This window comes from Suncus etruscus, chromosome 1 (assembly GCF_024139225.1).
Source record: "Suncus etruscus isolate mSunEtr1 chromosome 1, mSunEtr1.pri.cur, whole genome shotgun sequence".
Classification (NCBI taxonomy): Eukaryota; Metazoa; Chordata; class Mammalia; order Eulipotyphla; family Soricidae; genus Suncus; species Suncus etruscus.
The window spans coordinates 187982311-188049901 of record NC_064848.1 but is presented as its reverse complement, the minus strand read 5'-3'; the positions used below and the strand labels follow the sequence as shown (position 1 = coordinate 188049901).

Genomic DNA, 67591 nt, shown 5'->3' with positions numbered 1-67591 from the left:
AAGAGTGTATATCCAGACATTGTCGAGTGTGATCCAAAAATAACAACAACAAATCAGGTAGTAGCTGGAAAGAGAGGATAAAGAGTTTTGTTCTTCACGTCTTTTCCATTTTATCCATTAATCATGATATTGGTAATAGGAGACATTCAAATTTTCACAGTAGAAAATGCTTGGCCTGAAAATTATACCAAGATGCTAATGTTCTGAAACAAGAGAAAATAACAAGTATAATCCTATATTTAGGCAGCCTAAAAATAAAGCTGTTTTTTAAACACACACACACACACACACACACACACACACACACACTCTTTTCTCCCAAGACAATAGCTCAAAATCCACAGTCCACAGGATGCAAAACTCCTAGCTTCTTTATCTGGCATTTCTTTTCATCACTTACTTAATAGTAAGTGGCTTTTAAAAATTACCTTAAGAAAGCATAAACAGAAAGCAAAGTAGAGGCATGAAGGTTACCTATGAAACTAAACATGTGATGATAAGGACACCCTTTTCATTAAGGGTTTTCATCCACCCAACTCTTTCACCCACATGAGGCCCTGAGCACCTGAGGCAAGAGCCTGGCAGACCTCAGAACTCATGTTATCTCTAAAAGAAGAGTCTGAGATTCATAGATGTTAAGCCGTTTCCCTGGCTCCCACACTTGGATGCAAATGCATCAGCACTTGTCTCCAAACATTATCTTTAACTCCCAAGTCTATTCAGCTCCCATTAAGGGCAGTAACCTCCTCAGTTTATCCCCTGAAGTTCGAATTTTCAATAAAATGCCTTGCAGATAAAAGGGAAAGACATTCCCATGTACCTTCCAGGCAAACATCTTTCTGTGGGATAAGTAAATTTAAATTCATCTGGAGTTGTAAACCAGTTAATTGATTGAACTTAAATCTAAAGGGCTCAATCTTTTCTTTGCTTCAGTCTACTTCTGGGAAGTCTTACAGTTGATTACAGGATTGTTATTTTTTAATAGAAGAAAGATAATCCTGATGAGACAAGTTCTCCTTTTATTTGAAGCATAGCAAAGTGTAAAAAGAAAGTAGGGAATTCCTAGAGAAAGTGACAAATTGTGTCAAATTCTATAAGCACAGGCTATGATGGTGTGAGGGAGAGTTCTTTAGGCTAGACCCTACGAAGAATAATTTTATCTTTTCTAACACTGTTCCCCCTTCCCAGGAGAACAATCTATTGTTATATATTATATATAATTGATATATTTATACATGATATCATATAATTTGGTAATATATTATTCCAAAAAAGTAGTCATAAAAATATATATTATATGTTATAATTTGGAATATATCATTCCCAAACAGAAAACTAGTCAGACATATAATAAAGAAGGCAATTAATATTGAACAAGTAGAATCTTGCAGCTGGATATGGGTATTTGCATGATGTGTGAATAACTCAACTATATTCAACCCCTTTTACTAAAATATCTACATTTTATTTATTTTTATTAATAATTTTTATGAAATTACCATGAGATACACAGTTACAAATTTGTTCATGATTGAGTTTCGTCATACAATATTGCCACACCCATCCCTTCACCAGTGCACATTTCACACAACCAATGTCCCCAGTTCCCTCTGCCCCCCAAAAATGGCCTCTATAGTAGACTTTCTCTCTCTCTCTCTTTCTCTCTCCCCACAATGGAATACATGCAGCTGTTAGAAAAAAGCGAAGTCATGAAATTTTCTTGTACATGGGTGAATATGGAGAGTATTATGCTGAGTGAAATGAATCAGAGAAAGAGGGAGAGACATATCATGGTCGTACTTATTTGTGAGATATTTTTAAAAAGACAGTATGGTAATAATATCCAAAAACAATAGAGACAAGGGCCAGGAGAACCAATCCATGATAGAAAGCTTGCCACAAAGAAAGAGGAAGTACAGAGGGACAGAGAAGGGACCACTATGGCAATGATAGTTGGAAATGATCACTCTGAACAAGAACTGAGTGATGAAAAGAAGTAAAGCAATATGCATTTAGTACAGATATTGCAAACAATATCTACATTTTTTAACTGAACTCTGTCTTACTAACCTACAGAAACACTCTCTGGAGTGCTCCCTCACCGAGACAGAGGGCAACTATTGCACTCAGCTGGCCCAGATCCAGGCCCAGATCAGCGCCCTGGAGGAGCAGCTGCAGCAGGTCAGAACCGAGATGGAAGGCCAGAAGCTAGAGTATGACCAGTTGCTGGATATCAAGGTTCACTTGGAGAAAGAAATTGAGACCTATTGCCATCTGATAGATGGAGAAGATAGGTAAATACTGCTTCTATTAAAAAAAAACTATTTGTTTTAAGTTTGTTCAAGATTACTTGTAATTAGATTCAAAGTATCTATGATCTACATCATGTGTGATGTCCATTGTGCATGTAGAAATAATTGAACACTGATTTTTAGTCACTGTCTTTCCGTTTCTGCTTTAAAACTCAGACTGAAATCATTAATACCAGCTTTCTATTTTTATAGCTCTTGTGTCAAATCAAAAGGTTATGGAGGACCAGGAACTCAGATAAAAGGTAAATTTAAGCTGTGTTACGCAGTCACTGTTGATTATTTATGTTTCAAATAGCCAGTTAATTGTTTCTCCTCTCTGAATTTGATAAATGTTAACAGTGCATATGTGTTCGTTTAGAGTCAACTAAAGCCACCATGGTTAAAACAATTGTTGAAGAAATCGATCCTCGTGGCAAAGTTCTCTCAGCCAGAGTTCACACTCTGGAAGAGAAATCCACCAAAGTCAACAATGTGAAGATTGAGCAGAGAGTGCCTTCCTGAGTTCCAAAAGAATGACCAAGTTGAAGCTCAGTTCATAAATATGGGCCCTCTTTCTTTTCTTTTTTCTTTTTTTCTGCCTTTCTTCAATAAATGAAGAGAAACTATTTTAGAATAGCTGCATCTCTCTGGTTTTCTCTGTTGTGGTGTTTCAATAAAGATTCTTCCTGTTGCAAATTAACCTCTCTGCATTTTAATTATAGTCTCCCACCCCCATGAAAGGTAAATTCTGTTTTGTTTTGTTTTGTTTTTGTTTTTTTGGGGGGGGCCACACTCGTTGACTCTCAGGGGTTACTCCTGGCTATGCACTCAGAAATCACTTCTGGCTTAGTGGAACCATTTGAGACCCCGGGGGATCAAACCTCAGTCCATCCTAGGCTAGAGCTTGGAAGGCAGATAGATGCCTTACCTTTAGCGACTCTGCTCTGGCCTTATAAACTCTGTTTTTAATTTATTCTATTTAATTCTATGTTAATTCAAGTCTTCAATGTTAATCTTAGTCTTTACAAGTTAGGACTGAGTTTAATAGGCAAACTAGTTGGAATCTTTTTCATAGCTCTGTAAAATATTAAATCATCCTTTCTTGAATGACTACATACAAAAAGTACTGGTAATAAAAGTAAAACCATTACTAAAATCCAATTTCAAGGTGTGCATTCCTATTAGAGAGTAAATATGAAAGCATCCTAAATATAAAGAAAAATCTATAGTATACTTGAAGGGAAAAGAGAAAGATGCAAGGATTAGACAGAGTATGTGAAAATTTTTATAATGTTGGGCCACAAATTGAGCCTTAGCAAATTTAAGATAGCTGAGATCGTATCTGGTAACTTTCTGGTTACAAAAGTATGCAAGTAGAAATTAATAATAGGAGAAAACCTTTTTAATATGAAGAAATTAAACAACACACTCCTGAACAACTTAAGATGCAAATTAGTCAGAGAGAAACTCTAAAAAATCTGTGACAAATGAAAATATAAGATATCAAAGCTTACAGAATGATGCAATAGAAGGAACTAAACAGACTTATAACTAAGAACAGTTATAAGTGCCTACTTTAAGATTGAAAGTAGGGCCCGGAGAGATAGCACAGCAGCGTTTGCCTTGCAAGCAGCCGATCCAGGACCAAAGGTGGTTGGTTCGAATCCCGGTGTCCCATATGGTCCCCCGTGCCTGCCAGGAGCTATTTCTGAGCAGACAGCCAGGAGTAACCCCTAAGCACTGCCGGGTGTGACCCAAAAACAAAAACCAAAAAAAAAATTTGAAAGTAAATAATATAACCTATTAACAAAAGTCAGTCTTTCAAAAAGATAAAATTTGCATGGTTAGTTAGACTAGCCAAGAAAAAGGTGAGGTAGGACTCAACCCAATTAAATTATAAATAAAGAAGAAAATATTACAACTATTGTCATAAATGCAGTCTGAGAATACTTCACATAGTTATTTAAATAAATTGAATAATCTAGAAACATACAACCTATCAAGATTAGATCACACTGAGATAGAAACATCTAAACAAAACAATAATGAGTAAAGAGGCTGAATCAATGATTGAATCTCTCAACACAGAGAAGCCCAAATCACATAGTCTCAAAGGTGATTTCTACCATTTAAGTATGAATTAGCTTCAATCCTTTTCAAACTTCAAAGAAATAAATTCATTTTATAAGATCAACATTATTCTGATACCAAGATGAGACAAAGTTACTATAAGAAAAGATGATGAAAATACATTCAAAAGTCTTTGTGAAATTTACAAACCAAATTCAATAATAAAGGGAATGTAATAATGATTCAGTGTAGACAAATGAATAAATTTTAAACCACACTAACATAAAGAATAAAAATCATATTCGTCAAGGAAGAAAAATGTCTGGCCAATGTGTATAAGAAAAAGTGTTCTTCATCATATGTTAACAGAGAAATGCAAAGCAAAACAACAGTGAGATATCAGTACAAATGGCAAAAGAAATATTTTTAAAAGACTAGAAACAGTGTTGGAAGGAGGGGGATATACCTTCATATATTGCTGATGAGAGTGCTGTCTGGTTCAGCCTCTACAGAAAACTCTGTGGAAACTACTCAAAAAAATTAGAAATAAAACTCCATGTGATCCATAAATTTTAGTCCTTGGCATCTATCCCCAAAACAAAAAAGTAATTTTATTTGAAAAGATATACATACATCTATGTTCATTGTATCACTGTTTATAATAGTCAAGATATGAAAATAATTCAAATGCTCAAAATATGAGTGGATAAAAATGTAGTTGCATATATACATAATTTAATATTACAGAGCTATTAGCAAAGATGAAATCCTGCCTTTTGCTTGAATGGAACTAGACAGGGATCCTCAAACTTTTTAAAAATGGGAAGAGTTTACTATCCCACATTGGAGGGTTGAACTATAGTTAAAAAAAAAAAAAACTATGAACAAATTTCTATGCACACTACATTTATCTTATTTGGAAGTAAAAAAAAAAAGGAACAAACACAATATTTAAAATGAAGAACAAACCAACAAACTTACCAGTTTCTCTATGGGAACTATGGGCCCGCTTTTGGTGGGCCTTTGTTTCAGGCCTGAAAAAGAAAAAAAAGGGGAGTAGGAGAATGCAGTGTACATCTCACACAGTCACAGTGTGCTGATCACACTGACCAGAATGAGTTGGTTGCTAAGCAGGACAGCAGCAGAGGCACAAAAAAAAAAAAAAAAAAAGAAAAGAAAAGAAAAGAAAAAAAAAATCCAGCTGGCTGGATAAAAGTCCTCAGGGGGCCATAGTTTGAGGACCCCTGCACTAGAAAATACAACTTGGATGGAACTAAAAGTTACTACTTGGATGGAGTTAGAGGGATCATGTTAAACAAAATTAGTTGGGGGTGGGACAAATTTAGATGATTGCACTAAATATGGTATATAAAGAAACAAAGGAAAGAAATGGACAGTATCTAATAACAGAAATCCTTTGGACTTTGAATATAGAATATATATTTAATAATATATAGATTATAATATATAGTATATACTAGATATAATAATATATAAAATATAGAGGTTACCAAATGTGAGGTGGCAAGGAAGAAACAGACTCCAAGTAATATCAGGAGAGCAGTGGAGGGTCTTGGACACTCACAGTGGTCCTCAAACTATGGCCCGCGGGCCACATATTGTATCTGTATCTGTTTTGTTTCTTCATTGCAAAATAAGATATATGCAGTGTGCATAAGAATTCGTTCATAAGTTTTGTTTTTACTATAGTCAGACCCTCCAATGGTCTGAGGGACAGTGAACTGGCCCCCTGTTTAAAAAGTTTGAGGACCCCTGCAAGTACAGTAATTTTGAATACTATTATAAGCATGAACATAAACACTATTATAATCATGTTACCTCAACTACAATTGAAAATTAATATTGCCGTAATTAGAATTTGATAAAATTACACCCTCTTATGTCAAAAAAAAGCTCAACAAAATACTTACAGCTTCTCACAAAGTAGGGATCCCCCTGCTGAAGCCAAAGAAAAAGGTTTGAAGGCCAAGATATTATGCTAAAATGCATCTAAGGCTACACATACATAAACACACACACACACACACACACACACACACACACACACACAATCCACAGCTCACCTATCTTCAAGACTGAGAAGGCAGCCCAGGTACTCTCAGAATATCACCTCCAATAGAAGCCAGCTTGACAACCATCAAATTCCCTCCAACCATGAGTCAGCCATGAAGAAGATAGACAACAGCATATTTCTGTTTATTGTGGATGTCAAAGCCAACAAGCACCAACCAGATCAAACAAGCTGTGAAGAAGCTCGTGACATCAAGGTGGCCTAAGTCAACCACCTGATCAAACCTGATTGAAAGACGAAGACATGTTCAGCTGGTTCCTGGCTACAATGCCTAGGATGTTTCTAATAAAATTAGGATCAACTAAATTGAGTTCATCTGGTTAGTTATCAATACACATTTTTCACTGTCAAAAATTAATTATATAAGGACTTCCCCAAGATAACAAAGATAACATTAATATCATGGCTCAATTGTAAAAGACTTCATATCACAAACAAAAAACAAAAACTCTGATAATGAGTAATAAATGATCAGTACTAATCAATGAATAAATGATATAATAGGAGAAATATTAAGATTAAAGAGACAGTATATTTATATAATAAATATAATATAATATAAACAATTCTTATTATATAAATATAATATAATAAATTATATAAAAATAATACAAAAACTAAGTGAAATCAATTTCTAGTACATAAGAAAGAGTAAAATACTCTAAATATAAACTAAATCAAGGGTGTGAAAGATTTGTACACTGGAAACTGTAAAACATTGAAGAAAAATTAAATTACACAGAAAAAAATAGGGGCATCCTACGTCCATGGATTAGAATTAACATTATTAAAATGTCCATACTAATAAAAGAATCTCCAAATTCAACACAACCCCTATTTTACATAAATAGGAGAAAATCTCAAATTCATATGGAAGCCAAAAATGTCTTAAAAATCAAAGCAATTTTGACAAAGAACAAATCACACTTCCTGATTTCAAAATATAATACAGAGCTATAATAGTTTAAGCAATATGGGAGATATGTAAATGACCAAAAAGATACCATATATAATTCATCAATAGGAAAATACTAATAAAGACTGTAATAGTCACACCATTAAGATGTTTACAATGGAGGCCAGAGCAGTGGTGCAGCGGTAGGCAAGCATTTGCCTTGCATGTGACTGACCCAGGACAGACCACAGTTTGATCCCTGGCATCCCATATGGTCCCCCAAACCAGGAGCAATTTTTGAGCTCATAGCCAGGAGTAACCTCTGAGTATCACTAAGTGTGGCCTTAAAAAAAATAATAAGATGTAAAGGAATTAGACACCTTATGCCCTATATAAAGGAATATAAAATGGTACAACTATTATAGAAAACAGGCAGTTCCTCAAAATATTAAAAAATAGAATTACCATTATATATGGCAGTTCCACTACTCAAAGATTCTAAAGCAGAGTCTTGAAGAGATATTTTATCCTCAAAAATAAATAAATGTGGCATGCCTATATCATAGGAATATCATTCAATCTTTAAAAACAAGTCAATTCAAATATATGCTACTATACAAATGAACCTTGAGGATGTACGCTAAGTAAAATAAGTCTTCTTCAAAAAGTATCTTATTTTGTTTATATGCAATAAGAATAGCCAAAAAATCATAAAAATCTGATGTAAAATTATTGGTTTCCAGTTCCAGCAGTGCTGTGAAGACTTGACAGCTGCACACACACACACACACACACACACACACACACACACACACAACACACAACTGCCCCCACACCCAGGTTCACTGGTGGAATGTCTCGGGGATCTTTAGGGTCAAGGTGAGCTCCTCTCATCTTGTAATTCCAGAAGTCCCATCAATTACATCCATGATCTACACCAGCTATATCATGCGACATTTTTTTTTTGGCTTTGGGACTACATCCAGCAGCACTGAGGGGTTACTCCTCACTCTGCACTCAGAAATCACTCCTGGCAGTGCTCTGGGGACCATATGGGATGACAGAAATCAAACCCAGGTCAGCAAGGCAAACGCTCTACCCACTGTGCTATCGCTCCAGCCCCAAATATACTAAATTAGATGTGAAATTATCATTGAAGCCACCTAAGCTCAACAAACAAAACCAACTACAGAATGCTTAGCTAGCAATAAACTTGGTAAAGCTTCAGATAATGACACATTGACCCCATTGCAAGATCTGACAATTTTCACAGATTTTCTTTTACTAAAATATTTTTATTTTTAATAAATTTTATACATCCATTACCATTTATTTGTATCAAGAATATGAAGTAGGGGCCCGGAGAGAAAGCACAGCGGTGTTTGCCTTGCAAGCAGCCGATCCAGGACCAAAGGTGGTTGGTTCGAATCCCGGTGTCCCATATGGTCCCCCGTGCCTGCCAGGAGCTATTTCTGAGCAGACAGCCAGGAGTCACCCCCTGAGCACCGCCGGGTGTGGCCCAAAAACCAAAAAAAAAAAAAAAAAAGAATATGAAGTAAATTATTCATATTTGCCATGGGGCAAGGCTTGAGGGAGAGGGGTGGGAAATGGGACAATGGTAATGGGATTAATATTGGAACACTGAATGCCAGAAATAACTGTGTTAAATAACCTGACTTAAACACATAAAGCATTGTGCTTATTTTTTAATTAAAAATAAACAAATAAACAAACAAATAGGGGCCAGCGAGGTGGCGCAAGAGGAAGGTGTCTGCCTTACAAGCGCTAGCCAAGGAAGGACCGCGGTTCTATCCCCCGGCGTCACATATGGTCCCCCCAAGTCAGGGGCAATTTCTGAGCGCTTAGCCAGGAGTAACCCCTGAGCATCAAACGGGTGTGGCCCAAAAAACCAAAAAAAAATAATAATAATAATAAACAAATAAATAATTGTGATTTTCAGGAGTTAGGTGTGATAAAAATTGGATGCTATTCTTGGGTAGATAGATTGTTTTTAATTTTTCAAGATAAAAACTGATGTAGAGGGCTGGAGCAGTGGCGCAAGCCTTAAGGCATCTGCCTTGTGCACACTAGCCTAGGACAAACCTCGGTTCAATCCCCCAGCATCCCATATGGTCCCCAAAGCCTGGCCTGATTTCTGAGCACAGAGCCAGGAGTAACGCCTGAGTATCACTAGGTGTGCCCCCCCCCCAAAAACAAACAAAAACACCTGATGAAAAGATAAATGAAGGTTGTACAATATCGTGAAAATATTCAATACCAATGAATTATTAACCTGACATTAAGATGACATGTCATGTTCTGTGAATTTTACCACAATAAAAATATGAAATAAAGCAGTCCATTACTGGCATAAAAATATGTGTAAACCAAGAAAACAGAATTAAAATCACAGAAATCATTCCACAAATGTAAAACCAATAATCTTTGACAATAAAACCAAGAATATATAATAAAGAAAAAATTAGTTTCTTCAACAATGGTGTTAGCAAAGCTGAATAGCCACATGTATAAAGAATGAGATAGGACTCCTATCATATACTGTACACAAAATCAACTTAAAATTGATTAAAAACTCAAACATACAATCTAAAACTATAAAACACTTCAAAGAAAGCAAAAGAAAAGCTTCTTGACATTGATCTTATCAATAATTTTTAATTGACGCCAAAAGCAATAAGCAACAAAATCACAAATCTTTTTTAAAACCACAAATCTTTTTCAAGTCTTTATATAACCAACTGTTTTCTTAACCTGCACAAAAGAATCAATACTAACAATACTAACTAGCATTTATGATGCTCTCAACTCTACTTTAAGCATCATTTAATTCTAATAATAACCTAATAAGGTAAATAATATTATCATCCTCTTTTTAGAGATAAGGAGAATGGGGCAGGAATGGTTAAAGAATTTGCTACGGACACACAATCAATAACTGGAGTTTCCAGAGTGCCAATCAAGGCAACTTGGCTTGATCTATGAGCTTTAACCACAACAAAACACCACACAAGTGAGAAATGGTGATGATCCCACTTTCCTTCTAGAAAGAAGGGATTAAAGAAAAACACTAAGTACCACATTCTAATTCCATTCAGGCTGAGATTAGCAAAGGCATCAGTGTTTTCTCCACAAACAAATCACAGGGAAGCAATTTTGTGGGAGGAAGCACATCAAAACCTGATTTTCTGAAAACTCTGGAGACAAAGCAAACCTCGTACATATTTAAGAAAAACAATTTCCTCAAGTTGGCTAACAAAAATATACAATATGAACTTTAAATAACAACTAACAATACTGAAGTACACATAAAATTAAATGCCAAATATATAATGGATGTTATATAATCTTAAGAATAAGATAAAATAATGATGCATTTTATCCTGAAACAGACAGCATACTATAAAAATTCACTCCATTCAATTATTTTAGAGTACCTACATGTGCACCTTATATAAGAAATAGTCTAATATTTAATAGATTCTTAAGAATCATAATAGCATCTTACCATTAATCATATATCATTGGGGGGGAATATAGATGACATGTTCCAGAGACCATGTTAAGTCTATGCTGTACTTCCCAAAAGAGATAAAGCAGATCAAAGAAATGTAGTGACTATTAGCTTTGAGAAAATCTATGATTAAGAAAATTCAAGAGGGAAAAAAAATAATTCTAGCATTTTGCCCTTCCAAGTAAAAAAATGACAGTACTTCAAGACACTAAGTCTCAGAGCCCTGCTTTAAATGTCAATGTTTTGTGATCTGCGTTTCAACTTAGCAACAGAACTAACTCATCTCCTAAAGATGCTTCTAATAATAGCTGCTAGACTTACTTCACAAAAGATTGTAAGTTAATTGGTATTTACAAAAAATTTAGAGATAAGTCGATAATCTTAATAATGCATTGCAGTCTCAAACCCCTTATCCAAGAAGCTCAAGACCTATAAACTATTACACTGACAACGCACTATTTTTCTTGTTTTATTCGTAAGAAATATACAAACGACAAGATATGGACCAGATCACAAGAAATTCACTAACAAGTCCTGAATATAAACCCCATCTCTTAAGTTACCACAAATTATTCTAAAATGAGCCAATGGCCTGAGTGTTATTCATAAAGTCATGCTTTCTGGCTTGCAAATAATCTATACAGTATTATTGCAATATTTTTAAAAGAATGCAATATCCACAATGGGAGGGGAAGAATTGTTTCCAAACTAACCCAACCTATAATCAGCTAACCAATCAATTTGTACTATTATAAGTGATATAAACCTGACCCCATGTGGCACTTCCACTTTATTATAATAATTTAAATAATTATCATTTACAAAATGTTTGTACCCTTCAGACTGCTTTATAGCCATTAATTATTGAAACTGCTCACGGTTCATTTGAGATGTCTAAATGTTATTATTGCCATTTGCCCAACAGGGAAATGAGGGACAAGTAGACCATACAACTTCCTGTGGTTATCATGGTCAGAGAATGAAGATTGCTTAGCTAGTATAAAGAATTTGCTAGAGTACCATAATTAATGGTTTTCTAAAAAGTGATAAAAAAAACACCCCCTCCTTCAAACATTTTACTCCTCTCTCACCAATAGAAAGCTTACTTTCATAAAATAGTCCTAAGACCTGAAATACAGACATTTAAGACCAAAATGACATAATATTTTTGAACAATGAACACTGTGGAGACTCAGATGTTAGCTGAATGGATGGACAGTCTGTTCCTAGAATAAACCAATAATTCTGTCTGTGCCTTTACATTCTTTAGCTAAATTGTCCTGCCAGGCTTCTACTGGTTTTTCTGTATTGTTTTAGTCTGTTTTGTTTTGTTTTTATTTTGACCAAAGTGGATTACAAATCTTTCACAGTAATATTTTAGGTACATAGCATCATTAAACCAGGGGCATTCCCACCACCAATGTTGTCCTCCCTTCACCCCTGTTCCCAGCATGCATCCCATATCCCCCTTCTTTACCCCCACCCCCCGGATGCTAGTATAAGTGGTCCCCTCTGTGTCTAGCACGTTGTAGATTGGTATCGATTCTGTTGTCATTGCTTTGGATTTGGTGTTTAAGTCTGATCATTTTTTTTTACTTCTACTTAATGTTCATAGACTGTTTGGTCTTGGTACCCTTTATTATTTCCCCCTCAATTTGTGAGGTGGAACAAGATGGTTCAAGTTATGTGGTTCTGTTTGAAGAAAAAAAATAAAATAAAATAAAATAAAATAAAATGGGGCAAAAATCAAACAAGCAAAATTTGGGAGGAGTCCTTCTAGAGGCTATAAATATCAATTTAAGAGAAGAAAGGGAAAAAGGAAGAAAAACATAACAACGATACCAAATAAGTTTTAAAAATCAAACAAAAACCTCAAAAAGCACCACACAATAACCACGGTCCTAAAATGTTTTGTTTTGTTTTTTAATGAATTTTTAAAAATCATACTACCAAAAGACGGTACTATATTGGTAGAATGGTTGTAATTTAAAATAAACTCCCTAAAATATGAATAATGTGCTCGATAAGCTTTTGCAGAAGAAAGACAGCCGACACTTCTCATTTAAATAACTGAGTCTTGGTTATAAGTGGGGACTGCCTTGGGAAGGGAGTCTCTAATTTAATCCAGGGGTTCCAGAAGTCAAACAGACGTACATTTACTCATATTTAACTCTGACCTTTGGAACTATGATTTGGTGTTACTCCAACTAGCACCTTTTCCCTATATAAAGATATCCTCGAGGCAGCTTTCCACCTACAGACTGGTGGACAATATGAAAAATCATCCAATTGTGGAAAATAACAATTAGGATGCCAGTAATATTTTATTACAGCCCAGCCTCGTTAACACGGCAATGACTTACTGAATCCTATAAAAAGACGGTAGAAGTAGCTTCCGCGGGTGGTGAGTCTCGGCTTTGCTCTGCTCTGCAAAAGGGTTGCCTGTACCATGTCTTTCCGGTTTTCTGGAGGATCCAGGAGGGTCTGCTTGAGAGCAAACCCCCGCCGGCTGTCGAATGGAGGAGCTGCCTTTGGTGCTGGAAATGCCTGTACTGCAACGGGAGCTGGGAGCAGCTTTGCTTGTGCCCTTGGTAGTGTTTCTTCTGGGGGAGCTTTCGGGAATAGCGGTGGAGGGCTGGGGAGTGGTCTCTATAAAGGTTTTCTTGGAAATGAATATGGTGTCTTCACTGGGAATGAGAAGGTGACCATGCAGAACCTCAATGACCGCCTGGCCTCCTACCTGGACCATGTGCAAGCTCTCGAAGAAGCCAATAGAGAACTTGAGCAGAAAATCAAGGGTTGGTATGAGAAATATGGACCTGATTCTGTCCGAGGACTTGATCGTGACTATAGTCGTTATTTCTCCATCATTGAAGATCTTAAAAAGCAGGTAAGAAATATAAGCCTGCATGCTGTGGGTGTGCATAACCTTTAAAAAAAATAAAGACAAAATAAAAATAAAATAACAAGCATAGGTGCTGTAAATTTTGCTCACTCCATGCCACTGCTAAGAGAAGCGCCTGGTGGCAACTGTTTGTATAGAGTTAGGGGCTGTAGAGATAGAACAAAGGGGTACTATAGTGCTTGTGCCCATTGGCACCTTGGCATATCATGGTCCCCTGAGCACCACTGAGGAGGCTCTGGTAGCTTTCTGGGTACCACCCAGATGACCATTACTGCAAATAGTTGTGCCCAAACTGTCTGGCTCACATTGCCCAGTGAGTATTCCAGAAGTGGCCCCTGGACTGTCCCCTTCCAAACGAAAAATATCTAGACTCAATAAAGGCAAATGTATAAAGCCCTGAGTTCAATCTCCAGCCTATATAAAAATTCAAAGAAAATTTAAATAATAAAGGGGAAGTTTCAAATGCTACAGTCACTTCCACGATTATTAGATTATATTATTAGCTCTTGCTTTTTATGCAAGAATGATAAAAAATTATCTATGATTGCCAAATCTTACACCTTGTTCTTAAGATCTGGATACATTCTCTGAATTAAATCCAGATTCCTCAACTGTAATTTTTAAAGGTGGGGGAGAATGAGAAGGACCCTTAAACCTTAACTTCCAGTACTTTTATACAATCTATTCTTTTAAGATTGTTTCTGTGACCAACTGCAATGCCAGCATTGTTCTACAAAATGACAATGCCAGACTGACGACTGAGGACTACAAGCTGAAGTAGGTGAAAATAAAAGAATTATTTATCATAAAGGTAAAGATGCTACCATTGGAACTAACAAAAAAAGAACATACTTTTTGCTTTAAAATCTATGTTTTTAGGGTTGAAGCAATAGTATATCAAATATGACACTTGCCTTTCAAGTGGCTGATCATGCTTTGATCCTTGGTTCTCCAAATGGTTCTCTAAGCCCTGCAGAAGTGACACCTGAGCGCAGTCAGGTGTGTGGCTCATCCACCAACATCCACGTTTTCATAGTAAGAATATTCATCAACAAAATGAAGTATGCCCTTGTAAAAATACATATTATAAAAGTGGGCTAAAGAAATAGAAGAAAGGCACTTGCACAGCTGACTTGGGTTGAATTTTGGGCACTATATGTGGTCTCCTGAGCCCTGCCAGAAGTCATCCCTGAATACAAAGCCAGGACTAAGCCCCAAGCACCACCGGATATGGCTCCCCCAAAAAAATCACAAAATGTAAACAAAATTTTGATTCAACTGGTAAGCAACTTGGATGGCAACATTTAAAAGAATAAGTCCAAAAAAATAACTGCTCCAAAATAATATTCATAGGACGGGAAAAGTATTCCAATACTCCATTATTTTGCGGTAGGAAGAAGTGCCCAGAGTATTAAGGGAGCAGCCTGGTTATTTCTCCTTCTGGAAGAGAGACACTTTGCACTGTCTGTGATGGTACTTCTCAAGCACTTTAATGACCATTTAGGTATGAAAACGAGCTCGCCCTGCACCAGAGCGTGGAGGCTGACATCAACAGCCTTCAGAGACTGTTGGAGGAACTCACCCACTGTACAGCCGACCTAGAGATACAGTGTGAAACGCTTGGTGAGGAGTTGATGTCACTCAAGACTAATCATGAGGAGGTGAGAATTCGTGTAGCGTGATACACAATACTTGATAGCTTTCCTCAAGTCCTCTTTTCATTGCATAGAGAAGTAGGAACAACTGTCAGAAAGCGCCCTTGAGTGTGGATCCTAATGCCCTTCCTAGGAAATAAAGGTTCTGCAAAGTGCAGCAGGAGGAACGGTGAACGTGGAGATGAATGCAGCCCCCGGAGTGAACCTAACCATTCTGTTGAACAACATGCGTGCGGAGTATGAGCTGTTGGCTGAGCAGAATCGCAGGGATGCTGAAGCATGGTTTGACGAGAAGGTACAGCCAGGGCCATGCAAATGTTCAGTGCTGACTCAGTCGACCACCAGCTTTTCACACTAACCTTTCTGACCCGTATGCTTCAGAGTGCTTCCCTGCAACAGCAGATCTCCGTCGACGAGGGAGCAGCCACCGCAGCCAGACATGAGCTCATGGAACTGAAACGCAATCTACAAACCTTGGAAATCGAATTCCAGTCTGTGATGGCCATGGTTTGTAGGAATCATCACTGATTTTCGTGTATGTGTGTGTGTGGCGTGTATGTAAAGAAATGCATATGTATAACCAGATAACATTTGTAGATATCAAATGTATAACCAGGTTTGTAGATAACATATGTATAACCAGATAACACAAAAATGAAAATATCAAATATACTAGATGCATATGAGTTAAATAATCCAAAATTTTGACCATAAACATCACTACAATTTTTCTTTTTTTTTAATTACTTTATTTAAGCACTCTGGTTACAAGGTTGTTCGCAATATAGTTGAATATTTTTTTTCAGTTACAAAGTTGTTCATGATTGAGTTTCAGTCATATAATGTACAATACCCTTCATCAGGTACAATGTACAATACCTTTTCCACCATAAATGTCCCTGCCTCTATGTCAGACATTGTTCTCTCTCTCTCTCTCTCTCTCTCTCTCTCTCTCTCTCTCTCTCTCTCTCTCTCTCTCTCTCTCTCTCTCTCTCTCTTCTTTCTCTCTCTCTTTCTCTCTCTTCTTTCTCTCTCTCTCTCCATCTCCATCTCCATCTCCTTTTTTCCGTTTAGGTACTGTGGCTTTAAATATTTCATAAACATCACTTCTGACTTAACCAATAATTCCAAAAAATTTGGTGGAGGGTTTGAGCCACACCCAGTGATGCTTAGGGGTTACTCCTGGCTATGCGCTCAGAAATCGCTCCTGGCTCGGGGACCATATGGAACGCTGGGGGATCAAACCATGGTCCATCCCAGGTCAGCGCATGCAAGGCAAACACCCTCCCGCTTGCACCACCTCTCAAGCCCCTAATTTCAAAATATTTTTATTTTCTTTTTCAATGGAGAAGAAAATGGTTTCAAAACTAGTTTTTACAAAGATTATCAATTTTTCAAGATTGTCCTTAACAAAGTTATTTTTTTACCTTGAAAATGTTTAAAACTTGAATATGTCATTTGTCTTTTATATGTGCTTTATTTATTTTTTTTTTAGAAACATTCCTTTGAAAGCTCATTGGCAGAGACAGAAGGGAATTACTATCTTCAGCTCCAAAAAATCCAGGATCAGATCCAAGCCATGCAGGAGCAATTGCAACAGATCCGAACTGAAACCGAAGGCCAGAAGCTGGAGTATGAACAACTTCTCAATATCAAAATACTTTTAGAAAAAGAAATAGAAACCTATTGCAAATTAATGGATGGTGAAGAAAGGTAAATATTAACATATGAAAAATTAGCTCTATCAGTCAGGTTTAGCAATTTACATTAGATATCAGATAACCTAAGAGTCCTTGCTCTAAAGACTATCCCCACATATAGATTCAGTGAAATGAAAATAGGCCACAAAATCAAATCTCTAACTATGCAGCCTTTGCCACTCACTATACTAATAGAGCATTTAAAAGTAGAATATTGCACAATTCCTAAATTCCAACCCAGGAGGAATTTCTTTCTGTGTTTCTGATGAAGCCCATTTATTATAACAGCATGCCCTATTTTATTATTGCATCACCAGCGAGCCCACTTCCACCCTGTACTAAGTAGGTTATTACATTTTCATCTGAAAGATGGGTGATGAAGATTCAGGAAGATCTAATTGGAGAAGTCACCAGTTTGTTTGCCAAGAGCAACAGTTCTGGAATTGCAGTTCCAGCTGCAGATCCCATCATGGATAGATTTTATTTAATGGGAACAATATTTAACCTCTCCAAACTCTTTACTGGGGCTCCCTTACTAGTTAAATCATAATATCCCCAAAGCCATATCCTTAACAACTCTTTACCATAGTACCTCCTGTGTCTGTAAAGTGTTCACGACTTGTGGCTTGTGCAAGTGGTAAGTGGCTTGCACACAAAAGGTTCTCAGTCATCGGTGATTACTGAAGCCTCGCCCATTAGTGGAATTGTATGCATTCTCCAAGGCCAGAGTCAACCCTCTACTACCTGATCTCATTAGAACTCATAGAATGAACTCGAAGGATATCACTTATTTTCAGTTCTCCCACAATACCTTCCATGCCAGGCTATGGATCACTTTTTGCATTCATATACTATAATCTGACACTGCAAAAATACTTGTGTCAACTCTGTTTCTAACACCATGTAACTCAGAGTCATTTATATATATTTCAAACATATTCATTGGTCAAGTGATTGGAAAGCCCAAATGAGAACCTGGTATCTCCAAATTGCTAGATGAAAGAATTAATATCTGATCACAAGGGAATTTCTGAGCAGAAACATCTAGTGTCTCCACTGTATTAAATTGAAGTTATAAAAAGCATTCTTGTGCCTCTTAAACAGAAGAGAAATTTTAATCTTATTGCAGCGATAACTCCAAAACTTTATTACCAATTTATAACATTTTAAACTCCCAATTGAAGAAAAAATGGAATGATTTACTTTTCTCTTTCAGCAACAGCAAAAAAACAGGTTACAAAGCCAAAGGATGTGGGCCTGTGAACTCTGAAAGCCAAATCGAAGGTATACATTCTTTTACTTGGTGTAACTCTTACATTATAGTGATAGATTAAATGCATTACTTATTTGTAAGCCAAATAAATTTATTTCCAGGTTCAGTTCTAGTGAATGAAGGGACGTTCTTTATAATATTTCTTAATATTTGCATCTTATATTGATTGTTAGTTACAATAATTATATATACCTGTGTAACATATACATATATGTAATGTATAGTATGTAATGTGTTATATGTGTAATGTATTATAATATATTACAGTTTCAATGATTTATCTTTTTTCTTTGTTTTTTATTTTGAGTCACACCCAGCAGCACTCAGGGGTTACTCCTGGCTCTGCTCTCAGAAATCACTCCTGGAAGTCTTAGACCATATGAGATGCCAGAAATTAAACCTTGGTCTATCCTGGGTTAGCTGCATACAAGGCAAATGCCCTACTTTTGTTCCAGTCCCTCAATGATTTATCTTAAACTAGAACTATAGGACAAGTTGATATTTAAAAGAAGACATTATTACTTGCTTCAAGCCTATGCTTGCCTAATACTTATGTTTTAATTCATGTTTTATTCATGCTTTCAAACACAAATTGAATGATAATAGGAAAGATAGTAAATGATAAGATGGACTTCGAAGATTGTATTTATTTTGATTTACTGCCCTACTTTTTAGAAACACACCCTTAGTGACCAACTATCTTTTGAATATTTAAAAATGAGTTCTAAACTTTCATTTTATTTTATTTTAGACTCAAAAGAAGAAATTGTTGTCAAAACAGTGGTTGAGGAACTAGATCAACTTGGCAACGTCCTTTCACTGAGGGTCCACTCTATTGAAGAAAAATCCTCTAAAATAAGCAACATTACAATGGAACAACGAGTACCTTCTAAAGCACCACAGTGAGCAGTTGAGGGAAGTTTATTTGACAGATAGCCTAAGGAAATCACTCATTTCTGTTCTGAAGAATAAAAAGACTAGAATTTCTTTTTCTCTTCTTCCTTTTTTTGCATTCTTTATATGGAATAGAAAATCTCAAGCTTTGTCTCTAGTTTCTTATTTGTATTGGCTTTTGGCCTTGTCAGTAAAGTCTTTTCCTTTGTAACCTAATTTTGAAAAATATAGTGCATGTGAATCTCCAAAATTGAAAAAAAAATCACATCAACAATTTCCACAGTTGATGCAGTTGATGTCAGTATGACCATCCTAGGAATCAGCTCTTAATATTAAGCATTTCACTCCACAGTCATGTACTTCAATTCATGACTACATGGATAATTAGCTAATACTAGTTTCTTGAATCAAATTCAGGTCTGATGCTTCCCTTTTCTAGCACGTGCACATTCCTACCAAAGAAACAAACTGGGAACAGCACTACTCTAGCCTGAGATAGATCTCCATCTTGTTCATCTCCTCCTGCACACACAACTTTACCTGATATATTTACCAAATTATTTTTGAAAGACCGGGCGAGCTTGTATAGGAAGCAAAGCTTTATACTAAAGTGGACTTTAATTGAATTATTTAATTGACCTCTTTAATTTAATTTAATTAGAAGTGCTTGCTATGTCAAGACCACGTTAGCACTTACATTTAGTGTGCTTTGTCTCACTTTACATGAATTAACCAATTTAATCTTCATGAAGGTTTATAAGGTTGGCATTTTATTATTTTGATTTTTACATATGAAAACTCATCTAGTTAATTAGAACAGCTTCATTCAGAGTAAGATGCTGATGTGTGGTAGAGCCAAGATTCAATCCTGAGGTTCTCTACCATAATGAATTGAGTCCCAGACACCAGGATAAAATTAGTATAAGATTCCATTGCAACCTAAGAGGAGCCACAAACATGCTGATCCTTCTGTTCATGATCAACAATGGCACAACTAATAGGAGTATGGCTTTTGTTTCCTGTAAAGACTTTTGCCACATTCTTCACTTTTTCTAACACCAACCTCCTCTTGTCTTCATGTTAAGTCTAGGTCCCTAATTCATCTCTGCCTTAGGTGACAGTTCTAATTTTGCTTCATTGTGTTTCATTTTAAATATTATGATTAACCAGAGGCTCTATTCAAGAAATTAGAGTATAAAAGGTAACATCTCAACTTGCTCAGATACTTGGGTTAGTCTGCTATTTGAATCACCAGGTAAACCTTCTTTTGCTGGTGCTTACAGTATTCACTCCTTGTCCCCAGTAGAATTCTTATTCTTTCCAAGAATATCTAACTTTCATTTTGACATAGCAAGCACCTTCCCAACTTAAATACCTAGACTTTCTTATTTGCATTATCTTCATAAGAGAGATTTATGTTGGGCTGAAAAAATAGGGCATTTGCCTTGCATACAACAGACCTGGATTCAATCCTGGGCACTCCATAAGGTCCCCTGAGCCAAAGAGTGATCCCTGAGCACAGAGTCAGGAGTAAGCCCTGAAAATAGTTGAGTATGACCCAAAATGTGAAAAAAATTATGTTCAATACTTGCATGAACTATGATTCCAACATACTTATTTTTAGTTAATAACTAAAAATAATAATCTTTGAAAGAATGAGAAATAGACATTTTAAGTGCTTATTTTCATTTCCAGGATGTAAGAGTTTTCCAAAACTTAAAGAAAAGACTATTATCAGAGGCTGGAGAGATAGCATGGAGGTAGGGCATTTTCTTTGCATGCAGGACAGTGGTTTGAATACCGGCATCCCATATGGTCCCCTGAGCCTGTCAGGAGCAATTTCTGACCATAGAGCCAGGAGTAACCCCTGAATGCTGTTGGGTGTGGCCCAAAAACAAAACAAAATAAAAGATTATTATCATATATGAACAAATCCCTGAAACTATTTTAGGTAGCCTTTATTGGGCATCAATGGTTAACAATCAAACATTGTACTCATTCAGACACACCTTGACTAGACAAAACATATCCTATACATTTTATCTATAAGCCCTTGGAAATAAGATTTTTATAGAGAATACTGAAAAAGTGTTGCCTTTAAACTCAGAATCAGTAAAAATACAAATTTATAGGGTTTTTAGGAAATATGGGCAAAATTGTCAAGCAGGATTTGTAATTTTAGCCTACAGGATAATAGAAAAGCAGTACAGGAAAGACAAAAATAGTGTTGTGCTATATTTCCTACATGAGGACACCTGGACAGCCATCTTTATCTCTGACAAATGTCTTTTCCATTCTCCCTAAGCCTTAGTATTGATTTAGGAGTCACATTTTTCAATCTAACCAATTCAACACTCCATTAAATCATAGTACAGAGAACACCCACCTTCCCTCCAAAAACAGCAATGTACAGAATCTTCTTCCTTCAGATCTCCACCAAATTTTAATCTGAAGAAGCCAAGAGCTATAAAAACACAAATAATGAGTAAAAAAAAGGGGGGGTATAAGGGGTTTTTTTTGTTTGTTTGTTTTGGTTTTTTGGTTTTTGGTTTTTGGGCCACACCCGGTGGTGCTCAGGGGTTACTCCTGGTTGTCTGCTCAGAAATAGCTCCTGGCAGTCACGGGGGACCATATGGGACACTGGGATTCGAACCAACCACCTTTGGTCCTGGATCGGCTGCTTGCAAGGCAAATGCCGCTGTGCTATCTCTCTGGGCCCAGTGTGTAAGTGATTTTTAAAGATCATTTTTGCAAGGAAAAAAATAGATAGGGAAATTCAACTGCTTCAGAATGGTGGAAGAAAAATAGGTAAAATAGTTTTAAATATGTAAAATATGTTTTAAAGGAATTGACCCTGAGAATCCAGGAAGAGATTTGGGACTTAGAAGAACCAGGTTTATAGGAGGAACAAGCTAACAGATAAACCAAAGGCAGAATTAATAATAGAGATGAATGCACCATAATGCAATGAAATTTAAGTTTGGAGGCCCTTTCGTAGCATGGGCGGGGTCTTGAAGTGTGTTAATATAGTCAATGTTGTAAAACATGTAAAATTAACATAATTGTGCCATGATTGATTAAGACTGCCATCTCCACCCAAACTGCTGTCCATCACACTCTTCCTTAAATATGGTAACACTGAAATAGTCACACTATTTTGGAGGCACTAATAAAATGAAATGACCATATCATTTAGTAACCACTGTTTTCAAATGTATCACATTAAAAGGGAAATAAAGATATCCTAAACATTGGTCCAGAAAGATAGTACTGTGGGGTGTTTGTCTTGCACACAGACAATCCAGGTTCAACCCCACCCCAGCACCTCATATGGAGTGTTCCCTAAGTACATAACTAGAAGTACACCACCTAAGCACTACCAGGTGTGACCCAAAAATATACAAAGGCATCCTAAGTGTACACACCAGGCCAGCTCCATACATCTGTAAATCAAATCATGAAAAATCATGAGTAACAAGCCAGGAAGCAGAGAGCTGACAAAGTAGAAAATAGAGGGCAGGACAAGCCCCCACACTGAAGTCATGCTTGCTGCATCCATCACCCAGAATCACTGCTTTGCCTATGGCCTCGCCTCACTATTTCTCCATGATTTTCTTCAGTATGTCAGTATTTGGGCTGATATCAGCAGGGCTTTTTTGGAGTTAGTGTAAGCACCCTCCTTCCAGATCCTTCTTTCAGGACACCGAGCAGCTGAGAACACACCCCACAAAAGCCACCGTATCAATAATAGTGCTTTGAATTCCTGGACAACTTCATTTGTTTGATGCTGTCATTCCTGCAAGAACACACCAATTTAACATAATGGACAATTTAACAATAAATTTAACATACAATTTAATAAGAAGAACTTACTAAACCTTCTGCCATTGTATTAATGACTTCATTGGAGATACAATAATTTTCACAAATTAACTTGCCACTCTTCTTTTACCTATTATCTTTTTAATTTTCTTTCTTATCTTCCTTTTTATTTTTTATTTCTATTATTTTTTAAATAACTTTGCTCTCATCTGGAAACAAATATAATATGGCCAACTATGTCAACTATGTGATACATCTTCTTTAAATAATGTTTTAAAAAATATATTCTTAGTCAGACATTTAAACAGGCACCAAATGATTTATCTATGCACATACACAAGTCAAGAGAATGTTGAGTTGAACATAGTGGGATATTCTTAGAAAGCTCTCATAGTGGGCCCGGAGAGATAGCACAGCGGCGTTTGCCTTGCAAGCAGCCGATCCAGAACCAAAGGTGGTTGGTTCGAATCCCGGTGTTCCATATGGTCCCCATGCCTGCCAGGAGCTATTTCTGAGCAGACAGCCAGGAGTAACCCCTGAGCACCGTCAGGTGTGGCCCAAAAACCAAAAAAAAAAAATAAATAAATAAATAAAAAAGAAAGCTCTCATAGTTTGGTTGGAGACTTCTCAAAATATTCCCAGAACTCACTACCTGATTCAGCTTTCAGCATCCAAACAGAAAGGTAGAGGACAACAAACTATATTATGATATGAACATGCTTATCACACATCACTCCAGAAGTATAAAGATCATGAAAAAGATGAAAGGTTTTAAGTGTGTGAAATCAGAAACTAGCTTATAGAAAATCTTTTGAGTCATCAAATACGTAAAATTGCAAGAATTCAGTTCTTCAGCAACGCCTAATAGAGAAACCTTCCATCAGAAATATAATGGACAATGCTACATTCTTTCTACATGTAGTACTGCTTTCTGCTCATCATATACAAAAAAAAATTTAATCACATATTTACACAATTCCCATTAAATTTTTGTATAAGTGATGAGTTAATAAGTCATGAAATTGCATGCTTCTAAGAATGAACATGAGGCATCTGGTTCTTTATTTTAATGCCCTTTAGAGAACACCCCACACCGAGAAAGAAAGGTCCACAATGATATTGTCAAAACTATTTATCTTGTGGAGCCTCTCACCTCACTGCTGTGATGTTAACATAATGAGTCCATTAGCAAGGTGATCATTGTGGCAGACATACTTGAGCTGTTGTTGGGTTCAGTGTGTAGAGTCCCTCCCACAAAGACAGTTCAGGCTTCAGACGTGTTCTCCTCACAAGCAGATACTGTCTTTGACATGGTCCCATTCTGAGGGATAAAAATTAACCACCTGCTAGTAAGATGACTGTCCTGCATCAGTTATACTGATGCATCTTAGTACCCACTTCAAAGATAGGTTTACCTTTAAATTCCTATAGTATTTTTGCCTGTATCCACTACTTGAAGATCAGAAACTTAGTAGGCATCAGGCTCTGGACTCACTTCCTACTAATGGCCTGCAATTCTTTTAGAACTGATTAAAGACAGATTTTTTTTAATGATAATGCTTTCTGGTTTTAAAAATGTATGTTGAGGGGCTAGAGCAGTAGCACAGTTGGTAGAGTATTTGCTTTGCTTGCAGCCATCCCAGGTTAAATCCCCAGCATTCCATAGAGTTCACCTACACCAACCAGGAACAATTTCTGAGTGCAGAGCCAAGAGTAACCCCTGAGTGCTGCTATGTATGGCCTCAAAACAAACAAATTAATTAATAAAATTGTATGTTGAGCAGATCTTGATGAATCTCAAGACAAGATAAAAATAAATTCACATATAGGTAAAGCATGGTGAAATTACAAAACAGCAAAAGAAGAAAAGAGTATTTTAACATGTAAGGAAGGGGTGATTTATCAGCAAACAATTTTTGTTATCCTGTTTGTACCAGACATACAGGTTTTTGGGTTTTTTTGGTTTTTGGGTCACACCCGGCAGTGCTCAGGGGTTACTCCTGGCTCTCTGCTTAGAAATCGCCCCTGGCAGACACAGGGGACCATATGGGATGCCGAGATTCGAACCACCATCCTTCTGCATGAAAGGCAAATGCCTTACCCCCATGCTATCTCTCCAGCCCCAGGTATACAAGTTTAAAGTAGAACAATAAACAATTTTTTAAGGTGGGAAAAATAGCAGAATAAAAGAAAATCAAGCTTTCTAGTTTTTAAAAATCTGTTAGATACCTCTTTAGCAGGCTTAGACAATAAGTAAGATAATAAATAATTCAGCATATTGAAGGTGATGATTATTTCTAAAAACTTGCAAAAGATTAAAAATTAAGTTGGCAGAGCTTTAAAATATGCTGCAATTATTTTAGTCTTTTTTTAAATAATGTCAAACTTTGAAAAGGTAAGTTACCTACATGATGTTCCAGTTCATGAATAATTGAATATAGCCTCATGATTTAAAAAAAAAAAAAAAGCCTTTTTCTACATAACTGTATGCATTCAAATCCAGAGTTGAAATTACCATTCAGTCTTCAAAATCTATGCAAGTTCCAATAAGTATTTCAATTTTTATTATAGAACCCCCAAAATTCAGTTAAAAATCTTCCTGGCTCTTTGTCCTCTTCAAAATGAAGCAATTATGCTTCAAAATGGCCATTTAGAGGGTAAAAAATTCCCCAAACTGTGTTCAGTGACTCAAGGGGCAGGTCCACTCCCAGCAATACTCAGCCAATCAGGCCAGATGGAACAGTCAAGAGGTGAGAATTGGGAACTGCTGAACCCTGAGGTGTTGGAGACCACTAGGACCACACCCAACAGTACACAAAGGTGTCCAAGCAATGGCCACCCAGTAATGTTGGGTACCTACGTGGTGTCAGGGTTTGAACTCAGACATTGGCTCAGGTAAAGCCTTTGCCCCGACTTGTTTCTGACATTGGACATTTTAATATATATAGAACAGTTATAGCCTACAACATTTCATTTTGAGTGTTTCTAATGTTTTCCTATGATAAGATTTGGTGTTTCTCTCTTTGATGGGGTTGTTCAGAAATGAAACTGTTTCATTACAACCTGTCAGGTGGCATAAAGTTCTGGGTTTGTTTTTTTTTTCCATTGTGGTGCTATCAACTTTGATCATTTAATAAAATAGGGTCTGCACAACCTCCCCATGATAAAATTTTTCTTCACTTTATTTCTTTGTTTTTATTTACTAGATTATTACTGGTTTATTATAAAAGGAAACCACTCAGGAACAGCCAAATGGGAGAGATGCATAAAGTAAGATGTGTGAAAAGGAACACAGTGCCTCCATGTCCAATTTCAACATATTATCGTTCTAGTTTCTCCATATGATCCACAAACCCAGAAATTCTCTGAATCTTAAACTTTAGGGATTTCTATAAAGGTTTCATTTTATAGAGACACAGTTATTCAAACTATTGAGCATCGGTGATTAGTTCAATCTCCAGCACCTCTCACCTTCCCAGAGGTTGAGTTGGAACTGAAAGACCTTCAACTTTCAACTGCAAGTTTAAGACTTCTGAACTTATGATTGCCTCTCTTTGCTCAGTTTTCCAAAAATCATCTCCTTAAAATAAACTCAGTTTTATTTCCTTTTTTGTTTGTTTTTGTTTGTTTTTTGTTTTTTGTTTTTTTGGGAGGGCCACACCCAGTATCTCACAGAGGTGACTCCTGGCTCTGCACTCAGAAATCACTCCTGGCAGGTTCAGGGAACCATATGTGTATGCTGGGGATTGAACCCTAGTCAGCTACAGATCTGCTATGTGCAAGGCAAACACCCTACTCGTTGTGCTATCACTCTGGCACCAAAATAAACTCAGTTATTTCAGAAAGGTTTAGATTTGGGGTTGGGTGGTGGCGCTAGAGGTAAGGTGTCTGCCTTGCCAATGCTAGCCTACGACGGACCATGGTTCGATCCCCCAGCGTCCGATATGGTCCCCAAGCCAGGAGTGACTTCTGAGTGCATAGCCAGGAGTAACCCCTGAGCATCACCGGGTGTGACCCAAAAACCAAAAAAAAAAAAAAAAAAAAAAAGAAAGGTTTAGATTCAGAATTGTTAAAAGTTATTAACAATAAAAGTTTTTAACAATAAAAGATATTTCTTTATCTTGTCAATTTGGAAGTTTCAAATATTTTAGGTGCTCTGAGCCAGAACTGGAAAGAAAATTATTTATTTTTATATATTTTATTTTTCTACTAAATTTCAGGTGTGCATCATTATGAATCAGCATTTGTGCTCACTGCGTTAAGTTCATCATCAAAAATTCAGTTCATTTTCCTAAGCATCTTGTATGGAGGCATTTGACATTAGGTAAACATTCCATTCTTCATCCATCTTCCTTTATTTACTTATATCATTATAGAGTCATTAGACTCTCATTTAGCATATTATAATCCATTACAATCATTATTCTTTTGCTGCTCAAATTATCCCATTCTTGGCCAGTGTCTTCAAATGGTTTCTGTGTTCTTTTGACATATTCCACAATTCTTAAGCATTTGCTTTAGTTTTATCTTACTTTGTACTTTCTTTGCATTGGCCCTTTAGTCAGTCTGTCTCTCTACAGAGCCTAAGTCTTCATAGTGGAGAATGATAATTGAAATCAAGAGCTGGGTACAAGGCATGTTCTTTGCTATTGAGCTAGTATTGTTTTCAGGAACTCACAATAGACAGAGCTAAGAAATATTAAAAAAAAAAAAAAACCAGAGTGGATCCAGAAGGATAGTACAGCAGGTAGGACACTTGTCTTGCATACAGCCAACTTAGGTTAAATCCTTGGCACCAACTATAGTCCCCCTGAGCACCACCAGAAGTGGTCCTGAGCACAGAGCCAGGAGTAAGTGCTGAGCATCCCTGGATGTGATCAAAAATCATAAAAGTAATTGATTTTCACAGTCATAAAAATATTTATATGAAGATATATATATATATGGAAGAGGTAAAGGTAGTAGATAGATAGTACATAGCTAGTAAATACATTCACACAATTACTGTTATAATTCTAAATTTACATTAGATATACATGTATATGTGTAAGCTTCTATTATATAAATATAAAACCATATCTTCATGCCACTGATACAATACCAGATTCATTTTGGTCTAATTTTTTCAGTATCTATAAATCCTTTCTCTTATAGAAAGAATCCTGACTCTCATCTTTCATATCATCATTTATCAACTAATTTCGTATCTGAAATTGATCTCCCTTTGCCTAGAGGAAGCACCTCTCTGCCACCACTCATTGATATTAAAGCCATTCACAAAGCAAGATGTTTTCTCCACCTGTAGGGGGATTTTGCTTATTTTTCCTTTTTCTTTATTTTTGTTATCATGGTGCAAAGTCTAAGGGTCACACATGGCTATGGTGTTCACACATTCACACATCACACATTGTGATGCACCAGGGGTTGCACCCTTCTGGTGACACCTATGATCAATCACGAAAGCCATGCTGGAGACAACACTCAGCAACATGAGGAAATGACAAGAATCCACATCACCAGATCCCATTTAATAAATAGCTGTTGAACTGAGTAATTCAGGGAGACCAAAAAAAAAGTGAAGAAGTAAAATGTAGCTTCTTAAACATAATTGCAATCCAAACATTTCATATCTAGTATATAAAGTTTTTGGGGGGACCACACCCAGCAGCGCTCAGGGGTTACTCCTGGTTCTGTGCTCTCACTCCTGTAGGCACAGAGGACCATATGGGATGTCGGGATTTGAACCAATGTTGGTCCTGGGTTGGCCGCTTGCCAGGCAAATGCCCTACCACTGAGCTATCTCTACAGCCCTTTATATAAAGTTTGTTCAGTGAATGAGACCATTGGCTCTAAATCCCATGAGTTCAAGGGAACTTATATGTTCCAAAATACTTAAAATAACGATTGGCATGGAATAGTGTTAATAAATACTTGTATGAATTACAAAGTAAATCATGTGCATGACAGCCTCAAGTAATAAATATACATGGAAATTCCCTCCAAATATCTATTTCCAGATTTTTTTCTAAATTTTTCACAATATTTAAGGAAGTCAGCAAATACATATGAGGGGGGCTGGAGTGTTATAGCAGGTTGAGAGTTTGCCATGTGCATGGCCAACCCAGGTTCTGTCCCCGACATCCCATATAGTCCCCCTAAGCCTGTCAGGAGTGATTCCTGAGCACAGAACCAGAAGTAACCCCTGAGCACTGCTGGGCATGACCCCAAAACAAAAAATAAATACATATGAATCCACATTAGTCAATAGTTATTTTGCTGATGACTTTCACCTAAACAAAACCACAATGAAATAAATACCGATGAAATATTTCCTCCAGTTTGCTCCAATTGTGCAGGGTCAGGAATAACTTAATGCCCTTCCAAACATACCAGCAATTAGGGGTGTGTTCCCAATTTCAAAAGTGGATATGAGAGGACAGCTATCCCAGCCTTAAGCAAATGTCAACGAAATATGTTGCATGTCATCCCAAAAAAGGAAGCTAAACTGCCTTATTAGAAACAATAGCCAACAGGGGGAGATGAGTCTGATGATAGAAAGACCCCACTGGGGAGACCATCTTAGTAGCTCTTTTTTGTTCTCTACTGAGGAGGAAGGAAATGTGGAAGAACCTTAGCAGTATCAAGATCTTTCTTGTCACAGCAGCCCAAAACCATGACGCCACTTGGACTAAGGGGGTTTATCATCTAAGGATGGAAGTGAAGAATGACTCACATGCAATTTAGAAATGCAATCAGGAACCTGCAATTGCTCCACCCAGACCCATTTCTCAGATAACCACCAACCTGAGGGCAACTGCCCTCCCACAGAATGAGCCCAGCAAAGTTAGTTACTAATTAGAAAAAATCATCCAATTATGCCAACCTGCTGAGGCTGGCAAGCCGTATTTCACTCTAGGTAGGCAGAATTCCACCCAGCACATACTTGACAAGTGTCTATAAAAAGGCAAACAAAACCGTTGCGACGAGAAGACACTCCACTCAGGCCTTCACAAACCCAGCTCCGTGACACGTTTGCCCCATACCATGTCTCTTCGACTTTCCAGTGGTTCCAGGAGAGCCTGTCCACGCACCACGGCAGGATCTCTGAGGCTCTCTGCAGGGGGAGCCAGCTTTGGAGCTGGAAATGCATGCGGTGTGCCAGGAATTGGAAGTAGCTTCTCCTGTGCTTTTGGAAGCAGCTCAATGGGGGCAAATGCTGGGGGAAGCAATTCCTGTGCCAGCTTTACTGTAAATGAGGGGGGTCTCCTCTCTGGGAATGAGAAGGTGACCATGCAGAACCTCAATGACCGCTTGGCATCCTACCTGGATAATGTTCGCGCCCTGGAGGAGGCCAATGCTGACCTGGAGCAGAAGATCAAAGGCTGGTATGAGAAATTCGGGCCTGGTTCCTGCCGTGGACTTGATCATGATTACAGCAGATATTTCCCAATAATCGATGATCTTAAGAATCAGGTAAGAAATTCTATTTTACCTTCATTTTTTGTACTTCTATTTTTAAATGCTCTTTTCTCTTTTGCACTGTAAATTAATAAACATTTTTCATTCCTAATAGGGAATGAAGGGGATTTATTTTTAGCATTGAAAAGAAAGCATTAAGTAGATTCAGTAGGTCAATTACATGACCAAAAAAATCACTATCTAGTAGCTATTGATTTTGGTCAAACCCATATCCCAATCTTAAAAAATAAAAGAGGATGCTTTTTTAAATTACTATTGCTTGTGCAAATGACCTTGTAAAATTCCATTTTTCCATCTTCAGATCATTACTTCCACCACCAGCAATGCCAATGCAGTTCTGCAGATTGATAATGCCCGACTGACAGCTGATGATTTCAGGCTCAAGTAAGTCAATTTGTAGAGTGAAAATAATTGCTAGTAATAAATGCAAAGTACTACATTGAATTTAATTCTAAGGTCCTCCTTCCATTAAATATTTCCTATTCTAATTTTAAAAGTGTAAGATTTGGACTTAAATAAAAAATTACTACATTTACTACTACTATAAATATGAACTAGGAACTGTTTTCAAAGTTATTGATACCTTAGTACCTTTTTTGTCAAAACAAACTCTAAATAGATTATTGGTATTATACAATGAAGTTTGACAAATGTATATTTTCCAATTCAGCCACTATAAACTCCCAGTATTATAATTTTATTTAATTATTTGATTTGGGGGTCATAGATAGCAGTATACAGGGATTACTACTGTCTCTGTGCTCAAGAATTACTCCTAGTGATGCTCAGGGGACCATATAGAATGCCAGGGATTGATTCTGTGTTAGTTGCATGCAACTAACTTGTATAGATACATATATAGTATAGTTGCATATACTGGCTTTCTGGCCCCCTGAATTCTAATTTTAATCAGTGATTGGTAACTATTCTCCAAACATGTAACAAATGGACAATTATGAATACCCCCCCTTTTTTTAGAGGCATGGAATTTTGGATAACTCAGTAGTACTCAGGGGCTATTCCTGGCTCAGAAGCGAGCCCTAATGGTGCCTAGGAAACCACAGATGATGCTGGATATTCTAACAAGGGTCATTGGGTTTAAGTGCTTTAACCCCTACACTCTCTCTTCAACCTTCACAAACACTCTTGAAGGTATGAAAATGAGCTGGCTCTCCACCAGAGTGTCGAAGCAGATGTCAATGGATTGCGCAGAGTTCTGGATGAAATAACCCTGTGCAGGACAGACCTGGAGATTCAGTATGAAACCCTGAGTGAGGAGATGAGCTACCTCAAAAAGAACCACAAGGAGGTAAGAGTTTGTTGTCTGTTTACATATTCTTCTCCCTCTGCCAACCAATTCATCTAATGGGAGATAGTGTACTTGACTTTTTTTTTTAGTACCAAATGAGAAATTGGTACTATAATTATAATTCCATAGTAAGAGAGCCTGACCTGAGTGTCTTTAGAGGTGTCAAAGGTTCAAATAGGCTTTCTCACCCCATTTCCCATGGGAAAGCAAAGAATCCTGTTTTCCAGACCAGTCAGGGCTATGAGAGCAATATTGGGCTAGGTAATTATGGCCCAAGTTTAAATGGTACACTTAGAAGATTGCATCTCATAGATAAAATAAATAAATGTACATGAAAGACATTATAAGAAAATAAGATCTAAATATCTGTCAAAAGGTGGCAGATGCAAAACACTAAAATATTTTACTTCCCGTAAACTTATTACATATTCTTCATAGATTATGGCTATTGAAGCAATGAGTGTCTGAAATCAATCTGTTATCCCAAAATGGAAAACTCCAAATAAGCAGTACTTCCAATTTGGTCACAATAAGCAGTAGAGTCAAAACTGAATCATACAGTCACTAAACTACTGTTTGTTTTTTCAGAAAACTTTGCCCTTCAAAGTTATCTTGCTATTTATAAACAGATAAAAGATTTTTTGATTAGTCATGAGGCTTGTAAATAAAGTGTGTAATGTGTTTCTGAGTCATAAAGCTTGTAAATAAAACTATAAGCAGTTTTATTTGGACAGTGAATAGTCTTTCACTATTATTCAAACAAAGTATATAAACTTTGAGACAGAAGGACTTCCAAGCTGGTGTCCATAGTTTAAATATGATTTCTAGTCAATGGCAACTACTCAGTAAAAAGCTGATCAACGCAATTAATTTTTCTAACATTTCATTTACAGGAAAATATGCATCCATCCTTTTTATCTTTTCTATTTTCTGATCAAACAGGGAGTGTTTTCACTAAATCCTCAGAAGAGAGGAACAAATAGTCACCAGGCAGGAAAGAATGTTAGACTCCCTAAAGGAACCCATATAGAGACCATTGCAGTCCCAAGGCATAAACCAGGACTTGGGGTGTGGTTCAGGGAGAGGTTCTGTGCAGAGACAAAATGGAATTCCCTTTTTTATTGTTTCCCCTTTACACTGAGCAAAGATGTCTTGCTCTCCATCCTCTTGGAAACAGACTGGTGGCATCTCAACAGCACACACTTTAAATGGAATAACATAGAACCTTGAATCCAACTTCTATAAAGATACACCATTATCATAGCTAGCATTTATTTAGCGTTTGGATTCCAGGCAGACATGCTAGGTCTTGTGTTATTTTCCAAGTGAGAATATAGAGATTTAAAGATCATCCCTTGTCTGATCAGAAAGAAAGATGAAAAGAACACAAGAATGCAATCTTCACCCAGCCACAGGAAAGGCAGAAGCTGAATATTCTCGAGTTCTCGCTATACTTTCCTATCATATTTACTTAGTAAATGCTTCTGGAGAGATATTACAATGGGTAGGAAGCTTGTTTTGCTCCTGCCAACCCGGGTTAGATTTCCATCATCCCATATGGTCTCCTAAGCAAGACCAGGAGGAATGATTCTTAAGTACAGAGCCAGGAGTAACCCTTGAGCATCACCAGGTGCCTCCTCCTAAAAAAAAAAAAAAATAAATAATAAAAATTAAAAAATGCTTTATAGGCAGACTGGATTCTTCAGAAGATGATCTTCCTTTATTAATTACAAAGAAAACTACCTATACTTCTGTATTGCTGTTTATTTATGATTATTTTGATTATCTAGAATCATTCCAACTCAGTTCAAGTAGAACTTTTGATGGGCTGAGAGAGAAGGACATCAAAGCTGGTGTCGACAGGGACCAAGTATTTGGGAAAGTACCCTAACTTATTCTGAACAGCAGAATTAAATCCAAGAACTGGAGTTGTAGGTGCAGCAATTTGTCCTTTAGGAAACACCTGGAAGAGTACAACTTCAAGAATCAAAGTGCTGTTTAATGAGGCAGCTTAACCATTGTTGAAAGTTCATGTCTCATGCAAGGGGAAAAGCAAGAGTGGTCTGGTCTGGCTGGAATGGTTCTTAAACCGAAGCTCTCGCCGCTCCCGGAGACCCCTCCAAAGACCCTCTATTTCTCAGTGATCCACTTTTCTGCCTCTAGGAAATGCAAGTTCTGCAGTGCGCGGCCGGAGGCAACGTGAACGTGGAGATGAACGCGGCGCCCGGCGTGGACCTCACGGTGCTGCTCAACAACATGCGCGCCGAGTACGAGGACCTGGCCGAGCAGAACCGCAGGGACGCCGAGGCCTGGTTCAACGAGAAGGTGAGTCTGCAGAAGCAAAGCAGGAGCCCGGGCTTTTCCGCCTTTGCCTTCCAGTGGGGTTTGCAAAACTAAACCTTGCTCCCCGGGGTGGCTCTTTTTTGCAGAGCGCTTCGCTGCAGCAACAGATCTCCGAGGATGTAGGAGCCACTACTTCAGCCCGCAATGAACTGACGGAGATGAAGCGCACTCTGCAGACCCTGGAAATCGAACTGCAGTCCCTCTTAGCCACGGTAGGAAAGGCCTCGACTTGAATCTCACCACCTCCTGGGCGAAAGTTTTCAATTACGGGAAGTTAAGATGTCAAAACATTTTCTCTAAGGGCATCAAAGCATTGTAAAGCCCTCCAAGGGTCTTGAGAATAGATCTGTGTCGTTGATTTTCATGCCTGTAATTTTCAAACAATGCTAGTATCCCACCCCCAAGAAATCTTTTGAGCTGCGGTAACTACTTTTCAGTGGGAGATCTGTGACATCTACAGTGAGTTAAGGAGAGAGGGGAAGTCTCATTTTATCTATTTTATTTATTGTTCATTCAGCATATTTCCTTGTTTGTTATTTATGATTTAATTAATTGTTTTTATTTAATCACTGATTGCTTTATTTAAATAAACATCGTGGTTACAGTTGTTCATGATAGAGTTTCAATAATAGAATGTACACACCAACCTTCAACAGTGCATATTTCCATCATCAATGTCCCCAGTTTCCCTCCCATCCTCTCCCTTTCTTGACTCTGAGGCAGACATTTCACTTCTCTCTGTGTGTCTCTGTCTCTGTCTGTCTCTTTGTCTCTGCTGTCTGTGTCTGTCTGTCTCTGTCTCTATCTGTATTTCTCTTTCTCTATCCTCTCCCCATTTTTTTCCTTTTAGACACTGGGGATAGCATGTCTTATAACAACCTTCTGCTTCTCTGTCCGGACACTCACTTGGGTCTCTGCTGTTTCCTGGTAGAAACACTCTCTGGAGTGCTCCCTCACCGAGACGGAAGGCAACTACTGCACGCAGCTGGCACAGATCCAGGCACAGATCGGCGCCCTGGAGGAGCAGCTGCACCAGGTCAGAACCGAAACCGAAGGCCAGAAGCTGGAGTACGAGCAGCTGCTGGACATTAAGGTGCACCTGGAAAAAGAAATTGAGACCTACTGCCTCCTGATCGGTGGAGACGATGGGTAAGTAATTGATGGGAGCAGTGTCATTTCCTAAAATCTCTGTACAGCTTAGATCTACAGGCAATAAATGTAAACTGGTAGAATTTGGAGATGGTGAATACTAAATAGTAAACATACTATTGGATTTAAGTCCACGCTAGCCATATCTTTCAAAATCCAAATGGAACAAACTGTGTATGTAAGGTCTTAAAGAATAAAGGTCTGGATGTTAAGGCATAGCCTTTCTTTGCCCGCTGTATTTCAACTGTGTCATCTGCGAAAATTATTCTCAGCCCAAAGTGAGAGAACATGGTTTCATGAAACTAGAAGTGAAGGATTCTCTCTTGAGTGTTTGGTTGTGTTTGTTGTGTTTTCAATATTATATATTTCTAGGGCTTGCAAGACTGGAAGTTACAAGTCTAAAGATTATGGATCTGGAAACATGGGCAGTCAACTCAAAGGTAATTCAACTAAAAATCTGTTTTTATGCTATGCTTCTTCATTGTCAACTACTTTCTTGTTGTTTTTTAATATATATATACATATATATATTCCCAGGATTTAATAAGAAAAGACATCATAAACATTGATAGCAGCTATCAGCCCATGCTAGATGGCTAACTTCAGTAATGTTTGCTCATTTTTAAAGCAAGGATGTCACCATAGTTTTAGCTAATCAGGAAATTTAAAAAATGAAGCTAAGTATGTGTACATACTGCCTAGTCATCCTCTACTAACTTACTATTATTCCTGTAATCTCTATATGTCCTTGTCTTTTTGTTCACATATTTATTATAGCAAAATAAATACACAGAACATAAAATTTACCAGCTTAGTTATTTTAAGTATAGAGTTTGGTGACATTAAATACAATGATAGTGTTTTGAAACTATCAGTACATTTATCTTTAAAACTCTTTTCATCTTACAAAGTCGAAAATATGTGTCTCTTAAATAACAGCTCACTGTTCTTTTCCCCTCTTCCCAGCCCCTGGCAATCACCATTATATTTTAGTTCTAGAGAAATCTGACTATTCTAGTGACTTGTATAAGTGGAACTTACAATATATTTTTTGTGACTTATTTGTTTCACTGAGCATAACAGCCTCAAGATTCTTCTCTGTTGTGGCATGTGTTCAAATGTGCTTCCTTTTTAAAGTTGAGTCAGAGTGATAGTACAGCAGGTTGGGTGTTTCCCTTGCACAAGATCAATCTGGGTTTGATCCCCAGCATCCCATATGATCCCCTGAGCCTTCCAGGAGTAGCTTCTGAGCACTGCTGGGTATGGCCAAAAACTAAATAATATTCCACTTGAGTGTGTCAATAGGTGCATGATATTTTATTTCTTATAGATTCATTGATTAAAATGTGAATTGCTTCCACATTTTAAGTATTATGTCTATATTCTCCTTATTCAAGCTCTTTAAAATCTTCTTTTAAATCTCAATTTTTAGATCCCATCAAAGCCATCGTGGTTAAGAAAGTTCTGGAAGAGGTAGACCAGCGCAGCAAAATCCTCACCACCAGGCTCCATTCCCTGGAAGAGAAATCTCAAGGCAATTAACTTGAGATGTGGAAGAGAATATAAACTAGATAATCTCTAAGAATTGAAAGCATAATAGATCTATCTATCTGGGGGAAATCTTTAAAATGTCTATCCTATTGTCTTTCTGTTACTGAAATATTATCTCTCTCTAAGCAAGTAATGACAGCATCTTCCCATTTATTCCTCTGAAAGAATGGCTCAGATGAATCCCATGATATGTTGAATTACCTACAGAAAATGTTGCCAGTTCTTGTGTTCAATAAACCTTCTTCCTTTAGCAAGTTATTATTGGTGGTATTGTCTTTTCTTTAAAATGTGTATGGCAATTGGGAACTTTGGTGGCAGTAAATGGGCACTGCTGAAGGGATATGTGTTGGAGCATTGTATGACTGATACTCAATCATAAGCAACTTTGTAACTGTGAAAAAGATGTGTGTGACACACATATGTGAAAGCCTAACTAACCATTAAATTATATAATTATTAATAAATCATTTTAAATGAAAATGATTAAAAATTATGCCATCACAGCTTCTATGCATATTTCTGAATTCAACATAAGACAAAGTCAAAAGAAATAAAAAACCTGACTTAACTTCCAAAGCTTCCATACTCTAACATCATAAATCTCTTCCCTTCATCATAGCTTCAATGGATGTATTTCAAATTCATGTGTAAAATGGGTTAGTAACAGTTCTCTCTCAAATATTTATTGAAATATTAAACAAATTAATTGATGTAAAGTGCACTTATGGAGTAAGCATTCAATAAAAACTGGCTCCTTTTATACTAAGTATTTAAATTATATTCAAATCTCACTTCCCTTTTGAAAATATCTTTACATTCTGTTCCAAATATAAGGCAGGTTAAAACTAAAGTTCTAGCTCAGAATTTAAAATAATCAGCCATCTTCATCCTTAGTAAACATAAATCAATTCAGATTAACTAAAATCTAAGTAAAACTTAATAAAAAGAAATAAATTCAGATTCACTAAAAAAAGTTTAATTTAATTTTACTTTTAATTTAATTTAATTTTAATTAATTTTAATTAATACTTTTTGAATGAACTGTCCGCATTATAATCTACCTATGGAAATTCACTTTTAGGATCTATATGAAGATATGAAACTAAAACATGATGAGGCTTGCTTTTGAACATGTATCTTGAACATGTATATCACTTGCTTTTCTCTCTGTTTCTTTGCTGCCCATGTTCTCTCTTAAACACATTTCCCCTTATTCTCTCCTCTCACATCTTTCTTGAGTTTCAGTAAGATAAAACTACTTTGCTTCACTAAAAAAAAAATGATAAGGTCCTTAAAGTTGCTATAATTATCTTTGAATTATTTGTATATCTTCAAATGCAATCTTGGAGCTCTTTAAAGTAAAAAATAGTGTCTCTTATAAGATTATGTGCAACAAAATATATAAAGCCTAATTATGTCCCTCGAAAGTTTATGTGAAACCAAAATATTAGAATCCCAGAGGAAAAATTTTTGGAAATATGATTATTCAGATGCTAAGGCCACCTATATTGTTCTTCCCACCTCTCATAAAATCCTACTCGATTAGAATAATGCTTCCAAAACTGTATACATGCATCAAAATTCTATACACCTATAAAGGGGTGGATTTTTATGTACATATGAGTTAGAGGTGGATTGAAGTTGCTTCATCTCAGGTGCAGATAATCAGGACCATCCTGGGAGCAGCTGGCAGTGGTGCTGGTAAAAGGGCCACCTCTCAAATCCAGTCGCTATGCACCTCAAGCTTCAGCTCCTCTTGGCCCTCCCCCTTCTTTTTTGTTTTTTGGGCCACAACTGGCAGTGCTCAGAGGTTACTCCTGGCTCTGTGCTCAGAAGTCACTCCTGGCAGGCTCTGGGGACCATATGGGATGCCAGGGATCGAACCTGGATCTGTCTCAGGTCAGCTGCATGCAAGGAAAACTCCCTACCACTATATTATAGCTCTGCCCAAGATGTAAACTTCTTGATGTTGTTGAACTCTAATCCCCTATGTGGCTCTGGATGGTTCCAGATACAACCTTAGGGCCATTCAACAGCTCTACAGTCTTGAACGTGAGTGCTTCTGATCTTCATGTCCCAATTTGGTCAGCAGAAAGCTGACCCCTCTCATCCCCAGCATCTGGACTAGAGGTACCAAGCACTCATTGAGAAGCAAGTGCTCATGGGCTGATGCTTATCTTCAGAACTGTTTTCCTCTTTCCAGATTGTGACTTTCCAAGCAAAGGTGCAGGATGCCAGGCTATTCCCCAGGCAGCATGCTACAGTGCTGCTCAGGATCCTCCCTGGGGTTGAAAATGGGAATCTGATCTCCATCTCACACATCAAAGAGTTTACAGTTCCTGTCTAAGGAGCAGAAACCTGCCATGCTGGTCCATGTGGGTGTCATGAATCATACTACCATGGGAAGTGTCTATAATGTTCATTACTGACATCATGGCCATGGTGTCCACAGTTCTGTGTTTAGGGCAATGTGGATCTTGGTAGTATCTCGGAACTCCTCTTCTATTGGGCAGCAATTTTTTACTGTCTTTATCTGATGCCTTCAAACATTTGTGCTTACATGAAGCATCTCTTTGTTGTTGTGGGGCTGTTCCTGTTGAAAGAGGGAGTAGTGAACGAGGAAGCTTCAGTATCCTCTTGCCAGTTGCCAAGAATGGCTCTATTTTTTTCTAATTTTTATTAAAACGCAGTTACTTACCAAATTGTTCATAATATATTCTTGCCTTGCTTTAAATGCTCAGACATCAATCCTATCACCTTTGGGACCTCTTCACTAATGTCCCCAATCTCCCACCCATCACCATAACCTGCCTTCATGCAGGCACAAATTTACTTCACATTGCTTGCTACAATACAAAGAATTGTAAAACTTCAGATCAATACAGGTCAATCTGAAATGATTGTTATATCTCTCCATGTAACATGCTACTAAATTCAGTGTCTAAAGATTTACTAGACTGTGTTGGTGCTAGTTGAGCTTTCTGTGTGACTGTTTGGGTTCACTGAGCTTGGTAAATTAGTATAAACCTCTCCCTTCAGATTTTCTGTGATTCTACTGAGATGACACTACTATAAAATATTGAGGTGTTCTGTGATTATGTGTGGCCATGCAGTTCAGAACTGATAGATCTAAAACAGATTGGTGGCTAGGCAGTTTGATAAAGTTAAGTCACTGTCTGAGCCATTTCTGTTGAAAGGTGTCATGAGTGGCATTGGTATGCTATATAGTTCATGCAGAAAGAAGAACATCTACCTCCCTTTCTGAAAATGTCACAGAGGTATCAGCCAGGACCAAATTACCTGGGAAATATTAGCAGTCATTATTTTCTTTTGGAGTTTGATGAAAGAGGAGGGCCATTTTTCTGCCTAGATTAAGATAGCAGTGATGGAAAAGGGATGCTGGGGTTTCAGGTGGGGAGAGGAGTGTGGCTTGCCCTAATCCATTTCAAGAGAAAGCACCCAGAATTTTCATCCCTTAACCTAATTTAACATAAGATAATTTGCTGCTCATAGTATTTGTTTTCAGTCACAAAGCTGGGCAAGTTCTATTTGAGGGTATTGGGGGGTGGCATTGGGCTGCTATAGTTTATTAAATAAAAATAAGGAAATCTTCCCTTTTCCTTTCTGAGAATGCCACAGACGTATCAGTCAGGACCTGACTACCTATGAAGTATCGGTGGTCATTATTTTCTTTTAGAGCTTGATGTAGAAGCAGGGAAGTGGCTCGATTTTCATTGTTTCTCTGATCTGTTCTAAACACCTCTACAAATTTCAGAACTCCTTATCCTCTCATTCCTCCCATTCTCTTTTACTTCCTTCCCTTCTTTCTTCTCCTCCCTGCTCTCTCACTGAGTCGGTCAGTCCATAGGTTCCCAAGGCCATACCTTAAAAAAATGGATAAATTATTCCACAGGCTTTGGGCAGATTCACAGGAGGCCAGAAGATAACAAGCTGCTCCAAGGTAAATGGTTAAGTGAGTTAACCCAAAGATCTAAAATAAGCAGAAACTTCTAAGGAAGAGAACTGTACCAACAACCTAATTGAAAATACAGGATCTTGTCTTAGCAATACAGGATTATTATCTTGTCTTAGTCTTATCTTAGAAACTTGAAAGGGCCCTAAATTAATAGAACATCTGTGGGGAGCTCATGGTAATCCTCTAATACTTTATAATAGCCCTATCAGCTTGATTAGAAACACAGACTCAATTTTCCTCCCAAAATTCTTACACAATGAGCCAGAATCTTAACTTAGTTCTATGCTAAGTTCTTCCCAGTAGGGAATACCTTTCTCCTCTGTGATTTGTTTCAATAAAACATCTGTATCTGTTTTCAACTCTGAGTCTGGGATAGTTATTATTCATGTTTCTGTGCTCAAAAATAATGAAGGATCTGGTTATCAACAACTATTATAGAGACCCGCCTTCCTTGAATACATGATGGGTGCTCAGAGACCATGTATGCTGGGACAGGAGTGGAATCAAGCCAGGACCCCACAAAGGTGAAGCTTATGTTCTACCACTAAAGCCAAACTTTCTCTTAAAATACTTTGTGCTGTTTTCTTTGATTGGTGCAAACCCCTGAGCGTCACCAGGTGTGGCGGAAGGAAGGAAGGAAGGAAGGAAGGAAGGAAGGAAGGAAGGAAGGAAGGAAGGAAGGAAGGAAGGAAGGAAGGAAGGAAGGAAGGGAGGAAGGGAGGAAGGGAGGAAGGGAGGGAGGGAGGGAGGGAGGGAGGGAGGGAGGGAGGGAGGAAGGGAGGAAGGGAGGAAGGGAGGGAGGGAGGAAGGGAGGGAGGAAGGGAGGGAGGGAGGGAGGGAGGGAGGAAAGGAGGAAGGGTGGGAGGAAGGGAGGAAGGGTGGGAGGAAGGGAGGAAGGGTGGGAGGAAGGGAGGGGGGAGGGAGGGGAGGGAGGAAGATGGAGGGGGAGGGAGGAAGAGGGAGGAGGAAGGAGGAAAGGAAGGGGAAGGGAGGGAGGAAGAGAAGAAAGGGAGGGAGGAGGAGGAGGAGGGAGGAAGGGAGAGAGAGAAAGAGAAGAGAGGAAGGAAGGAAGGAAGGAAGGAAGGAAGGAAGGAAGGAAGGAAGGAAGGAAGGAAGGAAGGAAGGAAGGAAGGAAGGAAGGAAGGAAGGAAGGAGGGAGGGAGGGAGGGAGGGAGGGAGGGAGGGAGGGAGAGAAGAGAAGAAAGAAAGAAAGAAGAAAGAAAGAAAGAAAGAAAGAAAGAGAAAGAAAGAAAGAAAGAAAGAAAGAAAGAAAGAAAGAAAGAAAGAAAGAAAGAAAGAAAGAAAGAAAGAAAGAAAGAAAGAAAGAAAGAAAGAAAGAAAGAAAGAAAGAAAGAAAGAAAGAAAGAAAGAAAGAAAGAAAGAAAGAAAGAAAGAAAGAAAGAAAGAAAGAAAGAAAAGAAAGAAAGAAAAAGAAAACTTTGGCATGGATGTCATTAAAGACTTGCCAGAGACACAGCAATTAAGGTCCTTACTTCACATGTGATTAAACTTGACTCAATCCCCAGCACCTTGTAGTGTCCTCTTAGCACAAAACCACGAGTAAGTCCTGAGTACTGTTGAGTATTGTCCAGCCCTCCATAAAAAGGAAAAGAAAAATGAAAACTAAAGTGTATCATGCATACAGCAAGGACATAGTTCCCTGCATGTGATATTTAATGTTATCCCATACCCACAATACATTCTCAGCAAAGACCTGGGTAATGCAATAAGAGATGGAATACCAGTCCCAATGAAACATAAGTTGTTGCAAAGCTATGAAATGCCCTCCCAGCCATTGTGCTGTTTGTTATAATTCACCCCACACTCTGTTCTAAATCTTCATCCAGCTGCACCTGCTGTTTTCACAAGAAATAAGATTCCTAGGTCCAATTGGCTATATAGTTATGAGTCTGTCCTGCCATATGCAGGGCTTGGATGGCCTCTGCAGCGATTGCTGTTATGGCAATAAATCCAATCATGACAGCAAACAAACTATCTTGGCACCAAACAACTATCTAATGAATCACTTGATTTTCTTTACCAAGCAGTCTATCACATACAAACACATACACAAAACCCCCAACAATGGTGATTCCTCCCAAGGTCTGGTCATGGTAACCAGCAGCGATACATGAGACTAAGTTCTGATAATTACTAGAGATTAAAACATAGGGTTAACACTTAAAATTTGAGGTTAACTTAAGCTAATATGCATGTACATGGAAATGTAAAAAATACTATGCCTCTAAGGTTTGAGTTACATAAGTTTTATGGCTTTAGATTGCCTTGTGTGCTGTTAAGAAATATTATAATGTGTTACAATCTGGGGACTTGAGGGACAAAGTAATTGTACATAGATTCTGTTTTATTTATCTTAATGTTCTTTGGCTAAAAGTTCAAAGTTAAAATATCAGCAAGGGAGGGGCCGGGTAGGTGGCGCTGGAGGTAAGGTGTCTGCCTTGCAAGCGCTAGCCAAGGAGGGACCACGGTTCGATCCCCCGGCGTCCCATATGGTCCCCCCAAGCCAGGGGCGATTTCTGAGCACATAGCCAGGAGTAACCCCTGAGCATCAAACGGGTGTGGCCCAAAAACCAAAAAAAAAAAAAAACCAAAAAAAAAAAAAAATATCAGCAAGGGGACTTCTTCTGAGAATTATGTTATGGGTGATTGTCCTTCCACTGTAACTTTACCTTGTCCTCTTTCTTTGCATCTTTGTTCTCATAATTAAAAATTAAAAAAATTAAAAATACATAGGTTCAAAAGCAACTGAAGTGTTACAAGTATATAGTTTTTATTCTTTACAAGTAATGTAACAAGCAGAATGATTAAAATAAGTTGTTTCAGTAGCCAAGACATAAGGCATTTTTACACAGGCTGAATATAAAAACTAGCATTGTATACAAAATAATAATGGACCATATTAATTTTGTTTCCTGAGATATTTCCTTACTACAAAGGATGCAATGCAACAGGGATTTTCTATAAATCACATGGTTCTGGCCCTATTGTTATTTTGTTTTAAAATAACATGTTAAAACTTTCCCTCTAAGCCCTCTACATTAAGACCAATAGAGAGGATATGCACATACTGTTTATAATAAATCTGCTGGCATAATGGACTATCTGACTTGTGATCTTCCATGGCCTTAAAAGTCATAAGAGAATAGGCCAAGAACAATCCCATAAGCACTTTCCACCACTAAGAGGCAAAATGTGTGCCCAAAACTGTGTTTTCAGGGGCACATAAGGTGACTGCCAAAGGCAGAGGGCTCAGGTGTCATATCCCAGTGTCAGATTTATTTCTTTTCCTTACTCACCAGGGTGGGATGTTCCCTCTTTTGCCCATGGCCCTGTCATGTGAATTGAATCAATAGTAAACACTGGGGTCCCAGTCCACTATTTCACTAATGGAGGATGAGGAATATATGCCCAATTAGTATAATTTCCTCCACTTACCGCCAAAGTTCAGGATAGCACTGCAAACATGGCCAGAAATAAATTTTCAGATGAATGGGGTACCTTGTGTATCATCAGGACCTTCTCTCCTTGCCGTTCTTTTTTCATATCCTTGTGTGTCCTTTCAGGGCCAGACAACCCCAAGAAGAACCCATATTGGCATGATACAGTGGTCCTCAAACTTTTTAAACCGGGGGCCAGTAAACTGTCCCTCAGACCACTGAAGAGCCAGACTATAGTAAAAACAAAAACTATGAACAAATTCCTATGTTGCATTGCATATATCTTATTTTGAAGTGAAGAAACAAAACAGAAAAAATACAGTATGTGGCCCACGGGCCATAGATTGAGGACCACTGATCTAGAATGACAGAAGCATATTCTCTCCTTATTACCACAGCCTCAACTGCCTGCCATTCATCAGTTCCTAGGACTCAAACCCATACAAGGGTATATTTCTTGTTCACTGCTGAAGAAAAACATTTAGCTGCACGAGTCCTGAGCTCCCCTATTTGTAAATTCAAAATGTTCAAGGTGAAAAGAATTGTATGTAGAGTTTCCGGTATTAGTCTCCTTCTCCCTTAAACCCCCCTTTTTAATTTTGTATTAAAGACTGCATAAAAGATTTCAGTATCTGATGAGCACATTCTACAATTGCCTGCCCCTGTGGGCAGTAGGGAATACCTGTTTGGTGTAATATTTGTCTTGACAAAATTCCTTAAATTTGTGAGACTTGGGGCCGGGAAGGAGGCGCTAGAGGTAAGGTGTCTGCCTTACAAGCGCTAGCGTAGGACGGACTGCGGTTCGATCCCCCGGCGTCCCATATGGTCTCCCCAAGCCAGGGGCGATTTCTGAGCTCATAGCCAGGAGTAACCCCTGAGCGTCAAACGGGTGTGGCCCAAAAACCAAAAAAAAAAAAAAATTGTGAGACTTATAGACTAGACCATTATCTGTTTTCACATCTACAGGGAGCCCCATAACTTCGAAGGTGATTAGTATGTGCTTGTGCATATAGGAAGTCTGAGGTGGAACCCACACAAAGCCAGTAAAGAAAAGGTGTCTGTGGTAACATGTAGGAATATAAAGTGGGGAGTAGAGGAAAATGAGTGGCATCCATTAGCCAAATATAATTTGGGTATAAGCCTCATAGATTTGCACCAGCAGAAATAGATCTACACATGAAGGACACACACTCAGGACAGCATTGGATAATAATAGTACTCTGATGAGCAGAATGCAGGTGAGTAGCATTCGAATTAGAATTAGTAACATCTGGCCCCTCCCCTGCCCATGTCGGTGAGGTTTCCCGGGTCATTGAACAAGTCTCCTTCAGGTTCCTGTTCGGGCACTAGTTGTGAATCTCTATTGGATTTGGGGTCTGGGATGCGGCTGTATACAAACCAGATGGGACACTATCATGTCCAATATTCAGCAATTTATTTAAAAGCAAGTGCTCAATGTATATATTCTCAGCACAGTAGTCTACTAATTAACTAGGACATCTGGTCTTTTTGTTTAATTTCCCCTGTCCCCTGGGAACACAAGTCAAGGCATGCAAGCTCACTTTCCCACAATATTTTGCCCATAATTTTCCCAGATATTATGCCTGGCATCCTCCCTTCCCAACCTCTTGCAACGCTGCACACCATCTGTTGTTTTCATCAAAGGCTTTCCTTCAGAACAGCAAGTGTTTCCACATGGACAAGGCTTCATGGACAAGGTTGTTCAGAGGCAAGGGGACCAATGCCAACAGTGAGCAACTTTGTAAAGCACAGTGTTTAAAATAAAGAAATTTATTAAAACTTTAAAAAAAAAAACAGAAGAGGTTAGCGAATATCAAATCCTTGTCAGACTTCTCCAATAAAACCTAATATGATTCTCATAATTAGAATGCGATATGGCTGATCAGTTCATTCCTTTTGTTTTTGGTCTTTTTTTCTTTTCTTTTATGCTTGTTCATTTGTTTTCGTTTCTATTTGCAGGGGAAGCAGTGAGAGACATACCCAATCAGGGTTGATATAGGTAGTCAAAAGTCATCAAAAAAACTGACTATGTCCAGATTCATTTATAAAATGAAAGAGGCATAAGAAATCCTTTAGATTCTTTGAGAATTATAACAACTTTTTTTCACATAGTGTATCTAAAAGTAAATTTGGTAGATAACAAATGAGTGATAACAACATTTATTAAATTAAAAATATTAAATTATCAAGGCCAGAGTGATAGCACAATAGGTAAAACATTTGCCTTAACCAACTGGGGTTCGATTCTCAGCATCCCTATTGGTTCCCCATGTCAGAAGTTAATTCTAAGCATAGATCCTGGGCTTTGCCGAATGTGGCCCTAAAGCAAAAAAAAAAAAAAAAAATTAAAGTATTAAATTCTCATTCTAAGAAACTGTTTATCATCTCCTTCACCAATCCCTCTATGTTTCTGTCTCTCTCACTGTCTCTCTCTCTCTCTCTCTCTCTCACACACACACACACACACACACACACACACACACACACAATTATCATACTTGCATGCATATACATGATTCTTTTCATCAGAAAAGAATTACTATCATAAGACACTAATGGTAATGCTTAAATATGACAAAGAAACAGAATTTAAAAAAAAAATACTTTCCTGTGTGTGCAAAACTAAACATCAGGCTGTCCATGTTTTTCACCCCTAATCTTCATATCTTCATGCCCCTCAGTGGTAACACAGTTCCACCTAACAACTCCTCACAATTCTGTGTCCAGGGCTTCACAGAGACTCTCCTGAGAGCAACCACCATGGGAGGATGTGTCAACAATGAACCACTTCAAGTGAAGTAAGTATGGGTAAGAGCCAAGATTCTAGGATAGTCCTGGGAATTCCACCCACAAAAAGTAGCCCACAAAGGAAACTTTATCTTTCAACTTCAGTTTCCTTCTCTGAAGTCCTATGATCAGCTCTCACCATGCCAGCATCACTAAATTACAATGATAGGTACAACTCTGACTGAAAACTGTGAATGTGACCCAGCTGGCACATAGCCACAGCAACAAGTACCACCGTGTAAATTGAAGGAGAGACCAATGAGAAAAGGCTGTCTTGCTGAGGGAGGGTGGTTTTAGGGATTCTGGTCCCCAAATGTCAGCCATTCTACACCTCCTGTAGAGTTGGTGGCTTTCCCAGATGAAAAAGTATTTCATAAACAATACACTGATTCAAAAATCAGAACCCAGAGATGTGGATCAACCAAAGATGAAAGCAAGCATTATTCAAATAGAGGATGTTGAACAATGGATGAGGCAAACAGGAAATCTCCTTCTGGAGACTCTTCTTTATGAGTAATCATTTTGTGGCATTTTTTTTTCAATTTCAAAAAATACTATTAAAAAATAGGTGAAACTCACATCACAAAGAATGAGAACAATCGGTGCTGGCGGGGATGTGGAGAGAAAGGAACTCTTATCCACTGCTGGTGGGAATGCGTCTAGTCCAACCTCTATGGAAAGCAATATGGAGATTCCTCCAAAATCTGGAAATTGAGCTCTCATTTGACCCAGCTATTCCACTCCTAGGAATATACCCTAGGAACACAAGAATACAATACAAAAACCCCTTCCTCACACCTATATTTATTGCAGCACTATTCACAATAGCCAGGCTCTGGAAACAACCAAGATGCCCTTCAACAGACGAATGGCTAAAGAATAGATGGTACATATACACAATGGAATATTATGCAGCCGTCAGGAGAGATGAAGTCATGAAATTTTCCTATACATGGATGTACATGGAATCTATCATGCTGAGTAAAATAAGTCAAAGGGAGAGAGAGAGAGACACAGAATAGTCTCACTCATCTATGGGTTTTAAGAAAAATAAAAGTCATCTTTGTGGGGCCGGGCGGTGGCGCTAAAGGTAAGGTGCCTGCCTTGCCTGCGCTAGCCTTGGACGGACCGCAGTTCGATCCCCCGGCATCCCATATGGTCCCCCAAGCCAGGAGCAACTTCTGAGCACATAGCCAGGAGTAACCCCTGAGCATTACCGGGTGTGGCCCAAAAACCAAAAAAAAAAAAAAAAAAAAGTCATCTTTGCAACAATCCTCAGAGATAATGAGAGGAGGGCTGGAACTTCCAGCTCACTTCATAAAGCTCACCACAAAAAGTGGTGAGTGCAGTTATAGAAATAACTACACTGAGAACTACCATAATCATGTGAATGAATGAGGGAACTGGAAAGCCTGTCTAGAGTACAGGTGGGGGTGGTGTGGGATGGAGGGAGATTTGGGACATTGGTGGTGGGAATGTTGCACTGGTGAAGGGGGGGTGTTCTTTACAAGTCTAAAACCTAATCACAATCATATTTGTAATCAAGATGTTTAAATAAAGAAAAAAATTCAGGGGCCGGCGAGGTGGCGCTAGAGGTAAGGTGTCTGCCTTGCAAGCGCTAGCCAAGGAAAGGACCACGGTTTGATCCCCCCGGCGTGCCATATGGTCCCCCCAAGCCAGGGGCAATTTCTGAGCTCGTAGCCAGGAATAACACCTGAGCGTCAAACGGGTGTGGCCCAAAAAAATAATCAAAAAAATAGGTGAAACTGTGCTTTTTATTTCCAGAAAGTAATTGTTACTAGCAATAAAAAAAAATAAAAAAAAACATTTTTGGTATGTGTTTGGTTTAGGGGGGGTCCACAAATTCCAGTGCTCAAGGCTTATTCTTGACTCTGCTCAGTGATTAATCCTGGCGATACTTAAGGGAACATATATGGTACCAAGGATCAAACCTGGGTTGGATATATATATATATATATATATATATATATATATATATATATATATATATATATGCATCATGGTCATCATCATTTGTGTAATGCCCAATGGCTACATACTTGATTGTGGTGTTCACAGGCTTCCTGGAACCACTCCCTGCACCACTCCCTGGCTCTAGACTGAACTCAAGGACCCCAATGTGCCTATAATGCAGAGATTCTACCCTGCGCCATCCCTGCCCACCCCTAAACTGTTTTCAAATGGTCAAGGATATAATGGTCATTGCTTACATTGATTTATCATTCAAATCAAAAGCTATAATCAGTTCGAAGGGCTATTATTTCCCTCGAGTTGTTGGCAAGTTTTTCCTTTTAATCATTTCACACTTGCTACATGCTAATTATTGCTCCTGGTCCTTTACAAAAATAAGTCAATGAGTCCTTAGGATAACCCTGTGAAGGTGGAACTATCATTTTTATTTTATAGAAGTGCACCAAATTACAGAGAGTTGGGGTCAAGTGTAACAGCATTGTACAGCTAGGAAAGAACCTGATAACAACTGGGGAGCTGGAAGAACAGAAATGTGACTTCGGGTCTCTTTAAGCAACAAACCTGTGACTCTTGGGAACTTGAACATATTTCCTTCAAAAAAAAAAGATAACATTATTAACAGTCATGAAGTTCCATGACTGAATAGTTTAACTACATGTAGCTGAACTGAAAATTGAAAGTGTTCTCCTTGGATTACAGAGTAAAGGGCTCAATGAGCATCTTCATTAAAGAAGAGACACCTTACCAAATAACATCGCCCCTCAAGAATGACTTCAGCACCCATCCAATGTCTTCTATATTGATTCCCTGAGGTGGAGGTGCTGAGGAATTGGAGAGATTGGGTGGTTTGGAGTCAGCGCAGGTCTTAGGCAGCTGATGGAGGTCATCAGCTGAAGGAGGTCCTAGTTCATCTGCAAAGTGAGAGTCAGAGCTTCTGGTGCTGAGAACTGGGTACTGTTGCCAGGTGGAAGGAAACACAGAAAAGATGGGGTGAAATTCTAGGACCCACATCCATATAACTGAGTCTCTAACTAGGGCAGCTGTTTGAAAGCCAGGGAAGATGAAAAATGAGGCATCAGCAAATCAGACACTACAATTAGGTCAAGCATTGGGACAGTAAATAATGGCTATTGTTTCTAGCTAAGAAAAAACATGATTTTCCAATGTAAGAAAAATTCAAAAAAGAAGACTTCTGGGATCATATTAAACTCACTAGACATTATATACACATTTTTGAAGGTTAAGAACCATGACTATTTTTTGGCTTGTTGTTTTTTGTTTGGGTTTGGGACCACACCCAGCAGTGCTTAAGGGTTACTCGTGGCTCTTTGTTCAGGAGTCATTTCTAGCAGTGCTTGAGGGACTATATGGGATGCCAGGGATTGAACCTAGGTCGGCCTCATGCAAGGCAAAAGCCTGTCCACTGTGCTATCACTTCAGCCCAAAGAACAATGATGTTTTAGTTTTAATCCCTAGTTTTCTAGGAAATGTCCAATAAAATTTGATTAAAGCCAACTTATGACTGACAGTCAAGTAAATGTGTGCTGCATAACAAGATAAATGAGACAATGGTGAATTATTGAATACTAAATAGAAAATAAAATATATAATAATTGATAACTGCAGGTAGATTAAGTGAATAATAATAGAATAAAAAGTAAGTAGAGTAACGTAGTATAATGGAGTAATGAGTAATAAATGAGTGTAATAGAATGTAATAAAGTAAGAGTAATGGCAGATGAATAAAACAACAGCACCGAGTATTACTGTTATATTCATCATAAACAGCTCAATGAATTTGAATTAACATTTTTATACAAATATATGAACACTAAAGAAGATAGGCATGGACTTTATACTTTCCCAAAATAAATTTCTCCAAAACTAAAAAATTCCCACCTCTATGCTAGAGATCGCACAGCAGGTAAGGACCTGCCTTGTACACACCTGATTCGGGATCAATCCCTGGCACTTTATATGATCCCCTGAGCCCCACCAGGGGGCTGACTCTGAGTTCAGAGTGGGGAGTAAGCCCTGAGTGTCAGCAACACCCTCACACACACCCCAAAAAAAAAAAAAAAAAAAAAAGAACCTCAAAACAATCATTTCAACCACTGACTGACTATTTTTTTAAGTGTAGGGGTATAGTTCTTTTTTTTCTTTTATCCAAAGAGGTATAGTTCTATTGAAAGAAATATAGAGATGGATGTGTGTGTGTGTGTGAGAGAGAGAGAGAGAGAGAGAGAGAGAGAGAGAGAGAGAGAGAGAGAGAGAGAGAGAGAGAGAGAGAGAGAGAGAGAGAGAGAGAGATTCAAGTGAGAACATGTGCTCCTCCAGAGGGGAAAAGCTGGGAAATCTAATTTTAAAAAGTCTTGTAGCTCAGCAGAAAATGTAATTCCACTTTATTCAGACAGATCTTTGCATCCAACGCCAAAACACACAAAGCAATGAGGAGAGTTTTGGGTGTTTTTTTTATCTTGTCAATGAATTAAGCACGCAAATGTCTAGGATTTCTGCTGAAACTACACTAATTGTTCCCAGCCCCAGGTGCTGGAGCCTCCAGTCTGGTCCCTGTCTTTCCTGCATAGGCCCAGGTAGGAAAGTAAGTAGGGGCTCCTGGGTCTTTGGAGCAGGATAATGCAAGCTGGGCTGGACATACTACCATACCTGGACAGAGATAAACTGCACCCTAAGTCGAGGCTGCTTGGAAGGTCAAGCAAGAGGCAGCGTGTGACCTCCAGCTCCCAGATACAGTGGAAAGATCGTCCACAGAACTCGCAAAATGCGCCACCTGCAGGCAGTGCGCCTGCACTGTCCCTAACAATTTCCCATGCATTTGGAATACACACAGCTATGCTAAAGCCATACTCCTGGCTCTGTACTTGGAAATCACTCCTGGAGGGCTCAGGGGATCATATGGGGGTGCTGAGGCTTGAACCCAGGTCAGCTACATAGTATCTTAAGGATTAGATTAGGCCTCTACTGGAAAAACAGTGTGTCCTTGTCTGCCTGCTGGTTCAGTGCATAACTCAGGGCCTCAATAAAAATGTGCTCCTGACTGCCACTGCTTCTCAAAACCATTGTCCAATGAGGACAAAGATGATTCTTAGAGAAGCTAACTATGCTTAGAGAAGAGAATGGATTCTTTCTTGAAAGGAAATCTGGGGGCTGGAAAGAATTACATCAGTTAGGGCACTTGCCTTGCATGTCAAGTAATTCCTGAGTTCAGAATCAGGAATAATCCTTGAGCATTGCCTGGTGTGGAGGGAGAGGGATAGGAGGATGGAGTTGGAGAGAGGAAGAAGAGGGAGAGAAGAAGGGAAAGAGGGAGGGAGAGTGAGAAAGGAAGAAGAGGGGAAGGGAGAGGGAAAAGGGGAGGAAGAGAGGAGGGAGATGGGGAGGGGAGAGGAAAAGGATGAGGGAAAGGGAGAGGGAGAGATAGGAAAGGGACAAGGAGAAGGGAGAGAGCAGAAGGAGAGGGATCTGACAACATGTGTCTGTCTTTGCTTCCATGGAAACTATTCACTCAGTTCCATTCAGCAGAAAGGAGTTGAGTAACTATTACCATATTTTCCAGCGTATAAGACGACTTTTGACACAAAAAAAAAAGTCCACCGAAAATCGGGGGTCGTCTTATACACCGAGTATATCCAGAAAAATGTTTCAATATGCCGATAAATAAAAATTGTCTGAATATTACCACAAAACGAATTTTCCAACTGGATCCTGCACCAATCACTGCCAGGCTGCTCGGACCGCCTCTCTAACTCAGCCAATCCAAGCAGGCTTTTGATGCATGCAAATGAGACAATGTTCTGTACCGAATCTACACTGTAAAAACCTGCTCAGATTGGCCAGAGCCAGAGAGGAAGTCTATTCCAGTATAACCTCTGAACCTTTGCTTGTTGTGATTGGCTCACTGTGGTACATACAGTTGCAGCACAGGAACGTTCTGTCTGATACAGCGAATATAGGCCTAAACCTATGTTTTAACTGCAAAATTAGGGGGTCGTCTTATACGCCAGCAAATACAGTAGGTACTCCACAAAGAGCAGTCATTGAAGGAATATTATAAGGCCAGAGATATGGCTCAGGGCAAAGCACATGCCTAACATGCATGAGACTTTGATTCAAGCCCTGGCACTACCAAAAAATATACAATTGGCCTCTCCCTCATACCTGCCCTCTGGCTTCCCTACCAATTGATCTCCTAAAAAGACTTCTGGATAACCCTCTGTACCCATGTCTCCATCTCAGAGCTGCCAGGGGACAGATTTAAGAAAGCAGTATAAAATTACAATGAAAACAATGCATCACACTCATAAATCAGCACCCCAAAAGCAGACCCACCTACTATAAGAATGGGCTTTTCAGATCAGATGTGGAGAAGTTACTCAATATATGAAGCTGGAATAATTAGTTGAAAAAGGAGGGGCTAGAGAGGTAGTACAAGGGTTAAAGCCTTTTGCTTTGCAGGCAGCTGACACTGATTTTGGTCCCCGAGCACTGGCATGAGCGATTCCTAGGCATATAGGTATTAAACCCTGAGCACACCTGTGTATGGTTCCCAAAAAAAAAAACAACAGCAAAAAAAAAGTAAGCATGGAAGCGAGGAAGGTGTTCATGTTTACTTTCTACCACACCAAAATTAATTTTACGAAAGTGTCAGAAAAATAAGAAAACAAGCCTTTGATGACTTACTTCTTTTTAAAATATATATCAAGGAATTAATGAGGTACAAAAGGTCAGGGTTTATGGGTTGAGTATATAGGGAAGTGGAATAGTTACATATGCAAAGCTTAGACTCAATAACACTGAAAACATGAGCCCTAAACTTTGAAATATGCCCATCAAAGTGGCAGGCAGGAGAGAACCTAGAAGGAAGGTGGAAGGAAGTTGCCATTGGTGGTGGGATTGGTATTGAAATATTGTATGCCTAAAACCCAACTATCAATAACTTTGTAAATCACAGTTCTTCAATTCAATTGGCTTGATTTGGTTTGGTTTGGTTTGGCTTGGAGCCACGCCCAGCGGTGCTGTGAGGTTACTCCTGTCTCTGCCCTCAGAAATTGTTCCTGGCAGACTCAGAGGACAAGATGGGATGCCGGACATAGAGCCTGGATGGGCCGTGTACAAGGCAAACACCTATCCACTGTACTATCCCTCTCCGGCCCCTCAATTAATTTTTTTAATTGAAGTAGATATTGAAGGAATTTAAAATTCAATAGAAGAAACCATAACTGAAAAAGATATATCCTAGTAAAATTAAAATAAAATATTTTAACTTTAATAGAATATTAAAATCCATTTCCACACCACGGAGATCTGGGCAATTTTAACTGCCAATCAAGATGATGTGCCAAGATTTAAAGCGAGTGCAATCTGTGGCTTGGCGCCACCTGCTGGCAAACTGTGTTCACTGTCTAACATCAAGGCAGCCAACCTATTTGCAGATTCTGAAACCTGACCACTTAGGAGAAATCTCCCTAGAATCTGCACTTTGTTTAGTTGGCCGGATTCATCTTCGATCTCCCAGTTCTCCAAACTCTTCCTTCCCCAACCACTGTTATTCCACTACTTCCCTCTCCCTTCCTCCTCCAAGGAGATAGACCCTTTGGCCCACCCTCTTAGGGCATGATACAGCACCAGAGCCAAGAGTAAAGTCTCATGTGTTTACTCATATTTGAGTCATATGTATACTCATTTGCATATATTGAAAACCTTCGGGGTTTTCACTGTACATGTCCTATAAGCTATCTTAAGGTGGTGCCCTCAATATAGAAGTTCTTGCACACATCTGAATTAGAAATAGCCACTTCCACATGGATGCATGCTACACAAAACGAATTTCTAAAATATAAGTGGTCAGTAAAAATCAAAAAGGTCCCTAAACATGTCCAATAATAAAAAGGGGCAAAGTACACTAATGAGATGTCAGCTTCAATAACAAAAAAAGGTCCAGTGTGTCTGTGATAATAACTTTATCTACAAGGCCACAGGAGAAAGGGCATGAATGCATTGATAAAATGTAAGTGGACAAAATTTTTTCAGGGATCTAAAGTATAACCATTTGTTTTCTGGTAATTAAAAAAAACTTCAAGAAAAGAGTTTGTTTGTTTTGTTTTGTTTGTTTTGGGGCCACACCAGGTGGCACTCAGGGGTTACTCCTGGCTTTGGACTCAGAAATCGCTCCTGGCAAGCTAGGAGGACTATATGAGATGCCAGAAACAGAACCCAGGTTCGTCCCTGGTCAGCCACTTGCAAGGCAAACACCCTACCACTATGCTATCTCTCCAGCCCCAAAGAGTATACTCTTAAAACCAGTATACTCTTAATTCTATTACTGGCCCAGCACTGCTAGTTGCAATACTTTGGTAGATGAAGCCAAAAGCCACCACACCTCTCCACTGGTGCCTCAGAATCTCTCTCTTCATCTGTGAGATGGAGGTAGGGGAGGAAGAGCTCAACCTCATGGTCTACTAAGATTCCTCAAGATTTATCCCTCTGTGTTTCTGTCCCCTGAGTCCCCTATTCAGCCTCATCCAGGACTATTTGATATGACTACATCTCTGAGAGTAGCAATGTCCAATACAATATTTTTTGGTATGAGAAAATCCAAGGAACCAAACTTATTGGAGTGATGATGAGTCAACTAAAGGCTAAATCTCTCAGTTTGTGGAACAAGGAGTTTGTGTCTTCTGCTAAGTTCTAGGGACTAGCTTCTGGAACATCATTTCAAAGGAGGATCTGAGTTATTGGATATCAATTCTTAGTGTAGAATTCACCCTAATAGAAACTCAGATGAAAAATAAAAAATACATATGATGCTATCCATGAAAAATAAAAAAGGAAATATAAAACATTTGTCCTACTATTTCTTCCTCCAAACACCTTAACTTCTGTGTCCTCCAAGAAATGGGGAATAGAAGAAAGACTTCTGTCAGTTGTAATTGTATGCTACTATATAATTATATTACTTTATCATTATTATATTATTTTATGACTACCTTGCAATAGTAGTTGCTTGTGAGATAGTACTTTCTTATCTAATTAGATATTAGTAAAGAGATTAGACCTACTGGGGCTGGAGCAATAGTACAGTCATACATTAGCAAATATACAACTACATGTACATGAAGCTAACCTTGGTTCTATCCCCAGCATCCAATATAATCCCCTAAGTACTGCCAGGAGTTATCCCTGAGTGCAGCCAGGAATGAATGGTCCCTGAGCATCTCCAAATGTAGCCTACCAAAAACTTAGACCTACTGAAACATCCAACAATGAAGAATCAACAATCGATTACAAAACATCCATCAAAATCTTTAATTAATTATGTTGAAGTCAGAGTCAGGGAGATATTGCAATAAGTACTTCACTTGCCTTGCACATGGTCAACCTGGATTTGGTTCCTGGCACCTCACGTGTTCTGAGCCTCACCATGAAAAATCTCTGAACTCTGCCTTTTGTGGTCAAAACTACAAAAAAAAAAATTAAAGAATGTATGTTAATGATATCGGGAACCAAAAAAAAATGTTTTTGTATTGACCAAAAAGGTGTCAATCATTAAGTGAGCAATAAAAAGAGCGAAGTTTTGAGGCAACATAAAGAGAATCTCATACTTATGTATGAGAAATAACTGCACACAAATTGCATGAATACTTGTTAAAAATCTCAAGCAATATACATAAAAATAGTATTAGTGTCTATACATAAATAATAGAAATATGATAATATTTTCTTTCTCATGCATTTTCTAATTTTTATGAAATAAATGTTTTACTCATTAATTTATATCTTTGAAAATATGCTCAAATGTTCCTATAATTTGGTTTTTAATTTTTAAATAAAAATAAAATAATAACAAGGGGCCAGAGAGATAGCCTGGAGGTAAGGCGTCTGCCTTCCAGGCAGAAGGACGGTGGTTCGAATCCAGGCATCCCATATGGTCCCCCGTGTCTGCCAGGGGCAATTTCTGAGCATAGAGCCAGGAGTAACCCCTGAGCACTGCCGGGTGTGACCCCAAAAAACCAAAATAAATAAATAAATAAAATAATAATAATAATAAGTAAGTAATGCAGAAGAAACTATAAGGACAATAAGAACAAAGATCATATGGAACTAGGCGAGAGAACAAATTAGGAGTTATGGTAGGGGTCAGAAAAGTATTCTAGAAGATTGAACTTTAAAGGATGGTAGTATTCCACAGTTGCCTAGACACAGCTTTGATCCTTGACTTCAGCCCTAATCACATCAAAGTGTTTCTAGAAACATTTAAATGCCTAAATAAATAGGTCAAAGTGAATATGCAGCAAAGGCAAGATAGAGTCTGCTGGAACCTGCTTCTCTCAATCTCTCAGCCCCTACCGCAGAGCTGGGGCTTTTCCTTGCTTCCCTTGCTAGAAGGAGTCTGTTTTGAAGCTTTCACTGCTACCAGATCCTTCCATATTCTAAATGTGTCAGGCAATCTCAGAGGTCTTCACCCTCTGACAACCCAAATAACCTGTCTTGGGTGGGTATATTACCACTTCAGTAAATGTTCTTGTCCTGGCAGCTTTCTCATCCAAGGCCATTGCTTTGCTGCATTTTATTTTTTCTGCAGACTCATCCCTCTCCACAAAGCAGACAGTCCTCCTGTAATGGCCCTGGTCTCAGAGGCACAAGGACCATTGACAGGGTGAGAATAACTTGGTTCAGTACTAGAAAGGTTTCCACATGCATTGTCATTGACTGCCTGGCATTCATTTCTAAAATAGTGTTACCTTTTTTGTACCACAGTTATGTATCCCTTCTCCATTTATATTCTTTATGTTAAAATGACTCTCCCTTAAATCAGGCTCATTAAAAGGTTGGGTTATTTTGCTTAGATTTGGTTTTATGGGGGAACACTGAGAAGGATTTGGGTCTACATATGGTAGAACTCAAGCATTATTCTTGGTTTTATACTCGAGTGCCACTGGTGGTGCTGGGAACAATAAAGGGTTCAGAGACTGCACTGGGATTGGTCACATGCATGATCTTAGCTTTTGTATTTTCTCTCCAACCCCCATAATGGTTATTTATTTTGATAATAGAGTGTTAACATATTTAATATTTATCTTAATAATTTCAGATTTTTACTGTTTGTCATGTTTTATTTGTACTTTAAAACATACTCTCAGTATAGTTTCTTTCTCATTCATTTCTCTTCTTTGAGGCCATTTGAATTTAAATATCTGCTCAGCACCACCAGCCAAATTTTAAAGCATAAAGTTTTCTTTTTTTACCTTATAAATGGCTCATTATTTCTATTTTTTATTTCTTGGAGTCTAATTTTATTGAGGAGACTGCCTCTTCTCACAAATAAAAGTGGTTCTGATTGATGAGACCTTACTACAGACTGAAAACTCTGGGTATTCTCAAGATGGGGATGGAAAGAGTACACACACACACACACACACACACACACACACACACACACACACACACACACACACACACACACTGGAAAACCTAGAAGCCCTTGCCCTGACCTGCCATCTTGCCAGCAGAAAAAAATGACCCAACTCCACAAATCATCTCCAAAGTCTTTCAAGGTAAACTGGCCCTGGATGACAATTCTGGGTCCTACACAGGAGAAGGCAAGAAAACCCCCCCTTTCTGCTTGAAGGAAAAGTATCCTATAGCCACACTCAACACCCTATGATAGAAATGGCCCAAGTCCAAAACTTAATCTTATAGAACCACTAAATTGTTTCATATCTATAGATCCCAGAGTCATATGGCACCTCAAAATTTTCTAGAAGAGTAAGCCCAGTAGAATTACAGCGAATTTGATGGGAAAATGGCAAAGAAGACCACCAAACTTTGAGCTTAAACAGTAAAACAGGAGGTTCAATTAGCACCAACCACAGCTCAGTAAGTCCTTAGCCAATGACTTTAGTAATACCATTAAGGTATACGGGGCCGGAGAGATAGCATGGAGATAAGATGTTTGCCTTGCATGCAGAAGGACAGTGGTTCGAATCCCAACATCCCATATGGTCCCTGAGCCTGCCAGGAGCAATTTCTGAGTATAGAGCCAGGAGGAACCCCTGAGCGTGACCCAAAAACCAAAAAATAAATAAAATAAAATAAAATAACCATTGAGATATACAACAATTATTGAAATTTTACTCTTATTGATCTAAATTTTGATCATTCTATTTGTCTTTTTGTTGTAACAAACAATGTGAAATAAATTTGTTTGTGCCTACAAGGGGGCAGGCTGGGTAGTAGGTGGAAAACTAAGGACACTGCTATCGAGAAGGTCACACTGGTAGTAAGATTGGTGTTGGAACATTAAATGAATGAAACGACTATATTCTGAACAACTTAGTAAATTACAGTTTATTTTTTTAATTTTAAGATGGCTCTGGTTGTCATTATGTTATTAAATCTGAATTGTGACAAATAATCTGGATTTAGAAAAGAAATATTGTCTTTATAAAGACTTGTTCTAAGGCGTTTCTTTGATCTCAACAATCTATGAGATCTAGAAACATCTCAAAATCATACTGAAAAAAGATTCTTCTCTTTGATGGGGTTTAAGAATAGGCAGCAGAAGCCAGTAGCTTCTTTGGTGGGGAAGTGGGGTGACCTTGGAGCAGTGGTCCTCAAACTATGGCCCGCGGGCCACATATTGTATTTGTATCTGTTTTGTTTCTTCATTGCAAAATAAGATATATGCAGTGTGCATAAGAATTCGTTCATAAGTTTTGTTTTTACTATAGTCAGACCCTCCAATGGTCTGAGGGACAGTGAACTGGCCCCCTGTTTAAAAAGTTTGAGGACCCCTGCGGTTTGGAGGATAAGCAGAGAAGCACTAACAGAAATAAAATTTGCTGGCCTCTCTTCTGTCTCTGTCTCTCTCTCTCTGTCTGTCCTTGTCTCTCTGTCTCTATCTCTGTCTGTCTGTCTGTATGTATGTGTGTATGTCTCTCACTCACTCCCCCATACACACACTCCCTCTAACTTATAGGCCCTAGAGAAAGCAGAGCAGGCTGATGAGATTTTAGCCAAGACAGAGTGAGTAAATGAAGACTTGGTCATCATAAAGACCTCATGAAGACTTGATTAGTGGAAACACAGGAGGGCATCTCCATGCAGGAATTCCCAAGCCAGCACCCCATGGCTCAGCAGCGACATGTACCAGGCCTTCCCTCGGGGTGCACACAGACTTGTTGGTTAAGGAGGACTTCTCAGTTCTAGCCTCTTGTTTGGCACCATTTCTGCCAAAGAAGCAATATTCTTATGCAGCACTTAAGCATCAGCGCTGAGCCTCTGCAGCCTTCGTGCCAGATTGCAATAGAAAGCCCGGGGTAGAGCTGAACGAGAGGTAATGCGGCTTAATATCCAAATTGTTCACTCTGAGAGCCGGAAGGAATCTTGAAAATTAGGTCACCTGGTATAATAATTTTACAGACAGAAAACTAAATTCTTGTCTAGAAACCATTCAAACATGAGAATTGGATAAAATTTTTCATGAAGTTGTGTACCCATCCTGCTGGAAAGAGAACAGAGAAAAAAGTCAAGCCAAGGCTTCTCCTAAGGCTGGGATAAAAAAAAAAATCACCACTTCCCTTTCCATGAAATTGTTTTTACCCTTTGAAATCCTCAACTGAAGGTTTAAAGTCTCTAAGCTGCAAAGGCTAAAGGAGGTTGAGGGTCAAAACGGCCACCAGGGGCCAAAGGGATAGCACAGAGGGGAGAAGTTTGCATTGCACGCTGCCCATGTAGGTTTGATCCTTGGCATCTCATATGATCCCCTAAGCACCACCAGAAGTGATTCCTGAATGCAGAGTCAGGAGTAACCCCTGAGCATATTGGGTGAGCCCCCCTTTGCCAAAAATGACATCAATAAATGGAATTAGCCATGGCAAGAACCTATAGGTTGGGCTTCACTGTTTGCTGCTAAATGCAATTTGGGTTCTATGAAACCAAAAGAGCATTTGCCTTCCACTCTGCTGACCCGGCTTCAATTCCCTGGCATACCCTATGGTTTCTGAGCATAGCCTGGAGTTATTACTGAATGTAGAGCCAGGAGTAACCCTTAAGTACTGGCAGGTGTGGCCCCCAAATGAAAAAATAAAATAAAATAACTTCAATCTGGAGGCTATTGTCCATCTGGTATGAAAAAAAGACCAAAAGATCTGTCAAGCAAAAAATCATCAACAAATTCTAAGCTAGATCTTCATCCATTCTCTCCTTTCTCCATAAAAATGGTCAACCCAAAAAGGTAGAAAATGTTTTGATGTTAGAAGGTTCCAGAATGTTCAAATACAACAAGCACAAAGCTAAGTCCCTCCAGGACAAAATACGATCAATAGCCTGAGCGAACAAGAGTGGGTGCTGCAAAAGAACCTGCCAACTGCCAGGCTGCTTGGATTCATGCCAGAGTGAGAGAGAGTGGGATCAGAGCCGGCTGGGGAAGAAGGCAGGAAAGGAGAGGGGAGAATTCGTGTCAGTACTGGAGGATTTCAGCTCCCTTTGGAAGGCTGCAACTTCTTTGGTATCTAACAACAGCCCAATCTGAAACTGATTTACAGAAGGTTCTAGATCCACTCAGGACACTGTTGCAGAAACTTCTTTCTCTTCCACAGAAAGGATCCTGGTGGGATTCACTATGGTCACCACCAAAACAATTACTCTCTGTTGAGGAGACCCTCCAAATAGCTTTTTCTTCCTCCTTTTATCAACCCACTCTACACACATACACACAAAACTAGAGTGCATAGAATAAAACACACAGTAAAGGACTAAAGTGGGTCATAGATATAACAGGGGCTAAGGTGTTTACCTGCATTGTGACAATCCCATTTGAATATCCTGCACCACATATGATCTCCTGACAGTTGGAAGTGTCACTCCTGAGTAAAACACCAGGAATAGTCCTTGAGAACTGCCAGATAAGGTTCCATAAAACAAGTTAACGACTACAGGGTACAAGTGAACCAACTTATGCACAAGGCAAACAAGCTATGTTGTTGATTTATTGAAGGAGTCTTCATTATCAATAGGTGATGGGCTCTAGGTTTTATTTGCAAAAGTATGTGGCAGGATTCTCCGAAATGAATAGTGGATAGTAGCCCAGAATGCATTCTCTCCTCAAAGCCAAAGATTTGTCAATGATAACATGTCCAACTTTCCAATACTTTACTTACTGATCTAAAAATTTGCACTATAGTACAAAGATAATACTGAGATTAAGGCACTTGTCTTGCATGCAACTGTGGCCACAACAATGGTTTGAGTCCCAGCACTATATATAGTCCCTTGAGCATTGTCAGGTGTGGGCCCTGAGAACGAATCCAAGTATGACATCTAAGCTCCACTGTGGACCCCCCAAAAGGAGAAATTGTTTGCAAACTTCGGGAAATCATATTTCAAGTAGAGTATTACATTAGAAGGTATTTCAAAACAATGGAAGCCAATGTTTACTAAAGAACTTACACATTAGCCAAAAGCAAAATTGTATTTACATATGTGATTAAAATCCATTAATCCACTATGTGCCAACATTTAAGACAATTTGCAAATCACAGAATCAAGAAAATTTTGTTGAATAGATTCACTAAAGAAAAGGCATGTAAAAGCCTGTTGGTTACAAAAAAAGACACATAAATACACAGAATGAAAGCATCAAGATACATTTAAAAAAAAACTAACAACCAGAGAAGAAAACCTCAAAGATTTAATTCTCAATGCATTTATTACTGGGCTACTATTATTTATATACTGCTTCATTATTTAAAGAGTTGGCAAACATAAGGGCTGTTTTCTCATTGAATGCCTTTCTGGCCATCATTTGAAGAACAGAATGTCTGAGAAACATTTCAAGAGAACTTAATTTTGTAATTGAATTTTCAAAAAAAAAATAAAAATTAAAGAGATAGTACAGAAGTTAGGGGCCGGAGCAGTGGCGCAAGCAGTAGGGTGTTTGCCTTGCATGCACTAATCTAGGATGGACCATGGTTTGATCCCCCTGGCTCCCTTATGGTCTCCCAAGCCAGGAGCAATTTCTGAGATCATAGCTCAGGAGTAACCCCTGAGCATCACTGGGTGTGGCCAAAATAAAAACAAAACAAACAAATAAAAAATAAAACAGAAGTTAGATACTGCTAGCTAGATACAATTAGGCCACTCCACTGGTCAAATCCTGGCACCTATATATGGTTCCCAAGTACCATCAGGTTTAGGCCCAGGCACAGAACTAGGCATGGTCCCTAAGCACCACTGAATATGCTAACCCCAAAATCTAACCAAAAATTAGGAAGAAAGAAAGGACCAGAGAAATAGTACTGGGGTTAAGGCACTTGCCTTGTGTGCTGCTGACATTGTTTCAGTCCCTGCCACTGTATATGGTCCCTTAAGCAAAGCCAGGAATGATTTCTGGGTACAGAGCCTATAATAAACCCTGAACATGCTACATGAGGCCCCTAAATGCACACAAAAAATAAATATTTATAAATAAAATAAATTTAAAAACAAGAGAAAAAGGTCAGCATCAAAAATTTTATTAAAAAAAAAGCTAAAAATTAAAAAAAGGAGATAGAATATTTCAGTCATCCCAAGCTCCTCTAACAAGACCCAAATACCTGGTCAGCTCCCCCAAATCAAAAGGTACCAGATGATAAAGCTCCAACTCAGAAGTTCATAAGCCCCAAGCAAAATCCAGAGCCCAACCCAAACATGATGCTGTATTTTATTTTTCCTTCTTCTTTCTCCATTGGGCTTTCTCGTGTGAGGCTCTGAAATGTCTACATTTTACCATATTTCCTTCACTTAGCTATTCTTTCTTTCTTTAACCTTTTTAGTCAAATGCCAGCCTTGCTAAAAGAGGAAAGGCTGCATTTTCTCACTGTGGTGGAAAAGTCCAATGACTGATCCTCCCATACCATTTAATCATTAGTGTTTCATAACTCTGAAGCAGGGTGAGGCCAGATGACCAACATGCTAGAATGGGGAGTGCATTTTTCACCTGCTTTAGTGCAAGAGGTATACTCCCAAATGAACCATTTCAAAGTTTATAACACACCTTATATCCTTTGGAGAGCTAGCATCCTACATAGAAAAATCAGGGCTGGGGGATTTGGGAGGAAATCACACCACCTCCAAGAAAGTAGTTCCAGGTAAAATTTAAAAAGCTAAGAGCATGAAAAGCTACATATTAAAAAGAATTATCACCTATTTAATAATGTGTCCTAATCAGAGAATGTATAAAGAAAAATCACAATGCACCTTGTTTTTCAAGCCCATGTTCTCTCTTACACATATTTCTGACTTGCATGTCTTTGTGTTTCTTTATATGTTTACTTTCACTCTTGAGAAGCCTGTGTTCTCTTTTGAATACATATTTTCCCTCTTTATCTCCTTTCATAGCTTTCTAAGCACTAACAGAAATAGAAGTTGTTGGGACTGGCAAGGTGGCGCTAGAGATAAGGTGTCTGCCTTGCCAGCGCTAGCCAAGGAAGGACCGCAGTTCAATCCCCCGGCGTCCCATATGGTCCCCCCAAGCCAGGGGCAATTTCTGAGCGCTTAGCCAGGAGTAACCCCTGAGCATCAAACGGGTGTGGCCAAAAAAAAAAAAGAAAAGAAAAGAAAAGAAAAAAAGAAATAGAAGTTGTTGGCCTCTTTCTGTCTCTCTGTCTTTTCTCTCTATCTCTGTCTTACAAAAGGAAAAAATTACAAGATAGAACCCTGGATTACAAAAGATTGAATATAAATATTATTAAAGTGTGCATTTTGTTTAACAGAAATTGCCAAGACTAGGAAGAATATTTTTACTCAACGAAAGTCAAGTGAGTAAACATGAAGCTGAGGAGATCAAAAAATATTGTTGGTAGCATCTACACTTTCTGTCTGTAAGGAAATATTTTTAAATTGTGTTAAAAAAATACATCATTTGGGGGCCGGAGAGATAGCATGGAGGTAAGGCGTTTGCCTTTCATGCAGGAGGTCATCGGTTCGAATCCCGGCGTCCCATATGGTCCCCCGTGCCTGCCAGGAACAATTTCTGAGCCTGGAGCCAGGAATAATCTCTGAGCACTGCCGGGTGTGACCCAAAAACCACAAAAAAAAAATATATATATATATATATCATTTGAAGTTTTTAATCTTAACTATTTTTCAATGTTTTAATTGTGCAGTTTAATAGGGGTAAGTGTAATTACATTGTTCAAGCAATCTTCAAAAATATTTTCATCTTGTAAAAATAAAACTTAATATCTATTAAAAATCTTCACTTTCTTGGACCAGAGAGATAGCATGGAGGTAGGTCATTTGCCTTGCATGCAGAAGGATGGTGGTTCGAATCCCGGCATCCCATAGGTCCCCAGAGTCTGCCAGGAGTGATTTCTGAGCATAGAGCCAGGAGTAACCCCTGAGCACTGCCAGGTGTGACCCAAAAACCAAAAAAAAAAAAAAAGAAAAAGAAAGGGAAGACTTTTTTGTTTGTTTGTTTTGGTTTTTGGGTCACACCCGGCAGCACTCAGGGGTTACTTCTGGCTCTATGCTCAGAAATCGCTTCTGGCAGGCTCGGGGGACCATGTGGGATGCCAGGATTCGAACCACCGACCTTCTGCATGCAGACAAATACCTTACCTCCATGCTATTTCTTCGACCCCAAATCTTCCTTTTCTTATGCCAAGCCCCTAGAAACCATCATTTTCTGTATCTGAATTTGACTGCACCTTATATAAGTAGAATTATATAGCATTAGATTTTTAAGAAAACAACGCCAAAACTTTTAAACCAAAGAAACAATAGGCAGGGGCTGGAGAGATAGCATGGAGATAGGGCGTTTGCCTTGCCTGCAGAAGAATGGTGGTTCAAATTCCAGCAGTTCATATGGTCCTCCAAACCTGCCAGGAGCGATTTCTGAGCGTAGAGCCAGGAGTAACCCCTGAGCGCTGACGGCTGTGATGCAAAAATCAGAAAAAGAAAAAGAAACAACAGGCAAAGGCAAATGGAAATCGTAAAATATACCAATAAAGAAAAAAGTATTTGTTTACTTTCTAGAGGATTCTAGATTACAGCATAAATAAAAAGACCCTAATAGGACCAGCTCTTGGGAGTTGGCCATTTCTTTTCTCTAATATCTTTTTAGCATAAACAAAAAACATAAGCAGAGAGTAGTCTGAAGATACCCCAAGATTTTAGAATCACAAAACAACTCCAGGTAGAACATTTATTATTAGATGTGAATTTACAGTCTCTTTTCCAAATACTTTTCAAACAAAGACAGGCAAAACCCAATCTCATCTCTTGGTTTCTTAAGATTTGATTCTAAAGAAGGAAGTTGACACTTTCACATCATCTCAAGTTCAAACAGAAAGAAAATCAACTTTAATCTTTCTTTTTTTGTTTTTTTGTTTTTGAGTTTTGGGGCCACACCCAGCTGTGCTCAGGGGTTACTCCTGGCTGTCTGCTCAGAAATAGCTTCTGGCAGGCATGGGGGACCATATGGGATACCAGGATTTGAACCAACCACCTTTGGTCCTGGATCGGCTGCTTGCAAGGCAAACACCGCTGTGCTATCTCTCTGGGCCCCAACTTTAATCTTTCTTAGACATTCTCTGCTCGAATAAAAACATTGCAGGCACAATACACACACTGATATTTTTCTTATGAACAATCAAATATATAATTATTGAAATACAAGGTGAATATATCACAAATTTTGGCAAACATGCTGATAGAAATGATGCACTTCCAATTGTTCTCAAGCTGTCTTCTGATTATCAAAGGCTAAAAGAATGAAACATATTTTGAGTGGAGTTTTAGCCATTCTGCATGTTGAATGTACTCTGCTCTGGAGCTAGAAATTGCAGCATGGCTAGAAAGCCCTAACCCACTTTTTCTTCTAAATGTGAACAATATCCTTCCAAATCTGTCTGCATTTCTATATACTCCAGTGACTTTAAACAGTTATAACTTTTATTTTTGTTTTGGTTTGAAATGGCATATATTTTGTAGTTTATAGTTGTTTTGCAAGAATGCTAAAATAATATGAATATATTTCCCATAGAAATGGTGTTATCTGGGCTGGAGCGGTGGTACAAGCTGTAAGGTGTTTACCTTGCCCATGCTAGCCTAGGATGGACCGCAGTTCGATCCCCCAGCAGCCCATATGGTCCCCCAAGTCAGGAGCGATTTCTGAGTGCATAGCCAGGAGTAACCCCTGAGCATCACCAGATGTGGCCCAAAAACAAAACAAAAGAAGAAGAAGAAGAAGAAGAAGAAGAAGAAGAAGAAGAAGAAGAAGAAGAAGAAGAAGAAGAAGAAGAAGAAGAAGAAGAAGAAGAAGGAGAAGGAGAAGGAGAAGAAGGAGAAGGAGGAGGAGGAGAAGAAGAAGAAGAAGAAGAAGAAGAAGAAGAAG

At 38.5% G+C, this 67591-nt stretch overlaps 3 protein-coding genes across 3 annotated transcripts in view; all 3 read left to right on the top strand.

Moving 5' to 3' along the window:
• Nucleotides 1-2813, top strand: part of LOC126018141 (keratin, type I cytoskeletal 27) — a 7368-nt gene extending 4555 nt beyond the window's left edge. Inside the window, exons 6-8 of the mRNA XM_049780277.1 lie at nt 2077-2294; nt 2505-2554; nt 2671-2813. Coding sequence (XP_049636234.1) covers nt 2077-2294; nt 2505-2554; nt 2671-2813 — 411 coding nt within the window. The remainder of the gene's footprint in view (nt 1-2076; nt 2295-2504; nt 2555-2670) is intronic.
• A 10516-nt stretch (nt 2814-13329) lies between these two features.
• On the top strand, nt 13330-19319 carry LOC126017970 (keratin, type I cytoskeletal 26-like). The gene is made up of 8 exons (XM_049780057.1): nt 13330-13770; nt 14480-14562; nt 15290-15446; nt 15574-15735; nt 15822-15947; nt 16936-17153; nt 18357-18424; nt 19165-19319. Exons 1-8 carry the CDS (start codon nt 13330-13332, stop codon nt 19317-19319), a joined length of 1410 nt encoding a protein of 469 aa, XP_049636014.1.
• A 10854-nt stretch (nt 19320-30173) lies between these two features.
• On the top strand, nt 30174-36951 carry KRT25 (keratin 25). The gene is made up of 8 exons (XM_049780356.1): nt 30174-30602; nt 30910-30992; nt 31761-31917; nt 34081-34242; nt 34347-34472; nt 35192-35409; nt 35782-35849; nt 36842-36951. Exons 1-8 carry the CDS (start codon nt 30174-30176, stop codon nt 36949-36951), a joined length of 1353 nt encoding a protein of 450 aa, XP_049636313.1.
• Nucleotides 36952-67591: the final 30640 nt, after the last annotated feature.

Coding starts and splice junctions, on each gene's coding strand:
- KRT25 (XM_049780356.1), top strand. CDS start 30,174: ATGTCTCTTCGACTTTCCAGTGGTTCCAGGAGAGCCTGTCCACGCACC. Junction 30,993..31,760: donor GCTGATGATTTCAGGCTCAA/GTAAGTCAATTT, acceptor ACACTCTTGAAG/GTATGAAAATGAGCTGGCTC. Junction 34,243..34,346: donor AGGCCTGGTTCAACGAGAAG/GTGAGTCTGCAG, acceptor TCTTTTTTGCAG/AGCGCTTCGCTGCAGCAACA.
- LOC126017970 (XM_049780057.1), top strand. CDS start 13,330: ATGTCTTTCCGGTTTTCTGGAGGATCCAGGAGGGTCTGCTTGAGAGCA. Junction 17,154..18,356: donor TTAATGGATGGTGAAGAAAG/GTAAATATTAAC, acceptor TTTCTCTTTCAG/CAACAGCAAAAAAACAGGTT. Junction 18,425..19,164: donor CTCTGAAAGCCAAATCGAAG/GTATACATTCTT, acceptor ATTTTATTTTAG/ACTCAAAAGAAGAAATTGTT.